General features: G+C 44.4%; 3 protein-coding genes across 7 annotated transcripts; 1 reads left to right on the forward strand and 2 right to left on the reverse strand.

The window, feature by feature from the left end:
• Positions 1-13,740: 13,740 nt before the first annotated feature.
• Positions 13,741-19,677, reverse strand: dedd1 (death effector domain-containing 1). 2 transcript variants are annotated; one of them, XM_066719432.1, is made up of 6 exons: positions 19,322-19,677; positions 18,180-18,671; positions 17,888-18,019; positions 17,626-17,766; positions 15,196-15,721; positions 13,741-14,963 (listed from the first exon to the last, which is right to left on the reverse strand). In XM_066719432.1, exons 2-5 carry the CDS (start codon positions 18,643-18,645, stop codon positions 15,213-15,215), a joined length of 1,248 nt encoding a protein of 415 aa, XP_066575529.1. In that variant the 5' UTR covers positions 18,646-18,671; positions 19,322-19,677; the 3' UTR covers positions 13,741-14,963; positions 15,196-15,212. The 2 variants fall into 2 exon arrangements, with proteins under 2 accessions (XP_066575529.1, XP_066575530.1); XM_066719433.1 differs by having other exon boundaries at positions 17,626-17,760; positions 18,180-19,677.
• Positions 19,678-19,776: 99 nt separating this feature from the next.
• Positions 19,777-23,861, forward strand: rabac1 (Rab acceptor 1 (prenylated)). Of its 3 annotated transcripts, none has more exons than XM_066719435.1 (6): positions 19,777-20,088; positions 20,397-20,629; positions 22,586-22,795; positions 23,031-23,128; positions 23,293-23,394; positions 23,521-23,861. In XM_066719435.1, exons 2-6 carry the CDS (start codon positions 20,559-20,561, stop codon positions 23,607-23,609), a joined length of 570 nt encoding a protein of 189 aa, XP_066575532.1. In that variant the 5' UTR covers positions 19,777-20,088; positions 20,397-20,558; the 3' UTR covers positions 23,610-23,861. The 3 variants fall into 3 exon arrangements, with proteins under 3 accessions (XP_066575532.1, XP_066575531.1, XP_066575533.1); XM_066719434.1 differs by having other exon boundaries at positions 20,498-20,629; XM_066719436.1 differs by having other exon boundaries at positions 20,502-20,629.
• A 5,508-nt stretch (positions 23,862-29,369) lies between these two features.
• On the reverse strand, positions 29,370-49,273 carry atp1a3b (ATPase Na+/K+ transporting subunit alpha 3b). 2 transcript variants are annotated; one of them, XM_066719437.1, is made up of 21 exons: positions 48,766-49,273; positions 39,356-39,475; positions 39,151-39,210; positions 38,803-39,006; positions 38,514-38,627; positions 38,243-38,377; positions 37,372-37,489; positions 36,957-37,225; positions 36,577-36,775; positions 35,908-36,152; positions 34,789-34,981; positions 34,130-34,442; positions 33,828-33,978; positions 33,483-33,651; positions 33,185-33,339; positions 32,785-32,908; positions 32,517-32,662; positions 32,218-32,348; positions 31,411-31,512; positions 31,192-31,283; positions 29,370-30,929 (listed from the first exon to the last, which is right to left on the reverse strand). In XM_066719437.1, exons 1-21 carry the CDS (start codon positions 48,769-48,771, stop codon positions 30,901-30,903), a joined length of 3,075 nt encoding a protein of 1,024 aa, XP_066575534.1. In that variant the 5' UTR covers positions 48,772-49,273; the 3' UTR covers positions 29,370-30,900. The 2 variants fall into 2 exon arrangements, with proteins under 2 accessions (XP_066575534.1, XP_066575535.1); XM_066719438.1 differs by lacking the exon at positions 48,766-49,273 and adding an exon at positions 48,055-48,075.
• Between the last annotated feature and the right edge of the window lie 22,816 nt (positions 49,274-72,089).

Genomic DNA, 72,089 nt, shown 5'->3' on the forward strand with positions numbered 1-72,089 from the left:
AGGGTGTGGAGAGGGGGTTCTCTGTCCAGAAAAGGTTAATGTATTTGACTGTTATTTTTATTTGTGCATTTGTTTTCAATAAAATTAGATAAAAAAACTCTCACTGCCAACACCCTATCCCCCCCAGACTCCTTCTGTCTCTCCATAATCCCATCCCTCTCCCTCTCCCCCTCTCCTTCCCCCCTCCCTATCTCCCACCCTCTCGCCCTCCCTATCCCCCTCACCTTCCCCTCTCCTCCCCCCTCCCTCCACCCCTTCCCCTCCTTCTCCCCTCCTTCTGCCCCCCACCCCTTCCCCTCCTTCTCCCCCTCCCACTCCCACTTAATCTCCTGCTCCCTCTCCTTCCTTCTCTCACTCTCCCTCTCTCCTGCCTGTCTCCTAATGTCCTTCTCTCCTTTTCTCCCTCTCCCTCCCACTGTCCCTCTCTTTCTCTATCTCTCAGTGTCAGGGCAGTGAGTGGAGATTTAGAACCGAGATCAATAAGAAATTTAAAAATCAATCCACTTAGCAGAGCTAGATCAATGGAGTCTAATCGGGGTGCCGATTACAGCCGTCAACACAATTAACACACAGGAAAAATGTTTAACAACCTGAGAGAGGGAGAGGAGAAGGGGAGGCACAGAGAGAGGGAGAAAGAGAGGGATATGAAGAGAGTGAGACAGTGAGAGGGAGACAGAGGGAGAGAGAAAGTGAGAGGGAGAGGGAGTGGGAGAGATTAAGAGGGAGAGTGACAGGGAGATGAAGAGAAAAAGAGATGGAGGGAGAAGGAGGGAAAGGGGCCAAGCACTACCAACACAACACAGACAGACCTTAACAACATCCTGGGGGCAACAGTGTCTAAAACCAACCTGAAAATAGAAAACCCCAAGAAGAGCAAAAAAACAAACTGCATCATTCTACTGGAAATGCAGAACAACAAGAAACGAGACAACTGAGACAAACTCCTGGGAAATCTGGAGAGAATTCAACACCACAAAGAGACACAAACACCTGGCAATACAGAATGGAAACCTATGAAAAACCTATTTCCAAAACTACCAAGAAATCCCAGAGGGAGACCTGACACAAAAACTGAATCTCAATAAACTGAGAACTGTAGAAAAAGTGATTAAAAAATAACCTGATAGCACTAAAGGAGGTGAATAAACTAATTAAATCCTTGAAATGTAAAAAGCCAGTGGGGCCGATGGTGTCCCCAATGAGATGTTGCAGCACAGCAGCCCGGATTGCAGGTGGCTCTGTTGAAGCTATACAACCTGGGACTGGCGGCCAGCTGCTTTCCCAGATCTGCGGAACCAAGGGAAGCAGCATTGGGAAGGTTTTCCGCAGCATGCTCAACAGCAGAGTGCTGAGCTTCCTGACTGAGCACAGCACTGCACCAGAGCCACAGCAGCCTCCTGCACAGCCTGCTGGACAGACGCTCATGGTACCATGGTACCAGGCCTGGGAAAGTGTTCACTTACTTTAGCAAGTTAAAAAAAAAACATTGACTCTATTTGGCCACTGGGCCTGCTGCTCAGACTGCTGGACAGTGGCATAAGAGGAAAATCTATGACATCATCAAGAGCATGTACGAGGACAGCCACTGCAGCGTGAAGGTGGACAACAAAGGGACAGGGATTCTAGGGCCAGGCTGCAGAGTGAGACAGGGCTGTGGAGTGAGACCCACACTCAGCTACATCAACAGCTAGATCAACCAGTGGGCCCCCCTGGCAGCGCTTCACAGTCCCAGTCCTGCTGTCCCCCACAGAGCAGGTGCTGCATCACAGCCTGGGCATCATAAAGAAGCATGGCCAGGACTGGGCCCTCGCTGCCATCCTGGACAACACCAGAGTCATGCTCTTCCAGAACAAAGCCAACAACCAGGCGCATAACATAATCCAGCACACAACCAGCTGACCAGGGATGCACAACTTATTTTTAGGGCCAGTCTCTCATGAAAAATCATGAGACGGAGGGCTGACTTGGATGGCGGGACGGTTGCTGATGGTTTCTCATGTATCACGTATATTTCTGACTTCACGCAGAAAAATACTTTCTATTTGGATATATATATATATATTTGTTTTGTTTATTTTATTTTTTTAATTGTGATTTGTTCATTTGCGGACCTGATGGAGCCCACGGGCCATATGTTTTGCACCCCTGCCTTAGACAATGTGATCTCCCCAGTGCTCCTGTACAGCAGCGAGGTGTGGGGCCCCGATACCACAGAAAGGGGAATAGGAGCCCCACGAAGGAATGCACCTGGAGATGCTCCCAGACAGAGTGCCCTCAGCAGCCTGGCACAGTGTCTCAGTGACCGCAGCCACACCAGTCCGAGTACACAGACAGTGTGCTCCAACATCAACACTGTGGCCCGGGAGATGAATGCTGAATACATCAGGAAACAGCACAAAGACACTGTACAGCATGGAGTGCCACCTCAGTTTGCAGAGGGACTACAGCCCGGGTCAGAGCCACACCACAGTAAAAAAAAAAAAACACAGACAGATCCTGAACCAGTACAGACTGAGCTGCCACTGCCTGGAGAGAGAGAGACAGGCCGACACCGGCAGACAGAGAAGCCCAGAAAGGAGAGAGTGTGTGGGCCATGTGAGCATGGGGTAGTGGAGGAATACCACTTCTTACTGCACTGCCCCAAACACACTGCCATCAAGGAGGCCTGCTCCCACAGACTTGCAGGCCTGACCACTTACCAACAGACCGGCCAAACAGCACTTGTGTCCATGACACTATGAATACTGTGTATACTACAGCTCTATACAAAAGTAATGTAAGTGTTAAATGCATAATTCTCCGTATTTATTGTTCCCATTACTGTGTTCCTGAGCACTGGATATGTCTGTCAATACTTTGGCAACATTGACATCAATTAGTCCTGCCAATAAAGCTTTTCTGAATTGAATTGAATTGAATTGAATTGAAAAGAAAAGGGATTAAGGGAGAGGTAGAAAGAGAGGGAGAGAGAGAGAAAGATTGAGAGATAGAAAGAGATATATTCAGACAGTCAGTGGAGTATCCCTCCATCTGGAAAACCAGCCAAGCCACCAAGAGAACAGACACACAACTGACAATACAACAAAATAAAATACTAAATTCTACTGCCAGAACAATCAGGAAAAGAAACACAAAACTCAATCAGCCAATCACATGCAGCCCTGCCAGCCGCCATCAGCCAATGGGAAGGCTGGGAGCGGCGGAGGAGCGCGGGGTCAATCTGGGGTCGCTCGATAACCGCCCCCCTCCCCCCACACCTCCCCGCCGGCACAGCCTGGGAAAAATCAATGGGAAAGCCAATATTTCCCTGGCAAAACGCGGATTTACTGAACACCCAGCCTGACACTGCGCCTAATCACACAGTCAATGATACTGACACCGCGCCTATTAACCTATTGATAAACTATCACAGTGCTCTCACACACACACACACACACACACACACATAGTCACAGGCTGGTACACATAAACTTACACTGATATTCACACACACATATAGTCTCACATTCACAGGCTTGTACACATACACTCACACTGATATACTCACACACTGATAGGCACACACACACACACACACACACACATACATACACTAACACATTGATACACACATACATATACAATCACACACTGATACAAACACACAAATACTCTCACACTCACAGGATTGTACACATACACACACACTGATACACACACACATATACTCTCAAACTCACAGGATTGTACACACACTCACACACTGATATACTCACACACTGATACACACACATATACTCTCACACACAGAATTGAACACACACAAACACACACACTCTCTCACAAGCACTCACACACTCACACTCACTCTGATATGTGCTTATATTCAAACTCACACTCTCTCATACACGTATGCACACATATCCTCTATCTCACACACTCACACAGACACATTCTCACATGTGTCGGGTAGAGGAGAATAGGGAGAGAGAAATGGATGAGAGGAATAGGATGCAGAGAAACAGACAGAAAGTGGTAAAGAGTGAGAGAGACAAACGGATTGAGGAAGGCAAGAAGGGAAGAAAACACATCTGCTATCCAATGGGACTCTCTGGTGCTGCCACCACCTGGTGACTTTGGAGAACTGCCGTCCAAACCCACTTCACTCACTACAGCAGGGTCTCCAGCCCTGGTCCTGGAGAGACATAGTACAGTTCACACACAATGTGTGAGTGTGTGTGTGCAAGTGCGTGTATGTTTGTGTAAGTGTGTGTGAGTGTGTATGAGTTGAATATGAATTTGAATGTGTGTATGAGTGTGAGTGTGTGGATGCGTGTGTTTTGAGTTTGTGTATTGAGTGCGAATGTGAGTGAGTGAGTGATTGTGTGTGTGTGTCACAAGTGGGGGAGGGGGTCAGTAACATAGGTCAAATGTTAATATACTGAGAGAGAGAGAGATGGAAGCAGACAGAGGGAGGGAAGAGGTGTAGAATACAGAGGGAGAGAGGAAGAGAGGGGTGAGGGAGATGTAGGGAGAGGGACAGACAGATAGATGGGTGAGGGAAAGATGACAAGGTGAGAGGGAGTGAAAGATAAAGTGGGCAGAGAGATTGAGTGACCCTCTCCCTTTCTCCCCATCCTCCCCCATCTCTCCCTCCATCCCCCCATCTCTCCCTCCGCAGGCAGTTTGACCCCAGGGGTCAGGCCGTGGAATGAGGTCGTCTGTCTGTGATGAATCTGACCTTTGACCTCTGCAGTTGCACACACTGCAGCCACAGCTTAACCAGAGAGAGAGAGAGAGAGAGAGAGAGAGAGAAAGGGGGGGAGTATAGTGTAATACAGCATTGCAGAGTACAGTATAGTTCAGTATAGTTGAATAGTATAGAATGGCTAGTATATTGAAGTAAATTATAGTATAGTAGGCCTACAGTGTATTACAGCACAGCCCACAAAAGCACAGTATAGTATTGCGCAATACAATATAGTATAGTATAGTATATTATAGTATTTTACAGAATAGTGCAGTACACTACCAGAGGGTTGCTTGTTATTGTTTTTTATAGTCTATAACAATTGTCAGCAGCATCATCATAACAACAACAAATGGTCCTGAAGCCCAATATATACATTATTATTATTATTATTATTATTATTATTATTATTATTATTATAAAACGAAGAAGAAGAAGAAGAAGAAGAAGAAGAAGAAGAAGAAGAAGAATGGATAAACGAGATATCTACTCTCTAGCAAAACCCTAAACCAAGGAAAATGGCTTGGAGGAATAATAATAATAATAATAATAATAATAATAATAATAATAATAATAATAATAATAATAATAATAATCCTTTGCAACAACAATTTACTGCTGCCACAGTTATTGGGTTAGGCACAGGGAACTTTGTACAGAGATTCTGCCTCACACAGAATAGGCAGCTTTTTTTTTTTTTTACAAGATACCGTCCCAAATTACGGATTTGTAACCGATTACATGTTCACAAAATACAATTGGCAAAGCAGCAACTAACACACACACGCTGATTGACAATCATTGAGCAATGACAAACCGGAGGTGTAGCGGGTACAGCATACGAACCAAAAAGAAGGCTGCAACACATTTGTCCCCTAAAGTACAGTTTGGGGTACATATATGGAATGGCATACAAGTCGGAGAGTGGGCAGACGGCCATACATAGAAAAAACAAAAACACAAATACAGACACGCAAAAAAAACAATTAAGAAAATTAAGAAAAGAACGCACACACACAGGGAATAAGTAAAACTACTATAGACACGCAAACAAACATATAGGAATAAAGTATCAAAAATAGACACATTCCCTGAGAAATTATCTCCTTGAGTTCGTGTGTATTCATAAGCCTACGACCGGAGTTGTTATTGCGACGTTATAGTGTAGTATAGCACAGTACAGCACAGTACAGCAGACATTATAACAGTCTGCAGTATATTACAGTAGATTAAAATATCATGTTTTACAATGCAGTGTATAACAATGCAGCACAGAGCATTGTATGACAATACAGCGTATTACAGCACAATAGAGGGAAACACTTTATATTACGGTGCCATTCATAAATGATTGGTAAATAGTAAAATACAACATTTAGGAAACATTTATAATTGAATTACGAGTTAAAATTTATAATAAAGATTTCAGACAAATCAAATTCTTTAATAACTGAAACAAAAATATTAGAAAGGTGTATTGATAATTTTTAAATGTAATTATTAATGGTTCCTAACGGTTTTATACATTATTTACCAATCATTTATTAATGACACCTTAATATAACGTGTTACCCAATAGAGTTTAACAGTGCAATAGAGAACAATATATTACAGTACAGTACGATGCACGATATTTTTTGTCCACTACCACAGTTTTGTTTAGCCATACTGTTTGACATTTATGCTCCCTATGCCATTTTTTGGTCGTGTGATATTTTTTGGTTGCCTATGACACTTTTTGTCCCGCATGGCATATTATGCTGCGTATGACCTTTTGTGGTTGCACGTCTAGGTCCCGTATGACACGGTGTTGCTGCCCTGTACCACACTTTGTCTATTCCTCATTGGACTCGTATTTGCATATTAACGTGGTAATGATGTAAAAAAAAAAAACGCTAAATTAACCTTGGGGGACATTTCCACTGTATAGACAGTTCAGTTGTAGACTATAATACAGTGTAGTGTAATATACGTTTAGTGCAGTGTAGTACTGTAGCGTTATATAATGCAGTGTAGTAATATACTGTAGTGTAGTGCAGTGTGGTTCAGTAGTATAGTATAGTGTAGTGCTGTACTGTACTATTTTTCACTGCTTCTGACACACAAATACTTCTACATACACACTACCATGGACACCAACATACCTGGTTTTATCCTACCACTACTATGCTCTACTATATCACCTCTGCATACTATACCTAACCTAATGTCTACTTACTTCTTCTTACACTAACCTCCACATACGATCACTGACAGTAACCTGCATACTACCGCACAAAATAAAAATAGACATTCAAGCTTGTTTACAAAGTACGGACATGCAGACACAGTGTCTCCAGATATTATATATATATATATATATATATATATATATATATCATCATCTTCATCATCATTGTTGTTGTTATGGTAGTGTTGCTCAGTCCGTTTATGTGGATTTGAGAGAATGTCGCTGTGAGCGTGTCCATCAGACTACATTTTATAATGTTCAATATGGAGACAAGGAGTGAGTGATACGGAGAGAGAAGAGCCGCAATTTATCACAACGGATTATCTCTGTAATAATAATAATAATAATAATAATAATAATAATAATAATAATAATACTTCCATTTAAAAAATGTAGACGGAAGCACTAGACTAAACACAATCTCTCCTCAGCTGTGTAATAATTCTGTACGGAACAATCAGAATACTAAACAACACTCTGCCTTCCTCCCTCTCTCCCTTTCTGACGTTTCTTCGTTTTTTTTATTGCAATCTCTCATCCTGTGCTCGTCTTGTTTTCGTGTCTGCTTATAATATTCTCTCCCTTCCGATTGAGGGACAGACAAAACTATAGTCAGTTGCAGTCTGCTTGAAAATATTTGCATTTCCAACAAGTCTATAATAATAATAATAATAATAATAATAATAATAATAATAATAATAATGTATTTATTATTATTGAATGTGTTACATAATAACCTATTATATTTTTATTATTTTTATTTGTATTATTATTATTATTATAGGCTACACTTACAGTCTAATCCTTAACACCGAGCTGTATCATTACAAACGCTCCGATTTCAAATTCAGATTAAGACACGTTCATATATATATATATATATATATATATATATATATATATATATATATATATATATATATATGCTGTACTATTTCCCTGAATTCTGTATTTGCTTCAACGACTCGGCAAGTTAAAGGACAGAGACGCGGCTCCCAGAGAAACGCAATTAATCTGGTTTCATAAACCGGCCTTAAAAGAGTCTTCTGTGTCCCAAGATACACGAGTCTGAATAAATAAATATAACCTCATACGTTTACAAATACATGCATACAAACGTACATTAAACGTGCATACAAACACACATATATACAGCTATAAAACATACATACATACATACATACAAAAACACATGAATACACACACAGTCTTAATGACACACACCATACAATATAATCCGTGGGTGCCGATTTATAATATTGTGTATATATATGTAGTATCCGATATATGATATCTGATATCTGATATATACACAAGCGCTGCCGTTAAAATAAATAGCAATTTGAATATAAATATAAACATGAATATGAAAATAAATATGAATATGCAAATAATCAAAATCATAATTACCATGCATTTGCATGCAATTTGTAATGAGATTTATCGAGGATCGAATAGACTGGTCCAACATTGTAAAAGAATAATAATAACATCCGCATAAATAATAATAATAATAATAATAATAATAATAATAATAATAATAATAATAATAATAATAATACATTTCGGGAGGTTGTTGAATAAAATAATATTTATTAATGCTGCTATACTGTGATTGAAAATTATATTTTACATAACATTACAGCACAACTAGTCATTTTATTAAAAAATGAATTATAATTATTATTAATATAATAACATGAATACTGATTACTATTATTGTTATATGATTATGATTATGATAATGATGATGATTATTATTATAACAGATATTTCGCGTGTACGAATCTTGCTAATCTAGACATAAAAACGTAATATATTTTCTCTCTGCTGTTTTGTTAATTTTTATTCTCTTAGAACTATTTGTTAAAATAAACTCAAAGCGCCATGTTTATACACACTAGTGATTTTAGACAACGTTACAATGAACACTTCATTTTAAGTGTTTTCCGGAAATATTCTGGAGGGCGACGGTCTCCTGCACAAAACTTTGCAGAAGTTTCTTAGCAGGTATTATTAGCAGGTATTATTGTGCAGAATTTAAGCCCGTTAATGGGGATAGAGCTCTCTGCATTTTCATTGAAATAGGAAATTTCACAAATTTAACCTATGCGACGGATTCACGCTGTTTGCACAGCAGACAAACAGGGACAAACACACCGATCAGGCGCAAACTCGGCGCTTGCTAGTGTTGTGTAAAACTGTTGTTTAATTTAATTGTACTTTATAATTTGGCCAAATATGTAGCAGGAATGTGCGCAGCGGTGCGGTTGCATACTACTCTACTGTAAGTTTCTATTTGAAAATATTTCGCGTTTTGCGCTGTTCGGTTGCACTGTCCTTAAATTGTCAACGCTTTGGGAGAATCTGAACCTGGCCACATCAGCGACATTATTATTATTATTATTATTATTATTATTATTATTATTATTATATTAGTTAGGCGATATGCAATGTGTGAGATACCAAGGTGCCTGTTATAGTTTGTGGAGTTAATACGAGAGAGGCTATGGGTGCTACTACTAGCCTACTACTGATTATTATTATTATTATTATTATTATTATTATTATTAATAATAATAATAATAATAATAATAATAATAATAATAATAATACATTTACATGAATAAGAATGTAATTGTCACAGACAAGTTCCTGATCGTTGTTGGATAAATATACATTTTATTTTCTGAGTAAATTCAACATAAAACACTACAACATTGAAATAATAATCATAATCATAGGTATAGTAATATAATTATTATTATTAATTATTAATTATTAATTATATGTACTGTGAGGCTATTGCCCACATTGAATGGTTTTACACCAACTCCTGACAATGTATTTTTTCTAAAATGAGCAATAACGCAAATATGACGCAAAGCTAAAGTGGAAGATGTCTGCCCTCTGACCTTGATTGGGGGATTATTCGGGTCGTTTGAGCCGTCTGGTGTGAAAACTCTAAACGAACACGAGCCTGAACCCCGACATTACTCGCGGTTCTGCTGTTTGACCAAAACTGGTCTAGATATACTGCTTAAAATACAGGCAGACGCAAACACACACACACACACACACACGGACGAGTGCAGTGACGGATACAGCAAGAAAAAACTCACTCAGTCACACACACGGACAGATAGACATAGGAACATAAGACACACAAACACAATTTAGGTGCGACCACGCGAGGTCAAAGAAACATATATATAGATATATATATATATATATATATAGCTACAGTAACTGTGGCGAGGTTACGCGTCCCGAACGTGTAGGCAAACATTCGCACAGTCTGGCGCCCCGGCCTGCTACCAAAACTACATTAACACTATACACTGGCAAACACCGCACCTGTATGTCCATCGACATCCCCCAAATCATAAAGCACAAACATACACAAATTGACACACATATTTACTTATATACACACATACACACACGTATATGTAAACAATTGTAAGCGTCCCAATGTCCTATCTGTAGACTATATCTATCTGTATATCGAAGTGTGTCAATTTTTAAGTCAATCCGCCCTCCAGGTACAATGACACATCACTGATAACACAGCACTGTACACATTTTACAGATTGTGTGTGCGTTTGTTTGTCTCTTTGTACGTGTTTTCTGTGTGCCTGAATTTCTTTTTCGTTCTGTGTACGTTTATACATATTAACCACATCAACATCCAAATGACTAAAGATAAAAAAATATAAAATCACAAAATTTGGCCAGACTGCTGCTCGACGATTATACGCATACTGCGACATTACACACTATGAGGCTACACACAGAGAGACAGCACTGCACATATCACCAACCAAAATAAAACATACGAAGGAACCACTCAGCACACGGAGAATTGCAAACACACACACACACACACACAAACGTTCACACAGCACTGTGACGGTGTGTAGTGGGTTTAGAGGGACAGAAGGGAAACGCGTGGTTTTCTACTACCGAACAAAAATGTAAATACAAATAAAACAAAATAAAATAAAAGGGCCAAATACATATTCTTCGTTTGAATTGTCATAAACGTTCTCGACGGATTGACCCTTATTATTACTGTTTAGTTTTTTTGTTGTATTGTTTTGGACTAATACTATATGTTTAATTTTATATGATTTATTTTTTGATAGTAGATAATATAATAGACGTAACTATTGGTAATAAGCGCAGGACACACAGACCCCCGGTCAAGGATTAGAGTCGGGCCCCCGCAGACAGGCCGGTTTCTGTGGAGAGGAGCCCAGGGAGAAAGCGACAAAGTGACAAACGGACCAAGCGACGGTTAAATTTTTTGTTAAACAGAAGTACCAACAAAATATTATTACTATTATTATTATTATTATTATTATTATTATTATTATTATTATTATATAATAATAATAATAATAATAATAATAATAATAATAATAATAATAATAATAATATAATTGACACATTTAATAATGACACTCCGCACACCGCCTCTCCTCTGTCCTCTCTCCTCCACTCTCTCGGCCGCTCTGGCGGCTCTGGGCTCTTAGAACCACAATCCACTCCTCTTAATGGATTTTTTCATAATTAATTCGGTCTTGTCATCGATTTCCCTTCGTCGGAGAATCGAGCAGAACCCTCCGCTCCCTGAGGTCTGTATTATTATCGCATTAGCGGCGCCGGGGCCGTACACTGCAAATACACACACATACACACACACACACACTGAAAATACACACCGCCGTTAACACACACATACACTGAAAATACACACCGCCCTTAACACACTCACACGCTGCAAATACACACAAACACATACACACACTGCAAAACACAACGCCCTTAACACACACACACAGCTGTACAAAACGCACGAATACACAAACACATTGACACCTTCTCTCAGTTCAGTTCAATTAAATTCATAAAATCTTTATTTCGCATGACTAATTGACATCACTAATTCACATGCTCTCTCTCTCTCTCTCTCTCTCTCTCTCTCTCACACACACACACACACACACACACACACACACACATACACTCACACTACTGTACTACAGAGGCTGTATGCAGAGGGCTGTGTATGTTGTGTGGCTGTAATGTCGGACAGTTTCTTTGTTGGTCAGTGTGAGGAGGTGATGTACACGTTTCAGACGCCCAAGACATCCCCAAACCCACATCACCAACGAAACAGCAGTGCACAGACAACACACCACACCACAGCACACACAGGCAGAGAAAATCTTTCAATTTCACCCAGACCAGGAGTCCTGCTGTATAGCACGTTTAACATAGAGCAGCTATGAGAATATCCCCCTTTCACCACCTTTCCCCCTCTCTCTCATCCCCGCATCGCTCGCTAATTCTCTCCATTCATGTAACACTGTTTTGCCATTGAACAAACTGATTAAAAAACAATAGCTAAATAGATTAATCACATTTAATATAATAAGGCGATTTAGGTATTTTGTGAAAAGTCACACAACACTGTGTCTGTCTCTCGGTCTGTCTGTCTGGCTCTCTCTCAAACACACACACACACACACACTAAAAATAGCCGAGAGTTCCTTCCCCAATGCAGTTAAGTTACGGGCTCGGAGACCCGACCATAGCAAAGGCAAGTCAAATATTCCCGCGATCGGCATCTCTGCCTAATGGAACATGCAGAGCAGCTGAGAAACAACCCGATTCGCAGAGACAGAAAGGGAGAGAGAGAGAGAGAGAGAGAGAGAGAGAGAGAGAGAGAGAGAGGTTGTCCCTTGAATTAATTCCTTTGTAATCAATAAGAGAAAAGCCCAGGCGTGCAAGTAAGAGACAGTACTAATAATAATTCTTCCCCCCTACCCCCCTCTCTCTTACAGTGACGAGAGAGAGAGAAACACGCGGAGCCAGTCTCAAGGCCAATATTCAAAGGGATCGACATTGTGTTTAATCAATACAAAGAAACGAGATGAGAGAGAGAGAGAGAGAGAGAGAGACGGGAGAGTGAGAAAGACGGGAGGAGAGAGGGAGAGATATTAGGCAGAAGTGTAATCAATATGCAAAGTTTTTTTCTGGGGGGGGGGGGGGGCGAGAGTAAAAAAAAAAATTACCCGCGCATCCATCGCCGTGCGCCGCACACTCCGCCATGCGCGTGACAGAACCGTCTGCCTGAGAGAGAGAGAGAGAGAGAGAGAGAGAGAGAGAGAGAGAGAGAGAGAGGGGTGTGTGTATGAATGCGAGTGGGGTTGGGGGGGCAGAGAGAGAACGGGGGCGGGGGTATGTGGATGCGCGTTCATGTACAATAACAACACCCCACTCACGCTCTCAAACACTTCCATCTCCCCCTCTCTTTCTCTCTCAATATGTGTCTCCGCTGTTTCCATGACGACGTGGCTGGTGCTGAGGAGAGAGCGAGCCGGAGCCCCCGCCTCCTTACGTTCCACACACAGTAGAAAACCTCGCCAGCGCCACCAAGCGACCACAGGATATTCTCCAAAATACAGCAGGGTCTCCTGCCCTGCTGCGGTAGAGACTCGGTACAGTACATGGTTGCAGATCGTACTATACCATGCGATCCTGTGCAGTAGTATGACGCAGGGACTCCTATCTCCACAGCAGTTATTCAGTTTTAATTGACTCTAATTCAATTGGCTCCACCTGATCAGTACAGCCCCCCAGACACTGACCCAGAGACCTTCATTCAGAAGCAGTGAAAGGGACAGCAAGGACAGAGGAGGCAGAGGCACCAGCAGATGAACCCAATCACTCTTGCGAAACAAACAAAATCCCACAACAAACATTTTTTTTTCTTTTTCTGACAAACCTTTATTATAAACCATGTTCTCTTTTCACAAATATATTAAATCAGAACTTTCCAACAAAGAAAAGAACAAAACAAAGTAATTCACACATTTCAACACTGTTTTGTTTCTTAACTTAATTTTTTGTATGTATATAATTAACTTTACACAGCCTAGTTACCAACTAGAAGGTTTTTTTTTTCTTCATCAGACAGTTTGGATAATATCCACACACAGCCGTGCCTCCCTGCCGACACCAGAGTCCTTAAGACACATTAGTCTCTAGTTGTGCCCTAATGCAGTAGTGGCCAGTTGTGACAGGGAGACAGATCTGTTGTGTACAATCAGTGTGTGTGTCTGAGTTAGTGTGTGTGTCTGAGTTAGTGTGCGTGTGTGTGTGTGCATACGTATGTCAGAGTGTGCGTGTCTGTTGTTAGAGGGAGTGGTTCTCCCTTGTGTCAGAGGGAGTGTGCACGTGTTAGGGGGAAGTGCGAAAACCCTGAAAAAGTTAATTCAGATGTTCCTCTCCTCTCTTGCAGTATGCCTCTCTCTCTCTCTCTCTTTAAGACCTGGTGCAGACGAATCTGTGTGGGATATTCCTTCAAAACTGTCTCACTAAACTGCACTCCAATGTGCACTGTACTGGGCTACAAACTGTACTGCACTGTAGGGGACAGCCCTGGACGGTAGAGGACTGCACTGTATTATGCAGTAGAGTACAGCACATAGTCCAGCCCAGTACACCACACATTGCAGTTCAGTGCAAAACAGTACACAGTAAAGCCCAGTCCAGAAGAGTGAGAGGGCCTGTAAGCAAAAAAACTACTTCCACTTTGATCCAAATAATTAAATAATTAAAAAATAATGACAATAAAAACATAACAACAAACAGCACCTGGATTCTCTGGATCTTCTTGGGGGTGGGGGGGTCAGAGGGGTGACTGAGGTCTGACTGCCCAGAGAATCTCATCTCCACACAGAGAGAGGCAGAGAAAGGGAGAGGTGTACACAGAAAGGAACAGTAACAGCCAGCCAAAAGGACAGATGAACAGACAGCCGCTGTACTGAGCTGTACCACAGTGTGAGCAGCCCAGCTGACTGCAATGTGTCTGTCTGCCCTGAACTTGAATGTGTCTCTCTCTACACTGGGGGAGGGCAGGGCAGGGCAGGGCTCAGGACTCAAGTTTCCCCTTCATCACTCAATCACTGAACAACACAGCCTGGTCAGAACCTGAGAGAGAGAGAGAGAGAGAGAGAGAGAGAAAGAGAGGTTAATTCAGAGGCACACTGTAAGTACATCAGCACAGTCTATATTAACAGTTAATACAGAGACACTACTGCCAATAGCACTGCTCTCTTTATCTGTGGTAAAGCCCTCCCTCTGGGGGGAGCTGGTGGTATTACATCTTCAATTAAAATAATGGAAAGTTAAATCACAGAAGCAGAAACACAAAGAAACTCACCGTGCACAAGTGCAGGCCTAGGAAGAGGAGTGAGAGTGACACAGTGCTGGAACAGCATGAGCAGCAGCAGAACGAAGGCTTACAGAGGAGGAGGAGGAGGAGGAAAAGGATGTGGGGGGTGTAGGTGGTGGTATTCTTCTCCCACCTTCCCCTCTATCTGCTACAGCCAATCCCTGCAGCAGCAGCCTGCGGCCTTCCTCGTAGTCATCCTGGTCCACGCTGACCAGCAGGCGCACAGCCTGGGAGCCCACAGCACGGCGCAGGGCGTCAGTCAGGAACACACCCCTCAGGGCTGCTCCAAGTGCCCCGCTCAGGTAGTCGGCCCAGAAGGCATCCAGGTAGGACAGCTCGGAGAACTTGATGTCGCAGACCACGGCGCCAAGGTCACGGGCGCGCAGCACATATATAGCCCGCGAAAACAGGTCGAACTGGCGCTCCAGGGGCTGCAGCCGCGCAGACCAGACGCCTCCCCCCCGCAGCGCCGCCTCGGGGTCACTGTACTCTGCACGCACACGCAGGCGGATATCTGCAGGAGAAGGGGGAGAGTTGGGGGAGATCAGCACAAGACCTCCACTGTGTTACTGCACTTCAAGCAAGGCTAGTGAGAGAGAAAGACACAGATACAGAGATGCATGCAGAGAACGAGAATAGAGAAGCAGGAATGGATAGAAAAATACTAACAGAAAAACATAGGAAGAGCAGCAGTGAGAGAACAACAGAAGGATTTACAGAACTGAAGAGGGCGAGAGACTTGAGTGGCAGTTGTGTTTTTTGACTGGTCTGGTAACAAACATTTCCTACAGTACAGTCCAGCACAGCAGGGTCTCCGGCCCTGGTCCTGGAGAGCTACAGTGCAGTACAGGGCTGTAGGGTTGCGTTACATTACTGTCATGATCCGTGCCTCTCTTTTAGGAATAGGCGAGAACTGAAATCCCCTTATAAAAACCTAAGAACAATATTTAAAAAGGAAATTTATTTAACTTGTTTAATCCATACTGATAACATTTAATGATTGCTATGAGGAATTAATTAATGAATAACTAAAATAAATAAAGACAATTATAACTTTAGGCCAGTCAGTACAAGGAAAATACAACTTTTTTTTTTAAACCATCAGAACATATGAAAATGAAAAAACATAAATACCAGGCAGACAAGTCAGGTGCTCCGGCCCCAAAAGCACATGAGCACAGTCCAAATTAGTGTTACTGACTTCCACTCGTGTGTGTGTGTGTGTGTGTTTCGCGTGCGTGCATGCGTGCATCAGGGTGAACAATAAACACCATAAATCAATCAGCAAATACATAAATACATCAGTGCATATCGTGTTTGAGATGAATGACTGGGAAGAGCTGCACATTTTGTTTTTCCCCCATGTGTCTGTGGACAAGGTCAGTAGGCGGGTGTGTAACTGGACAGTAGGAGTGGAGGGCTTGGAAGCACACCGTGACCAATCACTCCCACTCACAGTGCTGTGGCTGGAGTGAGACGGACATAGGCACGGACCGCGGCAGTGCTGTGGTTCTTAGTCTGGGATGTGTCTGTATGTTTCAACCTATGCGCATCAGTCCATGTGTATCAGTGTGTGCATGCGTCAGTTTGTATATGCTTGTGTGTCAGTGTGAATGTGTAAGTGTGTATATGCCTGTAAGTGCGCATGCATCTGTACCCCTAGAGTCCCAGAGTGTTCCACACAGCACATCTCACATCTCACAAACAGCTCCGTCAACACCCACTCACACACTCACCCAATCGCACAGGAAAGCGCTGCTGTTCAACACTTCTGCCTTGTATATAAATGCAAGTACCGTTTCTCAGAGACGTCAGCTTCACCGGACAGAGCTTCTCTTATTGATCCACAGCACTGGAGAGCAAGAGCAAGAGAGAGCGAGAGAGAGAGAGGTAGTGGGACAGACAGAAGGGCAGGTCCCTCTCTTGACTCTCTCCTGCCATTTCCTTGCACATTTTGTTCGGTGCACTTTGGTTATTTCCCCCCCGTTCTTTTGTTTTTCAGCTTTCTCTGCTTCTCTTTCTCTCTCTCTTCTCGTTTTCTGGCGTTTCATTTTTTTTTTTTTTTTTGTGAGCAGGGTGTGTGTCAGTTCGAACTGTGGACACAGACAGGAAAGATAGGCAGAGGTTGGGGAAGGTCTGCCTTTCATTTATTTTTCCTTAAAGTTACATTTTTTTTATTAATGTATTCTTCTCCAGGCACAAGTGGACAAGACAGACAGCAGGAAGACATTAAATAAATCATTAACTGGTCTGTGTCAACTAGGCTGTGTATCAGCATAACAGGGAGATGGGTACGCACAGACATAGAAACACACACAGAGACCCATGCATGCACACATACAGAGAGGCCCACGGACACACGCATGCATACACAGATTCACAGAGACCCACTCACATACACAGTCAGGTTGTCCTTACCACAGGTCACCCTGTCCTGTTGGCGTGGTGGAATCTCCTGCAGTTCCTCAGTTCTCCCCCTGGGGGCGCCACTCATTCTGCCCCCACGTCGCCGCCGACCCTGCCACTGCCTCCGAAGACTGGAGATGGAGGGGTCTGCACCTGTCACACATACACCTCCTTAATTCAACCAGGAGACTGACAGAAGAACAGACTGACACCCGACAGAGAAGAACTGACAACTGACACATTGATGCAGTAAACTGCCCCCCCACCCCCTCACCTGCCCTCCACTGCTCCTGTGTACAGGTGGAGGGGGTCTGCCTCTCCCCCCCCACCTTGTCAGAGCTGGAGGTCAGCACTCCCTCCTGCTGGCAGTCTACAACAGGCGGGGCAGTGACCCGCTCTGGGGACACTAAGATAGAGAGAGACAAAGGTTAAATGTACAAACACTGGCTGGACACTGCAGCACCGAGAGAGGGATTTAATATTATATCCTCATACAATAAATATCCACAGAAGACTAACATAAAATATGTCAATAAATAAATGTACAAACAGAAACGCACACTTACCGACCCGTCTCTTCTTGCAGCTGACAAACGCCAGCAGGTCGTGTCGGGTGAGAATGCGGAGCAGCTGCAACAGAGGCCCCAGTCTGGACTCGCTTAGGTAGCCCCGTCTCTCCAGCTCTAGTAGCAGCTCCACACCGCTTTTGGGGATGTGTTGGGCGGTGGTGGGCAAGGTCGAGCCCCGAGGCTGCACACGCTGCCAGGCCTGAAGTAGCTTCGGTGCAGGCTGAGTGTCACCACCGCCGTTAGCGCTCTCATCCCAGAACTCCGGGGTCCATCCAGCTGGGTCGAGAGGGTGGAAGCCCTGGTGGGTCTCGTCCAGGAGAAAAGACAAAACCTCCACATCGGTCTCCGTTAACTGAGAGCCAACGACCTCGTAGACTTCGTGGAGGGACTGCATCCCGTAATAGTTCAGACACTCCGTCTCGTCCCAGTACAGCGAGTGTATCGGCCTACGAACAACAGCCATGGGAGACAGGGGGGGCTTTGGGACAACTGAAGACAAGAAAATATCGCTCAGTGCCAAGCAACACACACAGGAGAAACAGACTGTCAGTGGCAGCCCGGGTCAGTGCAATTAAAGTAACTGGACGATTGGTATTTTTATTTTATTTAAGTGAAAAGAGTACTGCTCCGTCGGCGGCGTTTCCGCACTGACTTGTCCCCTTCAACGGCAAACCGGAGCTCCCCTGCACGGCTGTTAACGGGGCTGGTGCGGACAGATTTAAATCATGCTCGATTTGTTTTCATAACATCACGTGTCTGTGGGTGACGTCCGTAAACGTTTCTCCCCCCGTAAAGTACTCAAGCTTCCAACTATCGGCTCAACTAGTGCTATTTGGTTAATACGTTAAACTATCGTTCTTCCTCTATAGCTGTATATTATTTTATTTAAAGATCCCAGCTCCAATTCACACTTTAGTTATTAACGCAACCGTTTACTGTTATTTATTCACAGCGGACGCAACGAACACTTATCGAGGTGACCCAGACAAGGCAAGAGATGTTCTCGAAAATATCGTCGCACTTGATTGTCTATTCTATCGTTTTGGAATTTGGAAATTCATATTAATTCGGCTGTGTGGGCAGGGTGTTTAAGTTTTACAGTCGTAGCTGGAGAGTGCAGTTGAAAATAAATGTCTTACCGTCTCGTAAACCGGGTTGAATGTGGCCGTCGCGTGCAAACGGTCGGACTGAGATAATAAAGAAAGCGAACGTGTAGTTGGAATATCAATTATTATTAATATAACGACATTCACAGTCAAACACAACTACAAGTACAACTGCCTCGAAAATAAACCCACTCAAAATAATGGAAACCTCGATTTTTTGCTTATGTTTTTTGGACGTAACCCTCAACAAAAAACAATAATTTTCATTATTATTATTATTATTATTATTATTATTTTCTTTCTTTTATGTAACGTCCGTCTCCCTGTACATCAAACACTGTCCGTTTCCCTTTCTAGTAAATTCCGTCTCAGCATGCGCATGCGCAGTCTTTTCAGCTCTCCCAAAGCGCAGCTCCTTCACAACAACAATAATGACCCGCAGCGCACCCGCGCGGCTCTATTTCACAACCAATCACAGAGTCCCGAGTGCAACACGTGGATGAACTTTGAAGCCCGAGTTACCATGTTGAGAAGGGAACTGATTGTTTTACGAGATGAGTCAAAGGAGGATGTATGAAGCCAGATATCTGAAATTGCGACACTGAATTGTTTATTCATTTACGCTAGATAGATGACAAATAAAGAAACCGATATAGAAATAGAGACATTTCTTTTCTACAGTACATTACATTACTTCCGGGTGGGGAGCCGTTTCTCCAGGGTAACGCCTGTTCCACATCACATCCGTACAGCGAGCAGGAAGACCGGGATCGAAAACGTGAAACTTCAAACAACAAACGGTGAGTGAAATCGATTTCTGGTCGCTTAATCCCTATCAATACCGAGACGGTGGTAGATCGTGTGTCAGTGTTTGCATAGCTGGCTTTCTAGAGTAGGGTTTTAAGTTAGTAAGAAGAAGTTGTACACAAAACGCATATAATCTGTCAATATATTTTTATTTAGTACCAGCAGTAACAACAATTACACATTTTATTTATTAGTAGATTATCTATATATCTATGTGTCGCACACACACGCTTGTGTATATGTATGTAACTTTATGTGTGTATGTATGTGTTTTTTGTGTGTGGCTGAATCTGTTGTCCAGTGCCGGCACTACTCACTCAAGACTGACCAGAAGCTGTGGTCAGCTGACTGACAGCCCTTTAATATCTACACGCTGCACTTTCTCATGTCCATCATCTCCAGCTAGATTGTGGAATAGATACAGCAGCCAGGCCTGGACAGAGGTGCCGATTGTGGGGTAGCAATGGCAGGAAAGACTGGGGATCCGTTCAGCATGGAGATGGGGGAGCAGGCCACAGCGGGACTGCCGGGTAGGTGAGTTACAGTACCAGCACCAATAAAACATCTAGCTGCAAGCAGCAATTTTCATGGACTAGCAAGCATCGCGTAGGAGACACAAATGTATAGCAATGTGTCGGTTGGGTAGTCCCAAATGTATATTGCATTGTATGATGTGGAGCAGGAAGTGCTAATGGACTGTGGAAACAAGGTCTTGGGACTTTGGGGAAACCTGGTGGTAGCAGACAATTTGGCTCCACCACACACACCGGATGGGTTTGGAGCCAGAGCCACAATATTAGAATGCTGGAATAGGATTGGCCCACGGTACCCATATTTAATAGCAAAGCAAGTTGAAATGAACAATGTTAAGCGAATACATGACCCAGTTGATGCATGCAAAGATGCATTTCAAGTGGACCAAAAAATTCATATGCTTTCTTTAAGTGGTTCTGGAGAATATTGTCATGCGTGTAACACAGCATTCCAATGCATGTACACAACACTGAAATTTCATTGGCACATGGCAGGCAGCCATGTTTCTATTTTGCAGCAACTTGTTTCAAACAAATGTGATTGAGCAGTGTACCAGTGTCATGCATGCAAAGATTCAGGACAGTAAGATTTTTCAAGTCTTGACCACAAAGCAATGTGAGAAATTCACTTCATTTGAACAATTCCAAATGTAGGTCATAGAGCCTGCTTAGGTGGTAGGTGTCCGATGCAGAGCACAAGTTGTATTGGAGAAGAGAATTTTTGTAAATCTTTAAAAACACACTTGGAAAGTTGGAATGCAGTATGCCAGCCCTGTTATGTAACCTATGTCAATCAGCTTCACTTGGCAAAATACCCTGTAGGTGTTTACAAGTCTGGTGTTTTTTATGACCTTAGAGGCATTGTTTTGGGTTTTATAGTCTTTGGAAGATGTGCCAGAAAAAGGAAAAAGGAGAAATTGGAAACAAAAACTATAGGTGTCCAGACACTTCTGCACTAGATCACCTAATAACTATAATTTAAAATGTCTGATGATGCTATGTCTGCACAAACCAGTTATTTTTTGCCTTATATATTATTGAATATGTCTTCTGTTAGTATCAGTGATATTGTGCATGTCAGTCTACACATTAGTAGTATTTAGGTACTATGCATCACTAATGTAGCAGTAATATGATAATGGCAAGGTGAGTGTCTGTGGTACTATGTAAATTAGTGTGTGTGCATAAGAGGAAGTAATCTTACAGAATGCAGGAAATGTTATGAGAAGATTCTGGGACTCAGTTAAAATCTATTTTCATGAATGCTGCAGTTAACTAATTTGTATGTAGTTTAATTAACAGGATTGTTATGTACTTCAGTCTGTTATCTGCTTCAAATTGTACACGTTTAATTAAAGTTTTTATTTGAATGCAATTTTAAGATTGGAGGATTAATAGCTTTAAAGTATAGGCCTATCTTCTGAAACAAAATTTTGAGTGTTTTAGTTTATCAATTAAAATGTGCTGTTTGTTGTTACTTCTGCATCCAAAGCCTGGCCTTTTGAATATCCTATTTGTTTATATTTTCCCATTGTTCAACATATGTAAAGATGGTTTGACTTCCAGCTTCCAGGATTACAATGACCGTTTGGAACTGGCAGGGATGTTAAAATGTTTATGGTCTGAACCTGCCTTTGGTATCACAGGGGTGGGGGATAATATTTATATATATAAGTAACTTTCATTAGATGTGTTGTTAGTCATTTTGGTTTAAAATAAATGTTACCGTGATACTGTGACTTTCTCGTTCCATTTGGGAATTTAATTGAAGAATGCTATCAAGGACCCTAGTTATAAGTGAGGTGGAATCAACATTTCCCCCTTGTGTTGTACAAAAGCTGTTGGGGAGCAAGGGAATGTCCAAATGCAATACTACTACTGCTACTACTAGTACTAGTGCTACTATTACTACTAATAATAATATTATACACTCTCTCTCTTTCTTTCTCTTGCCCAGGCTGTGGCTGCGTGGGCTGTCAGTGGGCGGGGTGAAGGAGTGGCTGGAGCGTCGGAGGGCGGGGTTGCGACCATGGGCGGGGTTTGTGGACCAGCGGCGTTTCTCCAAGCCCAAGAGCCTGGGCCAGCTGGTTCAGAGACTGCCCCGCAACCTGCACACCTTCCAGAGCAACTACACCTTCATCTTCCTCGCCCTCATCACCTACTGCCTGTGAGCAACACTGCTGTCCCCACTCCGAGGCACTGCACTGTCTCCACACTAAATAACTGCACTGTCCACTCTAAGAGTCTGGATACTGACACTATTGTATATGCACTGAGACGCCCACCTCACTCTACTATACACTCAGAAACATTGTGTGAACTCTGTATACTGCACTTAGGCTACATTGTACTAGACTCTGTATTGTATTATACACTATCACAATAATCTCTCTCTCTCTCAGTATCAGCTCTCCTCTGCTGCTGTTGGCTCTGGCTGTCTTTGTCGGAGCGTTTTATATCATCCACTTGCGCAGCCAGGAAAGCAAGCTGATGTTGTTCGGTTAGTCCCACCGACCGACTGACATCCCGCCGTCCCACTGACTGACCAACTGAATGCCTGACCATCCCACCAACCTACTGACTGACTGTCCCACTGGCCGACTGTCTCGCTGTCACACTGTCTCACCAACTGACTGACTGATACTCTGTCTCTCTCTCTCTCAGGTCGGGAGGTTACTGGGGGTCACCAGCTAGGCTTGGCAGGGGCCGTGTCATTTCCTGTGTTCTGGTTGGCCGGAGCTGGAGCTGCTGTCTTCTGGGTGCTGGGTGAGCCTTGTCTGTGTGTGTGCGTGTGCACGCCTGTCCCTCTGTGCCTACCTCTGTCTCTCTTTGTGTCTGTTTCTCTCTCCCTGTGCTGTGGTCCTGAGGCCTGTCCCTTTCCCTGTCACTCAGGGGCTGCACTGGTTGTGATTGGCTCCCATGCTGCCTTCCGCGAGCTGGAGGACGGGGATTTGGAGGAGCTCATCATGGAGCCCATCTGACCTCCGACCTCTGACTCCTGAGCCCGCTGCCGTTGACTTCCCCCTGCTCCAGAGACCCCAGCTCTCCTGTAGCCACTTGTTACATGAACATTGGACAGTGTGTGTGTGTGTGAGAGAGAGAGAGACAGAATGTGTATGTATGTGAGTCATTACTGACTGGCTTACTGGGTACTATAGAGCAGTAACAGAGACTGACACACTTGTACACTGACTGACTTGGGTTCAATAATAAAGACTTTCTTTTGCCTCCTGGTTAGTGGCCGTGTGATGGAAAGTACAAAGAAGGGAGGGGAAGGGAAGGGAGGGGGGGGAGAGCAAGAGAGCATGAATACTAAAAATCCACTCATTTTTCAGCAAGTATTTTTTTCCTGATTAGAAGTGACAAAGAGAGGGGAGAGATGGGAGTCTGACTGCTGGGGGCTGGTGATGTTGGAGAGGGGAGTCAATAATTTTTTTTTTGATTTGTATAGCACAAAGGGTTGAATGAAGGGGAGGGTGTCACTGAACAGTGGGGTTGAGAGAGAGAGAGAGAGAGAGACTGCTTGCATTTCCTTCTCCTTCCTGTGTCTGCTGCCCATCTGCTTTGTCACAAAAAGCTGCTGCCACTGACCATCACCTTAATTTATCATTGATATTATTATCAACACAAGTATAATCTTCATTATTATCAGCATTATGTATACCATTGCTACGGTCAGTATTTCGGGCTGTTTTGTCTTCATACTGATGATGACAAGTACAATAAAGTCTTGTATCTGCTAGGCTGCACTTGTCTGTGTCTGTCTGTATGCCTCTCGCTCCCTCTGTGATGCTGTAAAGCTGGGGGTCATGACCCCTCCCCCCTCTAACCCCAGCGCCACGGTGATGCACCGCAGCTGCTGCCCGTCCTTCCGTAACCATGGAAACAACCTTGAAGGATGATTGCGGCAAGACTGAGCGATCGATATTCCATTATAGAGGGGGAGAGGAGGGAGAGGGAGAACTGCACTGCAGACGGGAGGGGATGGAGTGGGAGGGACAGAGAGCAAGGGAGATGTGGGGGAGATTGAAATGAGGTATGTATGTGTGTGTGTGTGTGTAGCTGAGACAGACAACACCACATTATATTTGTACAGCATTCATTCATTCATTCATTCATTCACATACTTCATTTGGCTGCTCCTCTGTCTAGGAGTCTCTGTGGCTTAGTGCTGAGATCAAGGTGTTTAGAGTTGTTGCAACAGAATGGAAGACAATATCACTACACACACACACACACTCACATTCACACAGACACTTGCTGGTACAGATCTGCTGGGGTCTTGATTTCTGCACACTTAAGATGGAGGAGAAGAAGATTAGATGGAGGAGGTTCATGCTGAGTAGACAATAAGTACACAATGTCAACATCATGATCTCACACCTCAGTTGTCCTCAGCAGTTTGTCTGGGTGATGAGAAGCCGATGGGGTCATGGCAAGGTAACAGCAGAGTCAATCCAGGATCACTCTGCTCTACACCCCCACCCTGTGGTTTTGGGTGATCTCTCTCTCTGGCTGTGACTGGGGATCTCTGGAAGCACAACCAGTTCCCCTCTGGCTCTCGCTCCATCCCTCTCTGTCTCAAAATAAAATTCAAAGGCTGCTAATTAGCATCAACAAGAGCAGCAGTGTTGCCAAGGTATATACACCGATCAGCCATAACATTATGACCACTGACAGGTGAAGTGAATAACACTGATAATCTCATTATCATGGCACCTGTCAGTGGGTGGGATATATTAGGCAGCAAGTGAACATTTTGTCCTCAAAGTTGATGTGTTAGAAGCAGGAAAAATGGGCAAGCGTAAGAATCTGAGTGACTGTGACAAGGACCAAATTGTGATGGCTCCAAAACTGCAGCTCTTGTGGAGTATTCCCGGTCTGCAGTGGTCAGTACCTATCAAAAGTGGTCCAAAGAAGGTGTCGAAGAACAGCCAGTCTTCAATCAGGTTGCAATGTTCGTTGCAATGCCTTTATTACATGCAGTGTGGAGAGGAACAGTGAATCAAGAAGATCCCAAAGTTACTCTGCTTCCATTTTAAAAGTCAGAGCTTTTTATAGACGGAACACAAAGATCAGCTTACAATTAATAAGTCATTACTATGTTATCTAAAAAACTAGCTAAGCAGAATCCATGGGTCAATACAAGGATTATGGAGCAGCAAATCATACTGTTTGTCATTGTATCCAAGATGCTCATCGAAAATAACAAACGGGTCAAACTACCTTCTGGCCTGGCTGTTGACTTGACCTTATCTTTCTAAGGATACATTAAGTAAAATATTGACCAGTGGAATTTCTAACTTTATTTCCACAAAGGAAAAGCGGTGAACCGGCGACAGGGTCATGGGCGGCCAAGGCTCATTGATGCACGTGGGGAGCGAAGGTTGGCTCGTGTGGTCCGATCCAACAGACGAGCTACTGTAGCTCAAATTGCTGAAAAAGTTAATGCTGGTTCTGATAGCAGTTTGTTGGGTATGGGGCTGCATAGCCGCAGACCAGTCAGGGTGCCCATACTGACCCCTGTCCACTGCCGAAAGCACCTACAATGGGCACGTGAGCATCAGAACTGGACCACGGAGCAATGGAAGAAGGTGGCCTGGTCTGATGAATCATGAGTTCAAGGTGTTTACTTGACCTCCAAATTCTCCAGATCTCAATCCAATCAAGCATCTGTGGGATAACCTGGACAAACAATTTTTTTTTCTTTCTTTCTTTGTGTCTATTAATTGTGGGTAATGGGTAATTATTTTGGTATATTGTTTTTTTTTTAATTTCTTAATGAAACCAAAGAGAAATATTTTCCTAGAACACAGAGAGATTGATTAACGGGGCAAAGAAGGCGGAGAAGGGACAATGATTCTCACAGTGCACACAGACACTTGGGTGGAGGAGGGGAGTGAAAGAGAAAGAAATAGAGAGGGTGGGGGGTGCTTTGTCATGTCTAAATGGAGGGAGCAGCTTTCACATGCCCACCCCAAGAATAATTAATAAATACATTTAAACATATTTACTTGGCCTCCAAATTCCCCAGATCTCAATCCAATCAAGCATCTGTGGGATAACCTGGACAAACAAGTCCGATCCATGGAGGCCCCACCTCACAACTTACAGGACTTAAAGGATCTGCTGCTAACGTCTTGGTGCCAGATACCACAGCACACCTTCAGAGGTCTAGTGGAGTCCATGCCACGACAGGTCAGGGCTGTTTTGGTGGCAAAAGAGGGACCTACACAATATTAGGCAGGTGGTCATAATGTTATGGCTGATTGGTAAATATGTATGTATATATATATATATATATATATATATACACACACACTCACCTAAAGGATTATTAGGAACACCTGTTCAATTTCTCATTAATGCAATTATATAACCAACCAATCACATGGCAGTTGCTTCAATGCATTTAGGGGTGTGGTCCTGGTCAAGACAATCTCCTGAACTCCAAACTGAATGTCTGAATGGGAAAGAAAGGTGATTTAAGCAATTTTGAGCGTGGCATGGTTGTTGGTGCCAGACGGGCCGCTCTGAGTATTTCACAATCTGCTCAGTTACTGGGATTTTCACGCACAACCATTTCTAGGGTTTACAAAGAATGGTGTGAAAAAGGAAAAACATCCAGTATGCGGCAGTCCTGTGGGCAAAAATGCCTTGTTGATGCTAGAGGTCAGAGGAGAATGGGCCGACTGATTCAAGCTGATAGAAGAGCAACTTTGACTGAAATAACCACTCGTTACAACCGAGGTATGCAGCAAAGCATTTGTGAAGCCACAACACGTACAACCTTGAGGCGGATGGGCTACAACAGCAGAAGACCCCACCGGGTACCACTCATCTCTACTACAAATAGGAAAAAGAGGCTACAATTTGCACAAGCTCACCAAAATTGGACAGTTGAAGACTGGAAAAATGTTGCCTGGTCTGATGAGTCTCGATTTCTGTTGAGACATTCAGATGGTAGAGTCAGAATTTGGCGTAAACAGAATGAGAACATGGATCCATCATGCCTTGTTACCACTGTGCAGGCTGGTGGTGGTGGTGTAATGGTGTGGGGGATGTTTTCTTGGCACACTTTAGGCCCCTTAGTGCCAATTGGGCATCGTTTAAATGCCACGGCCTACCTGAGCATTGTTTCTGACCATGTCCATCCCTTTATGACCACCATGTACCCATCCTCTGATGGCTACTTCCAGCAGGATAATGCACCATGTCACAAAGGTCGAATCATTTCAAATTGGTTTCTTGAACATGACAATGAGTTCACTGTACTAAACTGGCCCCCACAGTCACCACATCTCAACCCAATAGAGCATCTTTGGGATGTGGTGGAACGGGAGCTTCGTGCCCTGGATGTGCATCCCCCAAATCTCCATCAACTGCAAGATGCTATCCTATCAATATGGGCCAACATTTCTAAAGAATGCTTTCAGCACCTTGTTGAATCAATGCCACGTAGAATTAAGGCAGTTCTGAAGGCGAAAGGGGGTCAAACACAGTATTAGTATGGTGTTCCTAATAATCCTTTAGGTGAGTGTATATATAAATATAAAACAGTACAGTGAAAATAATTAATATAACATTTTGGGAACAAGACTAATAATGACAGCTGGAATAATGGAACAGTAATCAGCTGAGGGTCCATCTCCCTCTCCCAGGACAATTTTTTTCTTTCTTTCTTTGTGTCTATTAATTGTGGGTAATGGGTAATTATTTTGGTTAGAAATCTCCCTTAACTATGCATATTTCTTGCATTGCATGAGAAAGTGCATCTCTGTGTCCACCTCTCTTGTCTCACAATGACCACAGTGCCAGTCTTCTCTGTGGTCACTGAGCCTGTACTTGGTCAGGATCTGTCTCTGCTTCATATCTCTGAAAGTGTGTCTCTGTTTAGTATGTGACAGCAACCCGGTTTACTTTGGGATTTAAATTATTTGTCCTAATTTTCCAGATAGGAGGTTTTGATTTGTTATATAATTTTGCTTGATTTGTGGGTGGAAAGAAGTGCTGGTCTGAAGCTGCTCAGTATGGGTAGGTGGTTAGGGTTGTGAGCTTCAGGGCATGGTGCTGCAGTGAGTCCAGGGTCTTGCCTGCAGGTACATCCAGAACTGTATTGCTCTCTTCTCGATGGGTGTGAGCAGCAGGTAGTGGCCTAAATCAGCCCTGCATGCAGTATTAGTGGTTGGTCATTGCACAATCCCTCTCTATACTCAGAACTGGGTGTGGCTCTCTGAGGCCTGTTGACAAAACCGAAGCAGTCAGGCCCCCATTGATACCTGAGAGAGGGCAGTCAGGGGACTGAAACACCATCAGATGATCACCTATTAACTGTTCTAATAGTGTATTGCAGTACAGTACAGTACAGTACAGTAGAGTATATTGCACTATAGTATAGCCAGAATACTAACTTGACCCCTCTTCAATCCCCTTCAACCCTCCCGTTAGTGGTGGAATGACCTTCGCACTGAGGTCAGGACCGCACAATTACTGAACACCACCCCCCTGTTCGGACTGTATGTTATTACTTATGTATGTATTGTTGAAACCTCTATTGTTTTACTGTGACTCCGAGCACACACCTAGGACATAACTGGATTATGTCTGTACTTGTTATCCCATTGAACTAGGATGTATGCTTATTGTATTGAGAGAGAGAGAGAGACACAGACAGAGACAGCCTCAGAGAGACAGACGGACAGACAGAGACAGCGGGATAAAGACACACAGACAGTTGTAGGTTGTATTAAATGTTCTAGATTTTTATTGACGTCGGTTTCGTTTCTTTTTGACATGGATTCTTGTTTCTCCTTGTGCCACGCTGCCCCTCTCCCTGTGGCCAGGGGGTGTCTGTCCTCCCTGCACCCGCAAACAAATGCACAGACAACTAACAACTGCAGCATTATTCACATCAGTAGAAGTATTGATAATAATAACAACAATGTTTCTGTTATTTTTTTAATTTATTTTTTTACAATAGCCAGTGTTGTCATTTTGTTCTTGTTTGCTTCTCCTCGCAGTTATAGTGGCCCTCTGAAAACCCGGCAAAATAGATTGAAACCACAGAAAAAATAAGATTTTTTTTTCTTTTCGTTCATTCGTTCGTTGTTTGTTTTTCTTTGTTGTTCAATAAGTTATTTTTGTCTTTTTTCCCCCATGTTTTTGTATTGTTTTTTTTTTTTAATTTCTTAATGAAACCAAAGAGAAATATTTTCCTAGAACACAGAGAGATTGATTAACGGGGCAAAGAAGGCGGAGAAGGGACAATGATTCTCACGGTGCACACAGACAGACAGACAGACAGACAGACACTTGGGTGGAGGAGGGGAGTGAAAGAGAAAGAAATAGAGAGGGTGGAGGGTGCTTTGTCATGTCTAAATGGAGGGAGCAGCTTTCATATGCCCACCCCAAGAATAATTAATAAATACATTTAAACATATTTCTCTCCCCCAGGTAAAACAGAGCGAGTCAGTAAGAATGGGGACAGAGGACTGTGTGCCCCCTCTCATCTCAACCAGCAGCAAAACAAGGTTTCGCAGAACTGGGGAGGATGGGGGATGCCATTGTGGGCTCCCCTGCCACTGGGACTGAGGGGGAGGAGAGGGAGGGAGCAGGAGATGAACGGAGGGAGAGGGAGAGTCGAGCAGGGAGGGAAGGAGGGAAGAGGAGAGGACAGTCTGAGGAGAGTCACAGTAAGTGGTCACTCGTCGCTCGGCCACTAGATGGCCTCCATTCGCCGCTCAGCTCCGACTGCCCCCCCCTCTCTCTCACCCTCGGAAACTGCCAGTCTTCGCTCTCTCGGCTTCATGTTCCTGCAGAGAAGGTATGAGTGATGTCTTTCCAGGCCGCTCCAACACCATGATTGCGTTCAGAGGGGGGAGGGTCGGATACCAGCCCCTGCTATTTCTGACTGACAAAGATGTTGTCTGAGAGGCTGAGAGAGGGACGGGTGCACAGCTCTCCTGTAAGGAGTCTGCTACTTGTCACTTTCTCTCTCGCCTCTTATCCTCTCTTTGTCAGAGCGGGATGGAGGGAGGAGCAGATTAGGGGGAGGTTGTTGCCATGTGCTCGTTTGTTTCCATTTTTTGCTTTTTCTCTGGAGGGGGGAGGCAGATGGGGCGGGGGGGTGCTTGTGTGTTAAGAGGGATGAAGTGAAGTGAGTGAAACAAAAATGAGAATGGGGAGATAGAGAGATAGATAGATAGAGGGAGGGAGGGAGAGGGTGGCGCTGGATTGGAGGCAGGGTGGATGAGTTGAAAATTGTTTGATAATTTAATAGTAGGTCTCCTTTTCCACCCAACCTACAGAGAGAGAGAGAGAAAGAGAGAGAGTCACAATGATTGTTAATAGCAGTCAGGCAGTCCTAGCTAGTCTTACTCTGAGGGCTCTTGGAAAGTGTGTATGTGTGTGTGTGTGGGTGTGGGTGTGTGTGTGTGAGTCTGTGTGTGTGTTTTCTTGTTTGTAACTACTGCATCTCTGAAGAGTGTGTTCAGTGTGTTAAGGAGAGACTGTTTTCAGTGTGTGTTAAGGGGACACTTTGTTCATTGTGTTAAATGGCCATACCTCCGGGGTTCCTGCGCAGGATGAGTTTTCGAATTTCGTCGTAAATAAAGATGAGGAAACTGTAGGGGAATGCACAGAACCACCAGCTGGGCCTGAGCGAGAAAGGGAGAGACAGGGAGAGTTAGGAAAGCATCCATGTTTATAGTAACACTCCTACAGGAAATGGGATGGTCAACTTTCTGTGGAGCAGCACCCACGTGCAAGGCTGAAGGGACTTACTTAAGAGGGTACATCCTGAGAGCCACATCCATGCCGGGGCAGTAGGACAGGAAGGCAGCCAGAGCTGTCTCCTCAAATAGCCCGAAGATCAGGATCTTATTCCTGCAGACAGACAGGGCAGGGTGAGACACAAAACATTAGGGTTAACTCCTGTATGTTTTAGATTTTAAAATAATGTTTCTTAATTATTGGCTGGTGCCTATCATCTATGTTCTGAAAACATGATGTGAAATCAGCTGACATATTTCAGAATACTAACTGGTCAGCACATAATAATTTTTTAAACAGAAAGCACAATGCTGTGAGACATGGGGCTTTTTTGCTACATAAACAACATATTTTATTTGTCCAATAACACACTCTATAGATATCTATATATTTTTTTTGTTTCTGATTTTTTAAACACTTTTAAGAACATAACACACATTTAATAGGCTACTGTTCCCAATGTGTGGAACATTTCATTATCATTATTTATTCCTTTAACTATCACATCCTTAACACTACCACTGTGCCAAAATAATCAGCTTTTCTGACAGGCTGTAGCCACATATGTTAGCTCTTTACACAGGTCTAAAATCACTGTATATTTCATTGAACCTGTGAAAACATTCAAAAGTGTAATCAAATGAGACACATTATTACTATTACTTTATTTTTGTCATTTTAGATTTGTATTAGAAGTGTTATATATGTCTTATGTCTGTTAAGTCTCATTGGCCCCCCAGTAATAGGGCTGCTGTACACACACCCTGACACACTACTGACAGACACTCAGACCGACAGACAGGCAGGCAGGGGACTCACTTCATGCCCTGCTGAAAGACGGAGTTCCTGCGAGTTTTGCAAATGATGACGTCGGCCCACTGCACCACCACGATACTGACAAAGAACGCAGTGTGACACGTGAACTCCACAATCTTTCTCTGCTCATAGGTCTGGAGAATGGGAGAGAGAGAGGAAGAGACTGAAAGAGTTCTCAATGCAGGCACATGACAAGGCCAGGGAGGGTGGGAGAGAGAGGGGGGGAAGGAGGAGAGAGAGAAGTAGGAATAGAGATGGAGGGGGAGAGAAAGAGAGGGACAGAGAGAGGGAGGGGTACTGACCCACTGCTGGCCGTAACTGTCCTCCAGGTCGTTGTTGGACCGGTCATCCCAGTTTAGCCGGATGCCAACCAGGCAGGAAGGAAGGAAGCCATTCTCAGCCAGGATGACAAAGTAGCTGAAGAACCCTCCTAAAGCCTGGATCATACCTGCAGACAGTGAGAGAGAGAGAGAAAGAGGAAATTTTAAAATGTCCTCACTGAATGAAAGTAGTTGAAGTGGCACACAGAGCTGGGGGTGGGGATTAGGTGTCGGGGGTCAGGCTGCGCACCTATCTGCCCATAGGCCATGCTGATCAACCGTTCATTCACCAGCTTGTCCGTGCGTGGGTTCCTGGGCTGCCTCTTCATGATGTCACTCTCTGCAGCCTCGTAGGCCAGGGAGATAGCAGGGACCTGCAGTGATAGAGGAGAGAGAGAAAGAGAGAGAGAGAGGGAGAAAGGGGTCAGTTTGTCAGTGAGTGTATAAACAGATTTTACATTGAGTGTAGTTTATATGGCATGTCTGTGTAGTACAGTTTAAACAGTGCGTCTGAAGAGCGTAGTAAATCTGCGTTTAGTGAGTGTGCAGTGTGTACAGTGTCTGTGCAGTGTATACAGTATGTGTGCAATGATTGTGAGCGTGTGGTGCGTGTGTGTCTAGCGTGTGTGGTGTCTGTACGCAGTGCGCACCATGTCTGTGCCCAGATCGATACACAGGATGGTGATGGTGCCCAGGGGCAACGGGATGTTGGCCATGATGAACAGCAGGAAGGGGGTGATCTCAGGGATGTTGCTTGTTAGGGTGTAGGCAATGGACTTCTTTAGGTTATCAAAGATCAGACGACCTGTGGACACACACAGACACAACGACAGAATTACACACTGCACTACTCTCTTCATGTTTCTCCCCCTGCACGCTCTCCCTCTTTCTCTCCCCCATCTCTATCTCTCTTCCCCTCTCCCACCCCTCCTTCTCTCTCTGTCTCACCTTCTTCCACTCCGGTGACGATAGAGGCAAAGTTGTCATCCAGCAGGATCATGTCGGCCGCCTGTTTGGACACATCGGAACCGGCGATCCCCATGGCAACGCCGATGTCAGCCTTCTTCAGCGCCGGGGAGTCGTTCACTCCATCACCCGTCACTGCCACGATCGCACCCTGTAAGAGAGAGAATGAGAAAGGAAGAGAGAGGGAGTGAGAGGTTAATCTTGTGTCAGGACATCTGGGAGAGAAAGAGACGGAAAGGGAAGTGGGAAAGAAAAGAAGAGAGGAAGATAGTGTCTGAGAGGGAGAGAGGGCCTCAGAGGCAGAAAGGGAGGGGTGCAGTACAGTACCTGTCTCTGGCAGCCCTCCACGATGATGAGTTTCTGTTGGGGGGAGGTCCTGGCAAACACAATCTCGGTGTGGTTCCGCAGGATCTCGTCGATCTGCTCCTGAGAGAAGTCCTTCAGATCTGTACCATGGATCACACAGGCCTTTGCGTCCCTGCAGGGGGGGAGCAGCAGTGCAGTGAGTTACACTGGGGGCGGTGCAGTGTGTCACAGGGCAGGGTCAGTACAGTGTGTAAAGTGTATCAAGTGTAATAACAGAGTTAGGCATGTGTTTGGTGTGCATGGGTGACAGGCACAGGGCTTACCTGGGGTTGACCTGGCTGACGGGGATGTTGAGGCGGGCAGCAATGTCCTCCACTGTCTCGTTGCCCTCGGAGATGATGCCCACCCCCTTGGCAATGGCCTTGGCAGTGATGGGGTGGTCGCCAGTCACCATGATCACCTTGATGCCAGCGGAGCGGCACTTGCCCACAGCGTCGGGCACGGCAGCGCGGGGCGGGTCGATCATAGACATCAGGCCTACAAAGCACAGGTTGTCTGTCTGGAAGTTGACGTCATCGCAGTCGAAGGCGAATCCCTTGGGGTACTGATCCTCAGGCATGAGCAGGTGGCAGAAACCTGAGGGGAGGAGAGGAGGAGAGGCAGAAGAGGGGGGGAACGGAGGTCAATTTTGTGTGGTGAGACAGGGATAAAGTATATTCCATCAGTGCCCTCTCCCCCACCCCTCCTCCCATCTCCCTCTCTCACCCACTGCTTTCTCCTTGCCGTCCTTCCTGCATAAGCTTGACTCCATTCCCCCAGTGTCCCCGCTCTCTTTCTGTCTGTCTTGTCCTGATTCCTCCAGTGCTCACTCTTTCTCCCCCTTTTACTCCCCCCCTCTTCCTCTCTCTCCCCCTCTCAAACTCCTCCCCTCTATCTCTCTTTCTCTCCCTCTCTCCACCCTCTCTCTCCCCGCCTCTCTCACCCAGCACTCTCTCTCCCAGTCCTCCCAGTTCCAGGTATGCATTCTGGAAAGCCTCCTTCAGCTCCTCATCCATGGGCTGCTCCTTGCCCTGCATCATGATGGTGGAGCAGCGGTCCAGGATCCTCTCGGGGGCGCCTTTCATCACCAGCAGGTAGCGATTGTCATTGGGGTCCTCGGTCTCATGCACAGAGAGCTGCCCAGACATAGACACACACAGACATGAGCAACACAGTGAGTATCTCTGCACATCTCCCAGTGCTTTTCCCAATGTCCCAGTGTGATTCGCCCCCAACCTGTGTGCCAGTCAGTGTCCTCCCATATCCATAGGCATTGCTAGAATTGCAATACATTCGGGGCTTAGCCGGGGGCATTCTCCCCGGGAAGAAAAATTTGATTTTTAATAGCTAAATGTATAAATCTGGTATACTTATTAATAAAAAAGACAAACTAACATTTTGTATGAAAAAGGAAAGAAAAACTGATCTGAAAAAATTTCCAGCCAGCAGTAATGTTAGCTAGCTAGCTAGCTATACTTATATATTGTCAATCAGTCATCAACTCTTTAGCTGTACTTTCATTCAATTATAAATATCTAGCTTAGCTATAAGCACTCACATTGCTTGAAAAAATGCCCTAATGTCTATCTTATGTTTCTTTGCTGGTTTCATCTTGATGCTTAGAAACAAATTGGCTAGCTAGCTGGCTACCTCGCCACATTCAACGTCATTAGCTGGCATAGGCAGTCTCACTACCGCCAGCAGTATTGAGGTAAACAGACCGCGCAGGTTTTCTAGCAACAAGCAACCTTAGAGCAATGCCTCCGTTTGAGAGGACACACAGAGGACCTAAAACATACTTGCGTTTTTGATCAACGATATCATATTATTTTTGAGGGCTTTAATGCATGATTGGAATGACAGATAAAAAGATCCAGGGCTATACATAAAATATTTGGGGCTGTAGCCTAATGACGCCGCTGCCTGTGTCTCAGTATGTTTATCAGCACGTTTCCCAGTGACCCAGTGTGTCTGCCAGCCTCCCAGTGTGTGTCCCAGCGTGTGTGTGTATCCCCGTGTACTTTGTGTGTCCCAGTGTGTGTCTGTCAAGTGCTGTCCTGACCTGGTACTTGTTTGTGGAGTTGAAGGGGATCTCGGCGACCTTCTTGTTCCTCTCGCGGATGGCCTTGACAGAGCCGCAGGACAGTTCGATGCACTTGAGCAGGGCCGACTCTGATGCGTCACCAGCCACATCCCGCTTCAGGATGGGCAGCCCGTCCTGCCCGCCCTTGAACACGGCCCGGTTACACAGCGATGCAACGCGTGCCAGCGCCACCCACGTGGCTGAGCTCTTGTCAAAGGAGGCACCTGTGGGAGAAGGAGAGGGAGAGAGAGGGGGAGGGAGAGAGGGAGATGTTTACTGTCAGTGGTGCATCTCAGTTGTCCTGGTCTGTATGAGACTGTGTTGGTTGCTGGTTCTCTACAGTGTGATGTACACTTGTGGCATTTGCTGTCGTGTGTGTCATTCTAGGATCGGCCTGTACTGGACCCATAAAAAATACTACTCCAATTAATGACCTGGTGAAAAGAGATCATCCTCGTTCTTGTGGGATAACTAAGTTAAGACAGTGTGATGTGCTGAACTGTGATCTGTTTCCCTGGACTATACTGGTCCTCCATGGTGTGACATTGGTCTGTACTGGTTCACCAGGCTGATCTATACTGGTTTACTGGCCTTGTCTGTATACCTGACTGGTCCTCCGTGGTGTTACACTGGTCTGTGCTGGTTTACCTGACTGGTCCTCTGTGGTGTCGGCCTCATGGATCTGGTTGTCGAACCACATATGGGCCACCGTCATGCGGTTCTGGGTCAGCGTGCCAGTCTTGTCGGAGCAGATGGTGGAGGTGGAGCCCAGAGTCTCTACTGCTTCCAGGTTCTTCACCAGGCAGTTCTTACGAGCCATTCTCTTAGCAGTCAGGGTCAGACACACCTGAGAGAGACATATAGAGACAGGGGTTCACACTGCACTGTGGCTGGAATGGACACAGACAAATATACAGAGACACATACACAGACACACAGACAGAGAGAGACACATAGACACATACACAGAGACATGGACACACAGGCACAGAGACAGAAACATAGAGACAGTGAAAGGGCGCACTCACAGTGACTGTGGCCAGAAGCCCCTCAGGTACGTTGGCAACAATGATGCCGATGAGGAAGATGACGGCCTCCAGCCAGCTGTAGCCCAGCACGATGGACAGGACGAAGAAGGTCACACCCAGGAATACAGCCACCCCCGTGATCAGGTGGATAAAGTGCTCTATCTCCTTGGCGATGGGTGTCTTGCCCGTCTCCAGCCCCGATGTCAGTGTGGCGATGCGGCCCATCACAGTACGGTCACCAGTGGCAACCACGATCCCTCGGGCCGTGCCTGAGAGAGAGAGAGAGAGACAGAGAGAGAGATATTTCTTTATTTTTACTGATGCTTTTATTTGTAACAAAAGGAAATCCTTGAATAAAAAAAATAAGCGAAGAGAAGGAGAGGAGGATGGGGAGTAGATGTCGTGGTGACAGTACCTTCCACACAGTTGGTTGAAAAGAAAGCAATGTTGCGTGTTTCCAGTGGGTTGTCATGGGTGCAGTCAGGTGACCGGGTCTGGGGTTCTGATTCACCAGTCAAGGAGGAGTTATCCACCTATCAGGGATGAGAAAGAGCTGTCAGTGCTCTCAGCCAGGGGTCTGTGTGAAGTATGTGTTCAGTGCTGATATATAGTAAAGTGTATTCAGTCATCATATACAGTACTCAGTGCAGTGTGGATGCTGTGTGCTCTTCCCATCTCTATCTAAGTTAATACTGCTTTCATATTTTCTGTTAACTGTATAAGACAAGTTAAAGCTATCTCAAATGTAACCGTTATCTGTATAAGAAACTTTAAAGCTTTATAAAATCTCTTCTTACTTCTCTACCCCCATTCCACAAGTTCTACAACATCTTGATTTGCAAGATAGTAAATGTGAAGATAATCTATATAACTGCATTTTAAAAAACAATAACAAAATAGTGCATTTCATATTATTACATTAATCTCGTGTCAATGCAGATGGAAGTGTCTCCTCCTGTGCTCTCTGTTCAAGCCTACTCCACTCTCTATCAGAAGAGATGTTGGATTTTACCCTATAATCAAGTTGGTAATTGGGAGGGCTGCAAATGAAACCGACAGTAATAACAGACAGAGCTAGAAACAGTAACTGCTACTCAGATATCGTTTTATTTTGATTTATTGCAATCATCTTCTGTGGCAATTCAGTCAAAAGGTTATGTTAGTATAGTTGCTCTTGATTACATTTTATTTTATTTTATACTTTTAAGAAATTATGAGTAGGCATGTACAGTGTGGATGGCATATCTTTGGTACAGTGCAGCGTGGGTAGCGTGTACGTGGCGCACCTTACAGCCGTGGGCAGAGACAATTCGGAGGTCGGCCGGCACTCTGTCTCCTCCCTTCACCTCCACCAGGTCTCCACCCACCACCTCCTCGGCATTGATCTGCATCTTCTCCCCCTCGCGGATCACCAGGGCTTGCTGCTCACACACAGATATGAAGACATGTTACTGGCCAACACAGAGAGAGAGAGAGAGACAGGTAGAGACAGAAAGGGACAGAGAGACAGGGAGAGGGAGAGAGAGACAGAGGCGAAGACAGAAAGCATTGTCGAACCTGGGGCACCATGTTCTTGAAGGACTCCATTATCTTGGAGCTCTTGGCCTCTTGGTAGTAGGAGAAGCAGCCCGTGATGATGACGACAGCAGACAGCACAATACCCAGGTATAGCTGAGTAAGGGAGAGCAGGGGTCAGTACTGAGCACTGACACAAATTGACCACTGACACACTGCCCCACCCAGGATCTCTAGAGCTTAAACAAACATACACATTTTTCTCTTCCTCCCTCTCCCCCTCCCTCTCTCCTCCACTCCCTCCCTCTCTCTCCCTCTTCCTCCCTCTCACATTGTCTCCGGCTGGCTCGTCCTCTGTGGCGGCCTGGATGCCATAGGCCAGGAAGCAGAGGATAGCACCAATCCACAGCAGGATGGAGAATCCGCCAAACAGCTGGCGGCAGAACTTCACCCACTCCGGAGTGGTGGGGGGGGGCGTGAGTGCGTTCGGGCCATCCCGGAGCAGGTACTCTGCAGCCTTGGCCAGAGTCAGACCCTGAGAGAGAGGGAGAGGTAGGAAGGGATATAAAAAATACAATTTATATAAACACACACACACACACACACACACACACACACACACACTGACACACAGGCAGTTGTTTGCCCTGATTAACACTAGGGGGCAGTGTGCTCTCACCTGGACAATGTCAGTGTTGAATTTCCGGCATACTTCTTCCACAGACATCTTGTGTTCTGTCTGAGCAAACGAGGGAGAAAAGGAAAGAAATGAGATACAGCCAAAAATAGGAATTCCCTCTTTTATCATTTGTTTCAGTCTTGTCAGTATGTCTGTGTCAGTCTCTCTCTGTCATACAGTCGGTCTGTCAGTCAGAGGGCCTCACCAGTGGTACTTCCTTCTTCAGTTCATCAAGATCTTTCCCCTTGTTCTTCTTCTTGGGGGATTCCTTTTCATCCTTGTCCCCCTGCGTGGTGGCCACGCGGTAACTGTCTGATCGTCCATACTGCAGGGAGGGAAACAGCAACAGGTCAGAGATAGTTCGGTTCCCCTTTAGCTCACCAAGTCTGTGATTCGTAGCACTGCCATGGGCAACACACAGACACAAAGAGAAACATGCCTACTTGATCTCTCTCTGCCTTCAATCCTCTCCCTCTCTACCTCTCAAGAATCTGGAATTCTATCTGTCAGGAGACTGAACTCATCAAATGTTTGAAAGCTCCATACAGCAAAGTGAACAGATCCATGATGACAGGTTATGACAGCACTGAGCCCCAAGAGGAGAGCTCTCAGAATGCTGCTGCGCACTTTTAATTGATGCATGGGATGCACTATTACCAGGAACCCAACTCCTCTCGCTCTCTCGTCTTTCCCCACCTTCTTGTCTCTATCTTTCTCCTGTCTCCTCTTGTTTCTCCATTTTCTCATACCTCTCCTCTCTCCTTTCTCTTGTCTCTCTCCTCTCATCCCTCTCTTCTCTCCTTCTCTCTCTCCTGCATCTGTATTAAAACATGGTTTTCAATTGCCCTTCCTCAGTGTTTGCCTGTGCGGTGAACTCCCACAGCACATTCAGATGGCCACCTAGCCCACAGAAATGCCCTGTGTGCTAGTTTGGTTCAACAGTCAGTTTCCAGTTACAAGGTCTGCTCTTTCCAAAACCACACAGACACTGTCCACTTCCAGTAGATTTCAATGAGTTATTAACAGCTTTATGGTTTTTGTAACCTACTTGAAACCAACCTATTTTCCCTCGATCACCCAAGCAAGCTGTGTGCTGCACTGGCTTGTGATTGCACTGACATTGACAGAGGGAAGAGCGGGTCTGACAGAGCAGGTGAGGAAGGGTTTAAAAGAGAGGCTGAGAGAGGTGGGTGTGCAGAGGGAGCCTTGAGGCTGCTCCCTCCCTGCCTGCACACCTTTCTGTCTGGACAAGTCTCAGAAAGCTGGGGTTGGGGGTGTTTCAAACAGGATTATTCCTTCTCTGTTTTGGGAAATGGTTTGAGGGGGTGTGGGTTTGCTGCCAGAGGGTTGGGAACTCATCGAGATCTGCCCAGTCACAGACTCAAGGGGTCTGAGTTACTCTCGTGGGACAGAGCAGTGAAAGGTGGAAGAGTACAGATGAACACACCCAGTAGAGGAGTGTCTGTGGACAGCTAAGGTGAGCCCCTGCCATTTCCCTGCCTGTGGTGAGCGTGGCTGTTTCATGATTATTATTATGATCATCATTATGATTATGACCTGCCTGCGTCGCTTCAGCGCATCCAGAACTCGGCTGTCTGTTTGGTGTCTCTGTGCCCTGGTTCGTCCACGCTACTCCATTACTCCGCTCCTCCCACTGGCTCCTGCTCGTTACTGATGTATTTTAGCACTTTTAATCATTCCACTGTAACTACGTCTGTATGTATGTATGCCTAACCTGCCCCTTGGCACACTCCAAGGAAGGAACCCTATTGTGTTCTGCACTTGATTTAGCTCCCTTGCACTAGGATGTCTGCTTATTCAGGGTACTGCAGGTTTTGCGTGAGGAAATACCATTACTTTTAATTCAGCAGACATTACCCTGCACGTCCCAAACACCAGCAGGGGAGCAGTGCATTATGGAGTTGGTCACACCCAAGCAAGGTGAAGGTTCACAAGTGAGGGCGTGAGAGAGGGTGCAAATAATGGCTGGAGAATGAACGTGGTTTTTGTTGAGCTGGGCAGAAGGAATTGTTCAGATTTTTCAGGGCATGACTTGTTCTGGGTTTAGCCAGTGTAATGATTTTAATGCTTTTTGGCAAGCAGTTTTTGTATTAAGCAGCTAATAGACAGGATGGCAATGCGCTGGGCCCCCCTGTACTTTCACACTCCAAACCACAGCGAGGGTTCCCTTGACAGACTGGGCTGCTCTCTGAGCACAGGGCCGGCCTGGACTTGGCTGACACATAGCTGCCCTACCGCCCCACAGAGTTCCCACAGCAGAGTTTAGAATATCAGTAACAAAAAAAACAGGATGTGAGTTGGGAGGTGTAGGGTATCAGCTGTACTGTTAAGAAAATATTTACCCACTTTCACTCTCATGGAATTACAGTGCACATACAAAAGGCCCAGTGTAGTGTGTGTGTGTGTGTGTGTGTGGGTGTGTAGTATGTATGTGTTGCTGTGCGATAGGATTGCTCTTCCAGCATTTTTCCACAGCAGGTCCAGCCTTGCCCCACAACTCTTGGTTCAAACTCTTGGTCTCTACCCTTGCCTGCCTCCCCCTCCCCCTGCCTCTCTCTGCCTCCCCTCACCTGATCTACTAGGCAACACAGCAGCCATGGTCACCCGAAAAATACAATTCAACCAATTAAAATTTCAAAGTCAACCTTACTTAAAAAAAAGCAGTCTACAACCCTATGTTAGGAGTCAGATATTTGAAAAGGGGGAGATGAGTGAGAAAGAGACAGATACACACACACACACACACACACACACACAGAGGACGAGAGACACATACACAAATTGATAGAGAGAAGGCTGTCCCCTGGTCTCGTGCTGTTAATTAGCTATTGACAGTTATTTTTGTCCAGCGGGGAGGCAGCACTAATCAGCATGTTTTTCATTATGGCCCAGACTATATCTGTAAAATACAGATCTGGGACTGTATTGCCCCTACATCCCATAATACATATGGGAAGCATCATGGTGACGGATTCATCGCTCACAGCTGCAGGGCTGCCTGATATTTCAACATGCGATTCGAAACCACAGGGCCATCTGCTCATTATGTTATTAATTAATCACGATTCATGAATTGCTTTACTCTGTGCAGCACTGGCTGATGACACTGGAGACTATGGGTTGCACTGGCTGGCCACAGGGGGGCACCATTGACTCACAAGTTGAAGAACCCAGACTGCACAGCAATCTACTGATCAGAGGGACCAGTTTGCGCTGACAGGGAACGCCAGAGATGCACCTGGCCTACGGGCTAGGCTCCCAGCAGACCATGTAGGGCCCTATGAAATCAGTTTGATTATTCTTAATTTATGGATTTGTTTTTTCCCCCAGTTTTAAAAATCTGTAATGTGTTTGATACATTGACAACAGCAGAGGAGTTACAAATGCATGAAAATATTACAAAAAAAACAGTTTTAATCAAAGTGTTTTTCAACAGTTTTAATCAAAGTGTTCATAATAAAAGGTACAAAGTAATAGAAAGTTATGGAATAATGTAAATAAAAAGGGGTAGGGGGATATTAGGGGTAATAACCAATGACAAAGTAAATAAAGGCTCTAAGAATATCTCTGAAGACTCTGGAGAACACATGCAGAATGGTATAGAATTTAGTCTTGATTTAGTCCATTAAAATAACTAACTAACTAACTAACTAAATAAATAAATAAACTGCTAAAATTATACTTAAATATACTTTAATAAACTTTAAAATGTTGGGTTATTGACTGTGCTAAACACTGGTGGTTGGAATCCTGCAGCTCTACTGTGGCTACTTTACAAAAGTAACCACAATGCGGACTACAATGACACCTAAATTAAGGTTACTATAAATGCAATTTCCCTTTGTAATTTTACTGTAAACATTTTTTTTATGTCAAGAGACAATAATAAATCGTTTGGCTGATTTAGCCTGCTTTTTCTGTGTGTGCTAATATTCTCAGGTGCATAATTCTGTTTTTGTTCTCTGAATTCTGCAATTCCGTCCATGTTCTTGGCACCATGGATTTCATAGATCTCTAGCTTCTCGTGAGCCTCTGTAACTGCAAGCACTCACAATGCTGTCACAGAGTACTGAGCCTCCACAGAGCAACCACAAGACAGTTATGTTAAAAGTATCATTGTAAAAATTGATTCTCTATGTTGCAATATCTGTTGCAACATGCTTGAGCCCACAGTGTGTTCCTGTGTGTGTGTGTGTGTGTGTGTCTGCCCCAGGGCCACACCACAATCACATTTCCCATTTTTCGTTCCCTGCCCCCCCTCCCACTCCATGTTTGCAGCTGGGCATCATGACTCACCCACTCTGACACAATGAGAAACGGCCATATCTGCAATCACACCATGGGTGTAACACACACACACACACACACACACACACACACACACACACACACACACACCCAGCTTCTCTTTCTCACTCACACACATTCACTTTGTACTGTGGGCAAGGTTGGAAACACCAGTGTGACAGGGGATTCCCACAGTGCATCTCTCCTTGCCTGACTGACAGCATGTAGCTGTATCAGTGTATGCGTCAGTGGGATGTAATGACACACTGTCTAGTACAGTTGGAAAATAAAAAGACACCAATCTGGAATTACAGCAACTGTGGGCATACAGCCAGGATACCCATCAGTCCACCAGCACTAACTAGCTGTCCAGCTCTGCTGGCACAGGCCTCAGCTTCTACAGGTGTCCTCAAACAATGGAAAATGATCACATTCTTGCAGTTCAGCCCATAACTGGTTCAGTGAAGTGAGCTGGGAGCTGGGCTGGAGTAGGAAACAGAAGACTAGTTTGTTGTATCTGTCTGTATCTCCCTGGACAGCCATGTTTATTTCATAAGCATTCGATGAATGAGGCAGGGACAGGGACAGAGATAGGGAGAGAGATGAGGATGGGGACAGAGATGGACAGAGACAGGCTCTATTATCTCACTGAGCACCTTGACCAACCAAACTACAGGGAGTCCCTCTGATCCATTACTGCAAACAATGCTGCTAAACAAAAACTGCCAAACCTGACATTTCTGTATATTGTAGACTTACTTGGAGTCCCAGGGAAAGAAAAAACAAACAAAGCTGTAGCTTACCCTAGCAAGTCTACAGAAAATGTAAGTCCTTCCTTTGTGACATCTTTGTCTGTACTGAGCTACTACAGTTTACAGAAGCTCTTAATATCGATGGTACCAGAGCTGCTGTTGTAAAAGTCTGCACAAACACTGGCAAGTATTGCTGGCTGCCTGCCTGACCTAACGCCAAACCTGCCACAACTCTGTTTACTCTGTGACAATGAAGGAGTACATACTCAGGAAATAGTAAGGAAATAGTCATGAAGCTCCACTTAAGGCCTATCATTTATGACACAGATCGGCTGTGTTTAGGACTGCAGCACGGTGATAAAAAACAGGAACACCTGTGAAACTCTGCCTGAAACAGGAAATCAGAGAGCTGGAGAGGTACTGTAGAGTACAGCTCAGTGACCCAGTGTTTCTCCTCTCTCTCTCTCTCTCTCTCTCTCTCTCTCTCAATTTCTCAGGGAGCGGTTAAAATATCTGAGTCCAGGGCCCTTTATTAGGTAACTCAGATGGAAGCAGCTGTGATGAGTCCTCTGAACTGCAGATGAGCTGAACTCATTCTGCTGAACTGCAGATGAGACGTCAATACTTCCTTGGTGTGTGCTTACGTGTGAGGGTCACATGTGCACTGTGTGCGTGTGCTGCTGAGTGACCTTATATGTGTCAGGTCCCCCCAGGCTCAGCGGCCATCTGTCACAGACTGGGCTGTAAACGCACTGACAGGGCCAGCTCCTGGATTAACACAGTGCGATTAGAGCACTGTGGGATTAACCCACTGACAAAACACCACACAATGGAGTATACAGAGAAGGGGGTTGACACACACCACACCATGCAGAATGCAGAGATGGGGGGTATGTGCACATGCACTGAAGTACCATCCCACACACATACACAAACTAAAACATGGACGAAAAGAAACATACAGTAATAAATTCAGAAAGACACACACATGGTGTTGCAGGTACAGAAATGCAGAGAGAGAGAGAGAGCTTATGTGTGATTGTGTGAGAGAGACACAAATCAACTTGCCCTGACAATAAAGTTCCTTCAAAGACTAACACTATTAGGTCATCTCTAGGTCCTCCCCCCATTTGTTTTTGTACAATAAATATCAAAACCAAAATCGCCTTACAGAATGAGACCCACCCCAATCCAAAAAAACACCCCCTTCCCCCTACCCATCTGTCTCTCTCTGCACTGATCTGTTCATCCCCAATGACCTGTCTCCAGCCTGGGTGATGTGTGTACTGTGGGCTACACAGGGTGTGAGAGGGACCAAGCTACAGGACTCACAGGAGGGCTGCATAATAACTGTCCAATGTACAGAGTAAGTGCTGCTTCACCGTTTAAATGTGTGGTCGTCTATAGATAGCCGTCAATACTGATCTGCATCTGTTGAGTAAATCTCTACTCCTGGGGACGTGTTTAGCAAGGGAAGTGAAACAAGAGGTGGCCTCAAAATGAAGACTCTTCATGTTTCATTAGAAGCATAGGAGTTTGTGACTTGGTTCAGTGCCTCCCTCTCTACCACAAATTAAGAAATTAAGCACCCAGTAAATGACAGGCATTGGACTCTGTGCCCCTTCCAGACTGCCGCATCAAGTCAGTCTGCCAAATCAGCCAGCAGCACTAACCAGCACGGAATGCCTTCTACACATCCCAGCACTGAGAGCCCCACCAGGAAAGAGACCCCTACCCGTGTCCTATAACCAGTGTCACCAGTTGCCCTGGAATGCACAGGACTCGGCTCCCGTTTAATTCAGCCGGAGCCGAAAAACAAGAGACCCTGCTGCCGAAATGTGAAGAGGGCAATTATCTGGTAACCAGATCCTCTGCCACCCCTCCCCTACCGCTTCCGATCCCTTTCCAATTATACCTGCGACTCAGCCATTATCCTTTCTCTCTCTCCCTCCCTCGTTCTCTCTCTCGGTCACGTGTTTGAAGGTGACCAGATCTGTTAATCTGAGAGTCAGTCAGAGCCTCGCCTGCAGTCAGCTCAGCCCAGCACCAACACCAGTGCACTTCACACAGACCATGGCTACTACACCCTCTACCTGTCTATCCATCTATCTTCCTATATATCTATCCAGCTATCAATCTTTCAGTCTGTAGTCAGAAGGGTATTGTTCTGGGAATGGTAGATAGAGCTGGGAACACTCACTGTCCAAAAAACACCCCAGAAATAACATCCAATAATAATAATAATAATAATAATAATAATAATAATAATATTAAAAGATATAAAGTCACATGGATAGATCAGTTGCTATAGAGATAAAGAGCTTTCCAGACAGACAGAAGCAGGTCTGCATGTTGCAAGTCTGCTTGTCTGGTCTCTCCCCTCTCTAACACTACAGACAGTCAGACACACAAAAAACAGACACCCGCAGCACAGCATGGTGACAGATTCAGGTTTGAGGTTAAAATAAAGATGCAGTTCTGTCCTCAGTGGTGGGTATTAATCTGTAATACACTCTACTGATCCTGATCAGGATCCTGCCCCCCCCCCACTCTCTCTCTCTCTCTCTCTCTCTCTCTCTCTCTCTCTCTCTCTCTCTCTCTCTCTCTCTCTCTCTCTCTCTCTCTATGGCGCAGTGTCCCTATAGTACACCCCACCCCACCCCCCCTCAGATCGGGAATTTCCACTGGCTCGGCCCCGCCCACGCTTTGACGCATGAATGGAGTCGCTCAAGATTTCCCCTCCGCCGGCCGACTGCGAGCAACGCGTGCGACTGGACTGCAGCGCGTCTCCAGCAACGCCAAGACACGCACCGCCTCGCCAGGGCAAGGCCAACTCCCACAGTACCGCATAAGGAACGGTCATTCATATAATAATGATAATAGTACATAATAAACGACCATTATTTTTAATATGAATAATATTATCATCATCAAGTGGGGATAATTGAGTGTTCGGGATAAAATGCATCTTATTAGACACACAGACTGCAGAAAGCGCGATACACCCACAGTGGCCGTCAAGGGAGATGCTCGGACGCGCACACACACGCCTGCAGCTCAGCGCCAGCCCACTGCTCTGATCACGCTCTGTTGCTGGAGCTCACAGCATCCATTTTGACGCAGTGTCTGAGTGATGGCGACGTGTGCCATCCTCCCTCTCTCTCGTTATCGACTGGTTGCTCCCCTCGCCGTTTCAGTCCAGTGCACAATGCACACATTTATTAAAACCCTTCTAAAAGGTCAACAGAGAAAAAAATGGAACCGATTGAACAGTGCCTCTCCCTCTGAATACAGCCAGGGCGTGTGCCTGCACTATAACAGCAGCGAATTCAGCAAGACTGAAATCCAGACAGGGCAAACCGTTAAATGCACAAAGCACAAGAGGATTGCAGTAACACGGATGAATAAATAAATAAATACAGCGTTGGCGCACTAGAACCAGTTACATCATCAAGGTTACCCGTGTCCGTGCGGATGCATTGTGGGTGCATCTTCTCAATGTCACAGCACCTTTAATTTTCCCTGTTTCTGGTATCCCTCTCTATGTCAATCTATCTATGTGTGTGTCTGATCCTCCACTGGATATTTAACCTGTAACCTGATGATCGTCTTTGCCATGTCTGATTAATAAAACTGGTCACCGCTGACTTCTCTAAGGTTTGACGCATTCTGAGTACGCCGCAGAGCAAAGTACATCGGCACATCTTTCACTAGCCATCTTGCAGGGGCGCCGATATAACTACTGCTGCGTGCTATTACGGGCTCCGCTTATGTCACGAATTAGGGAAATAAAATGGAAGCTCGTTCCCTCTAACCGCATTATGACGCATCGGGAGATACGTACCAGCGTGTCGCTCGATCACCCTCACTAGCTGCCCGAGCGTGGCATACACTCCACCCCTGCACAACACTGCGACGTGTGGAGGCGTTGCTGTCACGCTGCGTGCATGTGAAATATAGCAGTTTTATCTACAGATAAGGTGATGCTGTTCTAATAAATAAACGAATATAAAAGTGAGTGAGTGGTGGTGGATGCTCCGCAATCGGACGCGGATTCACTCAGTCCATTCAATGTCATCGGTAACACCAACAGACCGTATTACCTTCCCCACGTGTCATATGTATTTAATTATTATTAATTTGGAATCAATGGCATTCTTACACAGAGAAGCAAGCTAACCACAGCAGCAGTGAAACACCGCACGGCGATGGCGTGTCTGGGGGGTGGGGGGTCTGCGGCGATCGCGGCTCGTCTGACAGGACAGACAGAGCGACATGCTCTGGGTAGCGGAGATGTTGCACCAGCTGTAGCGGCTTCACTACATTGACACACACACTGCATGCGCAATCAAACCAGCACTTCTGCCTTTTCATTCAAGTGCTCTCTTCTGTGTGCAATACATAATACCAACCACATCAATGTGACATCACGTATTTCCACACTAGGTGTGAACACAACACAGACCAGTATTTGGCTTCCTTTAGTACTCGTTTTAACTGCTGTATGAAGTATAAGCAGGGCAGGTAAATAGAGGCGATACTGCTGCGGTCTTACCCCCATTCTGGCGCAGTCAGGCGGCTTTCCTCAGGTGATGAAGAGCTGCAGGGTTATTATCAGCGGAATAAATGAGAGATAGACCGTTTCTGTCTTTCCCGTTTCTCCCTGTCACTCACGAAGAAAACCACGACGAGGAAAAAAACAAAACAAAAAAAAACGGTAATTTAAAAAATAAAAATAAAATATGTATATTTTCAGAAAACAGTCAATCGGAGCTCACACTGATGAGAGATATTGAAACTGCAAAAAAACACAAGGTCTTTTCTGCAGAAGAGGTTAGAAAGGAACTTGATCTAATATGTTTTATCGGAGATTATTTATTAATCTTAATTTCTTTTGGGTGGCCGATGATATCGGGTTGACTGCCGCGGGTTCTGTCGCTGACAGAATGAACCGGTAACCAGGGAGCCGCACTGCCCGCCGTAGTCTGACTTCGTCTCCTTCCGCTGCCGCAGTACTGCCTCTCCGCACCACTCCGCCCGTGGAAGAAGCGCCGGTGGGTGTGAGTGATGCACCACCGCGGCCGCGCGCCCCTCATAAACCGGCCGCATCTAGAGCCCGCCTCCAGTGCGCTCCTCCCGCCAATGGAGAACTGAAGAGCACTCCCAGCGACAGCGACACGGGCCAATAGCGGCAAAGAGACCACGGGCATAGGCCAATCCAGGAGCTGCAGATCCCCACCCCCTTTACTGCAGAAATCCGGGACTGCCAGGCAACAGGCGCGCGCCCGGGTGTGCAGTATAAGTTGGTGCGTTGCGTCTGTGCATTATTATTATTATTATTATTATTATTATTATTATTATTAAACTCACACTCAAAATTTATAAAAATGTGTGTGAGTGGGAGTAAGTGAGTGCGTGTGAGTTTGTATGAATGTAAGACTCAGTGTATGTGTGTGTGTGTACTAATGATTGCAGTACTACTGTACAGACAGTACAGACAGTGTGTTGTCTGCTCACAAATTAACTACAGTGACTAGAATCTTGCATTGTATTCGCATTTCATACCAGACTGTAGTATAAATTACTACAAGCAATTTACAGTGGCCCTGGGAAATGAATAGCCCCAGGTTAAGGGCATCTTCTAAGTAATGTTTCTATTGTGGTATACTGTACTATACCATAAATAATATACTATATTATATTGTACAGTACTGAGTACTATACTATACTATAGTGTTTCTCAGTGTTACACTGTCTGATAGCATGTCTGAAAGCTGCTAATAAAGTTTCTTGTTCCTGAAGAAACAAAATGGCTGACCACATAAGCAACATCCTTCCTTAACCTCTGTCGCCACCTCCCTCTCTTTCTTCCTCTCTCTTTATTTCCCATCAACTTCCCTCTCTCCCACTCTTTCTCTCCTATCCACTTCCTCTATATTTTGCTCTCCCTCACTCCCATTCAGCCCCTCTCTCTCTCTCTCTCTCTCTCTCTCTCTCTCTCTCTCTCTCTCTCTCTCTCTCTCCTGCAGTGAAATATAAAGGGGGAATAAAAACACCCCTGAATCTTGGTCTCTACAATAACCGTGGTCAGGTGACCTTGACTGCTAGTCATTGTGCTGACTCTGAGAAATTGAGAGAATGAGAGAGAGAGAGAGAGAGAGAGAGAGAGAGAGAGAGAGAGAGAAGGAAAGTGAGCATGTCATAGTTTTATGACACTATGTATACTATGTATACATCAATTACAATCTAAAAACATTTTAGGTAAAACATGGTTAAATATGTTAAAGTCTTAAAAGAATAGTTACCTATTGTTCCCATTGCCCTGTTCCTGAGCACTTAACCTGTATGCCAATGCATTGGCAAACACTAATGTAACTTAGTCATGCCAATAAAGCTTTCTTGAATTGAAATGAATTGAACTGAGAGAGGAGGAGCAAACAAATATAGGGAGAGGGCATAGCAGGGAGACCAAGAGGGGGAGAGAGGAAGAGAGGGGTGGAGGGGGCATAACAGGGAGAGGAAGAAAGAGGGATGGAGGGGTAAATATCTATATCATTTGACCTGAGTGTGTGTCATGGAGTTCTTGTGTGATTGTGTGTATTTGTGTGATAGTGTGTCAGTGTGTGCTTGTGTCATTGTGTGTGTTTGTGTTTGTGTGTGTATCAATGTGTGTCTGTATGTTTATATGTATTAGTGTGTGTGTATGTGTGTGTCAGTGTGTGTGTATCAGTGTGTGTGCCAGTCTGTGTGTGGGTATCAGTCTGTGTGTGTGTTGTTGTCAGTGTGTCTATGAAGGTGATCCTTTGTAATCTGGTCTCAGAAGGGATTTTTAATCTCCACTCCCTGCTGAGGGACAGGGGGATAGAAAAAGAGACAGAGAGGCAGAAATAGAGAGAGAAAGAGACAGAGACAGAGAGAGGGGGAGACACACAGATCAGACAGACAGAGAGAGAGGGAGAGAGAGACGATGAGCTCAGTGACAAGGTAGTCAGGTATTTCAGGATCCAATCAGATTAAGAAAAGCTCTGAGCAACCAGAGGCCAACACAGCACTACAGAGACACTGCAGCACCTTGCACACCGACACTGCAGGCAGTGCCTCCCTCTCTCTCTCAGTCCCTCTCACTCATTCTCTCCTCTCCCTACTGCTTTCCCCCTCTCTCCTGCTTCAGAAGTCCTTTTAATTTCCTCTGTCCACCTCTACCCAACTATCTGCCTTTCTTTCAACCCCACCATCTGTCTATCTCTCCACCCCCCCTATTATTATTTTTATTAATATTATTTCTTATACTTCCCTTAATCAGGGTGCGTTACAGTTTTCACAAGAAACATTTCCAAAGTGTTAAACTGTGCAGTAAACACGATAAGTGTAAAATACAAAAAGCATACAGCCTAGTCCAGAACACAATAGTGTTCTTTCCCTGGTGTGCCAAGGGGCAGGGTAGGCATACATACAGACATAGATACAGTGGAAAGATTGAATGTGTTAAATTACATCAGTAACCAGGAGCACAAGGGAGCAAATCAGTCCAATCAGGTGATGCATAAATGTACTAGAAGATATTGGTTGTGGTATTATTGGTGCAGTTTGAAAAGGTGTGTCTTGTGCAGAGGCCGGAATGTTGTCAGGGAGTTTTCAACAGCTCTGCAGCTGTGTAAAGAAAACAGAAAGAAAAAGAAAACCAACAAAGGAATTGTATTTGTCATTGATTGTGTTTGTGTGTGTGAGAGAGAGAATAAGTTTCACTTAATGTCTCTGCCAGGCCTCTTGCAAGTTATGATATGCAGAAACTGGAAAGCTGTCTCTTTAAGGAACATTCAGCCACTGGCCAATCCAGAGAGAGATGCTGGGATGATGTCGTCCTTGGGAATGACCTTGCAGGGGGTTGGGAGAGAGGGAGAGAGAGGATAGAGAATAGCAGAGAGAAAAGAGGAGGAGGAGAGAGAGAGAGGGGTTATGAAAATAAATTGCAATGTCTGCATTTCCATGATATTGTTCAGTGTTTTTAACTGAGGGATAGTTTGCAAAAACTGACTGATACACTGACTGACTGACACACTGACTGACTGAACTTTTTTTTTTAAGAAATAGAACAGGAGAGAGTGTGAGAGAGATACAGTAGGTGTAGAGACACAGAGAAGGAGAGAGAGAGATACAGGAGGTGTGCAGTGTCCCTGGGTGTCAGTGTCTCAGTAAGAGGATTGTAAGGGGGGGCTCAGTGTGTTCCTGGGCTCCTGCGTCACGCAGCTTAAATTAACAACAGCACACAGGTTATATAACACTTCACTTATAGACACACACACACACAGGTATACACAGTTTACGTAGCTGTGTTTTTCTGCTACTAATGCGAATGTGCATTTGCTGTACTCAGTTGTTTTATCTGTGGTGTCTATCGAAGATATAGCTGAGCTGTGAGTAGCTGCCTGAGTCACAGGTCACACAGTGGGATCAGAGGTCACAGCCTGAAACCTCAGAGCTTAAATTTCCATTCACCTGCAGTTCCAGTCAGATAGCTAGGCTCTCAGGTTAATTGTGTTAATGTATTAATCACTTGCTCTCTCTTTCTCTCTCTATCATGCACAGTAATGTATCACTCTTGGTTTTGCCTTCCCTCCCTTTCAACCGCATCTCTCTCTCTCTCTCTCTTGGCTACAACCACCTTCACTGCATCCTTTCTCTTCCCTCTCTCTTTGTCCTCCCCCGCTCCCTCTTTATCTCTGAATGAACCCCAGTGAAGAGAGCAGTTTAATTTTAGCATCACAGTGTCAAACCTCCTTTATCAGTGACACTATATATAACTCTCCCCCTCTCTCTATCTTTCTCTCTCTCTCTCTGTCTAACCTTTTCATTGTAATGAATGGGGGAAGGGAGGCAAGGAAAGAGGAGTGAGGGGGTCTTGGAAAGCGGTTGCTAGGCAACCCCATCCTGTAAGGGTCACGTGATGCGAGGTGACCCTGACAGCTGTGACGGTAATCCCTAACACAGATGCCATTGGGTCTTCCCATCATCCCCCAGGACAGCACACTGCATACTATCTGACACACACTGATAAACACGCTGCTACACACTGCACACACTGACACACACACAAATAAAGATTGTACACACTATAACACACACACAGATAAACGCTGATACACACTGTACACACTACTACACACGGCACACCCTCTGACACACACTAATTCACACACTGATGCTCACTGCACACAGACTGATACACACATTGATGCACACACCCATAAACACTGTAAACACACTGCTACACACTGCTTATGGTAGTCTATTGTGTTTATTGGTGGGTCCTTTGGTGACTACTACACTCTGAACACACACAATCATACACACTGATACATACTGTACACACACAAATCATACGCACTGATATACACACTGCACATCCTTTGACACACACACACAATCATACACTCTGATACATACTGTACACTCTCTGACACATGAAATTATAGACACTGATACACACTGTACACAACATGATATACACAGATACACAATGTACACACACACATACACACTGATACACACTGCACACCCTCTGACACACACACTGATACACACTGATTTACAATGCTTTACACTGACACTGCTCACACACTGATAGACTGTACACAGACTGACACACTGCATACTGACTGACACACTATACACACATTAATAAACACTGATGCACACAGTGCAGTATAGTGTAGTGCAGGTCAGTGTAGTGGAGTATATTGTACTGCTGCTCTCTTACACCAGTACCCTGTATAGTACTCAACTGTTATATAGACTAATGTAAATGAGTGTAGAATACTAATAATTTAAAAGAACATCTGATTTAAGAAGAGCAGTTACAGCAGTAAATAGGAATACTGATAGGTAGATAAAGATAAGACTGATACACACACATACATATTCACATACATGACATACAATTACACAAACACACACATGAACGAAGATCTCTTGGAGAGCAGAGTTTCTAGCTACAGTATTATCTGAGCAAACCAATTGGTGGAGAGGACTGGTTTGTCACTGGGCAGACTGCCTCTGCAGACAGGGGCGTGGCTCTCCACTGGTTACCATGGTTGCCTGAAGGTCAGAAATGACTGGTTTCTATGGAAACAGTTATCAGTGCTAATGGCTACATCACAGAAAAGAGGGGGAGTGAGAGAACGGAGTTAGGGAGAGAAAGGGAGGAGAGAAAGATGAGATAGGGAGGAGTAGAGAGAAGAGAGGAGATATCTTGTGTGTATGTTTGTTTGTGTGTCTGTGTGAGTGTGTGTGTCAGTATGTAGGTGTGTGTGGGTTGTTGAGTACCTGTGAGTGTCAGCAGGTGTGTGTGTGTCAGTAAATGTCTGTTAGTGTGTTTATCAGAGAATGTATGCGTGAATCTATGGTTGTGTGTGTTTGGGCTTTTCCTGCAGTACACTCTGCAGAGTATGGCAACTGAGAAAAAGGAGAATGCATTCAGTCACTGAACTATAACACTGCATTTCTAGGCTCTGGCTTCTTTACCTCTTCTCTCCCTTCCTCTTAACTTGCTCTTTCACTCTCTCCCTCCCTCTCTCTCTCAGCCTGGCTTTCTCACCCACCTGCTTTCTGCTCTCCTCTGCAAAGAGGAAGAGAGTGATGGACACTAGGCTAAAGACCAGGAGATGACAGTTGAATTGATAGAAAGAGAGAATCAGGAGGGGGGATGACTTAATTGACCTAATCTCTACCGTCCACCACACACACACATACACATTCACACACAGACACACACCTGCTCATATATATTCTCATACTTGCAAGGGCTTCCGCTGTAGAGATGCCCCTTTCCTGATGCTGTTTGAACTAGACATTCCATTAGAGGAGTTCTAAAGTTCATTGTAACAATATACATCACTTGAGATTTTCAATTGGGCCTTAAATAAGACATCGACATTTCCCAGCCTTATGGGGAGTTTCAGGTATTTTGTGTAATTTGAAGGACATCTTGACTCACTCATTCACTCACTCACCCAGACTTCACCTCAACCTGGGCATGAAATGTTACAATGACATGTGTAAAATATATTAGAATAATTTATGCATTTTACATTTTATTTCAGTTTTCAATACAATTCCATTCTATAAATAAAGACACAGAGCCTATATAATAAATCCACACTGCTCTAAAGAAAATTCTCCACAGGTGGTGGTGAATGCGAGCACTGCCTGAAGGAGGGGTCTAAAGAGCTGGAGTGCATGGATTTCCTAAATGCCCTTCCCTGGCTACAGAAGGGACACTCATATCTCTCCACAGCTCATCATTATATTGTACAGCACTTTCTGTGGGAACGAGAAAGGGAGCAGAAAGCACTGATGCATGCATGTCTAATTTTCCCGATGCTTGCACTCCAAGCCGACTGCGGTGACTGCGGCACAGAGAGCCCGGGTGGATGCCCGGGACAGGGAGCAGGCCCAACTGGGCCGACAAGATACACCACAGTGTCTCAGCCATGGGCACCTGTCAGTTGATTCATGGCTGGTACAAGAGTACAAGGGGTACACCCCCAGAGCCAGGAGGGGCTGAGTTGGTGTCATCCCTAGTGACAGAGAGGGCTGAGCCGCTGTCAGCCCAAAAACCACCAAACCGAGGAGAAAAAGAAAAGAAAAAGAAGCAGAGATGCAAGTTAAACTCTGATGGTCTGCGACCGGGTCAATGTTATCCCCTCAGTTTGCACTCAGCAGAGGTACTCGACAGGGCTGCCCATTGTCACCATTATTATTTGTCCTTTCCTTAGAACCACTGGCACAAGCTATTAGACAAAGCAACAATATAGCCCCCATTACTGTACAGGGCTCCATATATAACTTTATGCTGATGACATTTTATTGTTTCTATCTGATATTTCTGATTCAGTCCCTAATGTGCTGCATTTAATTGATCATTTTGGTAAACTCTCGGGATACAAACTGGTCTAAGTCTGTTTATATGCCTTTGAATCGTTTGGCCACAATAACCCCTCTTCCCCCATATCTCTATTCGGCCGCAGCTCACAGGCTTTAAATATTTGAGCATTAAGATATCCCCAAATTTCCAGCAGATTCGTAAAGAAAATATGCTTGAAGTTTAAAAAAAAGTCATAACAGATTTGATTAGGTGGATTACAGGTTTCATTACATGGTAGGATATCTGTTATAAAAATGAATATACTGCCTCGTATTAATTTCCTATTTTCTATGATCCCAATTTCATTACCTCAAAAGTACCTAAATTGTATTATAACTGGTTTTATTTGGAAGGATAGGCGACCAAGGATTCGGTTGAAACTTTGCGGCGCCCTAAAACATTGGGTGGCCTGGCTGTACCCAATTTTAAATATTACTACTGGGCTTTTCAGCTAAGGGTATTTAAAACGTAGCTAGATTCAGGGTGTACAGCTTCTTGGCGACCAATTGAGGAAGCCTTAGTTAAGCCAATCAGACTATAGCTCCTTTCCAGTTACCTTAATATGGGATAGAGAGCTTGAAAAACTGGGTGGTAGTCCTGATTGGGAAGCAGTATGGGACAATTTCTTTTCGTCCTCAAAAAATCTAGCACACCAGCTAATTCATTTTAAACTAGCACATAGAATATATGCAACACCATTCCAACGATTCCAGATGAAGATAGTTTCAGATCCTCTCTGCCATAAATGCACTCAGGGTGTAGTCGGAACATATCTACATATTCTGGGAATGTCTGGAAATTGAATGCTTATGGAAATATGTGGCCACTGTGCTTTCTGACGTGATTGGTGTGAAAGTTCCACTGAGTCCCCGAATGCTCCTTCTCAGCGATGATTCCCAAATGAATATTAACCTTCAGACATGACAGCTCTTGTTGGCTGGACTAACAGCAGCTAAAAAGTCAATCCTACGAGGTTGGGTGGAGTCAGAGTTACCCTTAGATCGTGTTAAAAAAATTACAAATTTTACTTGTTTTAGAGCTCCCAATTGTTAGTTTGTATTCATGTGTACTATGCCCAATTGTTTTAATTTCCTGTTATGGAAAACAAATAAAAAACTATTGAAACTCTGATGGTCTGCGAGGAAAAGAGAGAATCCTAGTGTGGTTACCAATAATGGAGGAGGAGCCCACTATCCACAAGGCTGGATGAGGCGGAGCTGCCAGGATTCCCTGAGGCAGAGAGGGAAACCCCACACATTCCATGAGAGAAAGGAGCCACTGATGTCACATCAGGCTGAGCGGGAGCCCCACTCATGTCTGCATAAGTTCCAGAGAGAGAAATGCCATGGACCACAGCAGTGGAGGAGGTGTTGCTACCATGATTCCCAGAGGCAGAATTGGGAGGACAAACTGTTGCTACTGGAAAACACGCTCACTGAAAGCAGAGATGGCACTGCTCTCTATCTGCTGGAGTGGGATATGGAGTTGGCAATCTTAGCAACACACTCCCCTGAAGAGAAAGCCCTGGAAGAAAAGACGTTGGTGATGGAGGGCTTCGATTTATTATTATTATTATTATTATTATTATTATTATTATTATTATTATTATTATTATTATTATTATTTTTATTTCTTGGCAGACGCCCTTATACAGGGTGACTTACAACATAAGTGTTAAACAAAGTGCAAAAATACAGTTAAGTAAAAAGTAAAATCAATCATTACAAATTCAATTAAACTAAACATAGCAATTCAAAATACATTTTACAAATTCCAATTTACAATTTAAACAAGCAAGTACAGTAAGTGAGGTCCTACATCCTGGACTGTAAAAGCTAAGTGCTGTCAAGATGTAGGGTCACAGTCAAGGGCTACGGGAAAGGGAGCAAGGAGGAAAACAAAATCGAAAACACAAGAAGCATAATAAAACTGAGAAGTGCTATCTAGCAGGAATAAAGGACTAATATTACAAGTACTATTGGAAAAGATACGTCTTGAGTAAGCACTGGAAGGAGGTCAAGGACTCCGCTGTTTTGACGGTGGGCAGGTCGTTCCACCATTTAGGGGCCAGGGATGAGAAGGAGCGGGCTCTGGAGGAAGGAGTAGAGAGGAGGTAGAGTTAGTCTTCTGGCACTGGAGGAGCGCAGTGGTCTGGAGGGGATTTACTGCGGATATGAGTGTGGGACTGGTTTGCTAAATGGGTAAAATACAATCACCCTTCTGAACCATATTACCCGCTTGCCCATATATTTCCTGAAGACCCCACCTATCAATGTGCCCAGGACTGTGGACATCCCCTAACAGTGCCACATAACCTATATTAAAACTGAAATTGAATTTTTAATATGGGTAACATAGGATGTGCAGCTGTACCTAGCAGTACAATATATTTCTATAGGAAATCATGAATGTTAATAAGTTTTATTAACATTTGAAAACCAAAAATGTACTGCATTGTAGAGTCCAGCCCTTTAAATTGAATCGATATGTAAAGTTGTGCATTTCTGTTGCAAACAAACCTGATGGCAACACACAACATCTATTAAATACAAAGGGCTGGATTTGCACCAGTTTCAGAGCATCTATGGTTATTGAAGGTTGGAAGGTGCAAGACTACTGTCATGGACAGTAAATTGGCCAATTAACACTATTTGTTATTTCACCATATATTAGATTTTTTTCTTGCTTTATTTCACCGTCACATATTGCCTATTAATTTCTCTTTCACTGGTTTCTCACTTTATTGATTAATTACTTTATTTGGTGCATGTGTGTTACATTATGTATTTTTCCTTTGAGCCAATCACTGCACACATTCCAAGGATTCATTCACCCCGTGGGCCGCCACTCCACCTGAGGACTAGGTGAGCTGGAGACAGGTGAACGCAGAAAGGGTAAACTTGACAACTCGCTAGATGGCCTAGTAATTCGTGGGAAGGGTGTGAAGCCCCATGTGTGTTGCGCTTTTTCCTCTGTTTTTTCAACAATTTTCTTGTATTTCCCACTTATTTCTGTAGATGCTTTCGCAACACTTGTGTAAACTTGTCATGCTAATAAAGCTTGTTTTGAATTTGAAAAAGGGAGAGGGAGAGAGGGACTGGATAGGAGAGAGAGAGAGGGACTGAATAGGAGAGAGGGAGAGAGAAAGAGATAGGGTGGATGGGAGAGAAGGAGAGGGAGGGAGAGAGAGACAGGTGCATGACGATAAAGGTTAAGGAAGGGTTTTGCTTACATGGTCAGTTATTACATATTTTTTAATGAACAAGAAATCAAACAGAAAGTACCACTGAGAAACACTATAGTATAGTATAGTATAGTATAGTACTGTGTATTATCATGCATTACTTTAAACATTAGTATAGTACAGTACAGTAATATTCAGTTTAATATAATACAGTATAATACAGTATATACACTGTAGTTATTATTTCTTAGCAGATGTCCATTAAAAATAATAGGTCACTACACATTTATATTAAAAAGAGATTCCAACAGTGTGAATGATGTAAACTGAAACATAATTTACATTCCAAATTGTTATAACCTGTCTTTGTAAGCTGGTCTAAGTACACAACATATATTTTGCAATGTAATATCTGTAAATGTAAATACAAGTAGTCAGACAAAATACAAAATGTCAGACAGTGAATCTAAAGAAAAGGCAAGGTCTAAAGAAACACTAGATAGAAATCAATACAAAGTTACACCTGAATTTTGTGTCTTCAAAACAAATCTTGAAAATGACTGATTGGAGTTTGGGGTGAAACAGCTATATAATGTATATATATACACTCACCTAAAGGATTATTAGGAACACCTGTTCAATTTCTCATTAATGCAATTATCTAACCAACCAATCACATGGCAGTTGCTTCAGTGCATTTAGGGGTGTGGTACTGGTCAAGACAATCTCCTGAACTCCAAACTGAATGTCTGAATGGGAAAGAAAGGTGATTTAAGCAATTTTGAGCGTGGCATGGTTGTTGGTGCCAGACGGGCCGGTCTGAGTATTTCACAATCTGCTCAGTTACTGGGATTTTCACGCACAACCATTTCTAGGCTTTACAAAGAATGGTGTGAAAAGGGAAAAACATCCAGTATGCGGCAGTCCTGTGGGCGAAAATGCCTTGTTGATGCTAGAGGTCAGAGGAGAATGGGCCGACTGATTCAAGCTGATAGAAGAGCAACTTTGACTGAAATAACCACTCGTTACAACCGAGGTATGCAGCAAAGCATTTGTGAAGCCACAACACGTACAACCTTGAGGCGGATGGGCTACAACAGCAGAAGACCCCACCGGGTACCACTCCGGGTACTACAAATAGGAAAAAGAGAAAAAGAGGCTACAATTTGCACAAGCTCACCAAAATTGGACAGTTGAAGACTGGAAAAATGTTGCCTGGTCTGATGAGTCTCGATTTCTGTTGACACATTCAGATGGTAGAGTCAGAATTTGGCATAAACAGAATGAGAACATGGATCCATCGTGCCTTGTTACCACTGTGCAGGCTGGTGGTGGTGGTGTAATGGTGTGGGGGATGTTTTCTTGGCACACTTTAGGCCCCTTAGTGCCAATTGGGCATCGTTTAAATGCCATGGCCTACCTGAGCATTGTATCTGACCATGTCCATCCCTTTATGACCACCATGTACCCATCCTCTGATGGCTACTTCCAGCAGGATAATGCACCATGTCACAAAGGTCGAATCATTTCAAATTGGTTTCTTGAACATGACAATGAGTTCACTGTACTAAACTGGCCCCCACAGTCACTAGATCTCAACCCAATAGAGCATCTTTGGGATGTGGTGGAACGGGAGCTTCGTGCCCTGGATGTGCATCCCACAAATCTCCATCAACTGCAAGATGCTATCCTATCAATATGGGCCAACATTTCTAAAGAATGCTTTCAGCACCTTGTTGAATCAATGCCACGTAGAATTAAGGCAGTTCTGAAGGCGAAAGGGGGTCAAACACAGTATTAGTATGGTGTTCCTAATAATCCTTTAGGTGAGTGTATATATATATATATATATATATATATATATATATATACATATCACACATCAATGGTGTTGACAGCAGAGTCGTGAAGCCAACCAACCGGATAATAATAATAATAATTGTAAAAACAATAATAATAAGTCTAGACAAGACACAGAGAGCTCACGTTCTGGGTGCAGGCAAAGTGGCAAAAGAGGACAAACCTGCACTGACGTTAAGTTTTGTGGAACAGGATGTGGGAAGGGACCTGTTCTGAGTGACAAGCGCAGTGGCCAATGGCAGCTTTGATAGAGTGATGTTTCGATCAGGTTCCTACGGCAGTGCACAGAAACCCCTCCCGCTTCTTCAGTTCTTCCAACTTGAAAGATGACTAATAATTAAAGTAGTTCCCACGAAGGGGTAAATACAAACAAATGATTGCTTCATAGACAAAACTGAAACAATTAATAGTATAACAGCATGAAACAATAATATAGAAATAATATACAGAAAATAATTATGGTAAATAATTTTACCACTACAGTTCCCCCCTTTTGGCCAAGTGGCCATTTTAGCCACGTCGGACACACGAATCATAGTGGGATCAGAGAAATTGTTTCAGGTCTGGTATGTTGAACCGTAAAAGAGGCTCTAACACCGGTTAAAAGATTATCCTGTTTATAAAGAGCCCATCGAATGTAGAGACAGGTTAGTCATGAGAAATGGAAAACCAGGATAGATAAAACAGAGATATTCCAAACCAGTCACGTGTCTCCACCCAACTCATGTCGAGCTCTGGGCATCAGGATTTTAGTCTCTGTCTCAGCTACATGTGCATGGGCCTCAGCCATGGTCACGTCCTGCTTGACCAAGCCACTCTTGTGTGCTGGCAGATGCAGAGGAGGACACACTGACACTGGGACCATGTGTCTGGCAGTGGAGGACAGTTGTTAATGAAATGTTAGTAAAGGACAGTATTTGAGCTCTACAATGGAAGTCAAAGCAAAATTATATCTATTGGTGAAAGTACACAACCAGTTATCAGCCTGAACCACTTACTCAAATCCCAAGAGTGAGTGTAAGTCAGGCTTCTACTTGTAACACAGATTCATTTACAATGGGACATGTATTAATGTGTTAATTTCATAGATTACAAACTTCCCACCCAAATGTCAGTTAACCCAATGCCCATTCTGTAGTATTTCTCCTCATATGCAGACATTGGTATATCAATTAGAACTGCCTTAACATGCTAAGTATTTACTGCTTTAGTTAATACTTGTAAAATCACAAAAAGGTGCATTATGTTGGCTTCCTTTTGCAGATTGCATTATTAAACTCGGCACCTATAGTGTTTATTCCTGAACTGGCAGCCCCAAACCACAAAGTCAGGTCGGGATCTAAATTTCACCTCTGACTTGTTGATTAGTGAAACCTGTCTGACTCTGAGCCATATATCTGCTAATGTGTGCTTTTTTTCCAATATGTTATTTAATGTCATATGTAGCACAGAAATTGCCAAGGATCTAACAGACATTGACTTCAATGTTACTTCAGTGTTTACATTTCATTCTGGACCCTTAGGGATAAGCCCATGGGGAGCACACTGACTTGCTGTGGACAGGTTGGTGGCCCCCTTACATATATTATTTACATATTTACATATATATTATTATCTACACATGCATTCACTACTGTGTCTATATCATGTAGATAATGGTGTGTGGCATTGCAACCAGGTGTCCATTTACACCTGGTTGCTCCTTGTAAATTCTGCAGAGCCTGGTCTGGGCGCAGTACCATCCATACAGGTCAGGAGTCCTAAGTAGAGGAGGATGAAGACCACTGCAGGCATAATTATTGGAGATCTTTAAAGACAGTTGTTATTTTCCACTGCACACCACCCTCCTGCAATGAAAAATAACTTGTTAATCATATGATACATATAGATATTAAAGGGGGAAAGGGGAACTTACACTTATTTTTTGCAATTTAATTTGAAACCAGTGGACCCATCTATCTTTCCCTTCTATATCTAAGGCTACACTGGGATCAGTAGTCATTTAAAAATAGTATGTGGCCCATGCCACTTTGAAATCTACACCATCTTGTTTTGGAAAATGTTTTAGCATTTTGTGACGGAGCAGCTTTAGTCTGCACTCCCTCACTGCAGCGTCACAGAGTGTAATATTAATAGATGCCTTCTGTACTGTATGATTGCATACATGTCTGCATATTAAACTTTACAAACAGTGCAAAGGGAGATGTCTTGTGTAGGAACGATTTATTTACATTAATATACCTCATTTCCATTTTCAATGAGTGAATGTTTACATAAGAGGAAGTGATTGAGGGTGCATAGTAATTATTTTGTTATTGTTTTGATGTGAATACGATCAGGGTATATGGGGTGCACACCTGCATTTATGCAAGTTCCATATTACATAACAAAGGTTTATTGACTGCATTGTAATGTTTGTTTATTTACTATAAAGCCTCTCATTCTATTACTATGTAAAAACTTACCTCAACAGGCGACTGTCGATGTACGCAGCTTTGTGTCTCTCGCATTGTTCTTAGAGCATGTACGCAGCTTTCACCCATGCACATACGGGCTGTGAAGGGCACATTCTGGTGGCGGGATCTGTTAAAACTGACTGATTATTTCTGTATATGCTCCTATTTGGTAAGGTTATTTGATACTGTGATTCCACATATATGTATTTGTTTATTGAGTTATTTATTTATAGTTTCAAGTGCAATAACACAACTGAACTGTTTTATATTTAAATTAATAATTATGCAACGGTCTAACTGGATCTGATTAATGGTTTAGCTGGGGAGGAGGTGGATATAGCCACAGCTATAAATGTGTTAGTATGTTGGTAACCAAGGGAGGGGTTTGACTTTAAATGAGACCTCGGTGGTGAGTCTGTATTGAGTTTATTAGGAAGGTAAATAACTGTTAATTTGAAACAGCAGGAGAGCTGTTTGAAGCATGATGTGCTTGCAATAAAGTAAATTGCCAAAAGGATATGAACTCTCATTGGGGACTTGTGTCACTTCTTGCTTGAGACCACTCTCCCATGTTTACATTGTGACACATTTCTTCATCTCCACAATGTGGTGATTTAATATGTTTCCTTTTCTCCTTCTTTTTCAGTTTCTCAATCGCTGTGCTGTTTAGCTTCTCTGGCGCTTTTCCCTGTAATGTGGTTAGTGTGTCAGTGAAGTCTGAGCTTTATGTTATTACTATAAGTCCTGATCAGTCCCAGTCCAAATGCTTTCATGAAGACGCGTGTGGCGCCCAGTCATTAAACCCACAGCCCATGAGGGCATAGCTTGTAAGCGCATTAAGACAAAAGTGCGAAGCTTGAGTTCACCCATTCCACAAATTTGCCATTGTTCCAGTTCAGACAGACATTTTACCATTCCAGAGCTCTGATGATGGGAGGAAATATCCAACATTATTTACAAAAAAAATGACATCTTTTACTACCTTCCTTGGAAAATGGGTTCCTTGATTTGAATCTATTTGCCAGTTTGCCTTTTACTAACACTCAATACTACTTTCTGAAGCAGTTATCACTTATTTCCCATAATAAATTACAGCACCTATAAATATGTCCAAGACTATTTCCTTTACACACAATATGTACACCTCCTTATTCTATTAACACTGATTTGTGTTAAAACTTTTTTGTTTCTCTACCCACACTTTTGATGGTTACAAAAAATGTATAGTTGGTAAGGGGCAGTTTGAATTAGAGAGACTAATCATTGTCGATTATCATACTGCACTGCCGATGTTGCTACATTGGTGTGTGCACCTCTGAAGCACTTGGCCTACAGCAATGGAAACCGGACACCCCTAGTCCTTGATGTCCCGTACTGCATCTTGAATCATTCTCTTTACCTCCTCTGATGTATACAGAGGAGGTGCGCTGAGGCATGGAGCTGACGAAGGTGCATTGGTGGCGGCAGAGTATTTTTTTTGGCTACGGTGGGGCTAATCCATACAGTGGTGGGGCTCAAATCAACATCTGAATTTCAATGTGAATACACACACAATGGAATAGCACCCTTCCCAGTAGAGAAATACCACGTATTAGGCTTCTATGGGTTAGATCAGGGGTTCCAGGTGAAATACGGTGAGATCAGGGGTGTTCGTCGGAGTACCAGACTGCATTTTTGAATCCCGCCCGGGGAGGACGCGCCCGCACCGCCCGGGGTGTCAGCCTGCCGCTGCCGCTGCCCGGGGAGGACACATCCACAATGCCCGGGGTCGTCAGCCTGCTGACGCCCGGGGATGAAGAACCGGTGTCGTGGCTGCTACTGTGCCCTGAGGGGGTACCGCTACTGCCAGGGAGATTACCTCAAAAGGAGGTAAAATCGGGAGGGGAGGGAGAACCTGGACGGGGAGAGGAACCATTTGCATTGCCCTCCTGCCCTCCCCTCGGCGTTGGGTTCCAGCTGGGGAGGGGGTGGCCGATGGCGGCCTTCCGTAGGGGAGGGGAGGTGTGTGGCGGGGGGGGGGTTAATTGTCCCTCCCTGCCTGCTCATGGACTGCAGGTGGCTGGGGTGATTGATCAATTAAGGTCAATCAACCCCAGCCACCTGCTATATAAAGGCCTCAGCCTCCCATTGGAGAGTTGGGTGTGGGAGGAAACCTGTCCAGTGTTGCCCATGTTTTGTTTGAGTATGTAAGTTATGTTTTTACACAGTGAAGACCAGGTCCAGCCTGTGTATGTGTTGAGTTTTGTGTATCTTTTGTGTTTGGCCATCGTGCCAGTTTATTTTGTTTATTTAATAAAGTCTGTTTTGTTTACCTGTGGTCCGTCTCCAAGCCTCTATTACTGGCTACCCCACCACAGCGTACCACAGTTTGAAAAATGATGCTGGGTTAGATGATTGCACTGACTCCTTTTTGCACACGCACAATTATAATTACATCGAGAGCAACAGACGTGGACGGTCACTACTACTGAGTTTAGGCAATATTATTCGTGCTATTTCAACTCATTCACCTTGTCTGGAAAACCTGTCCGCTACAAACCCAACGCATTGTACATCACGCGTCACACACACACACACACAGAAAGTAAGAGAGAGATAGAGAGAGAGAGAGCGTGAGCTACAGTAGTTAATGGAGCACAACAGGTGGCCGCCCAGTCCACACAAAACGCGAGGAAGTCAGCACAGTTTCCAAATCGACCCTATTATTTAATTTATATTCAAACTCATAATTTACGTTTTCAAAGGAGCACAATCTGCCGGTTGTTGTGGTTGGATCGATCCATAATAATGTTAGCAATGTTACAATTTCCCAAATTACTTAGCTAGCTACCGTTAGCTAATGTTAACTAATTTCCCATATGGAAATGATATGTATTGTATTATAAAAATATGTGGACATATCATGCAATATAATGTAAAATATATTTAGTTCAAAATACATTTTCCTAAATTATACCTAAGATGCATTTAAGAATATATTTACATTAATATATTTCACCAAATGTATTTGTAAGTTTTACAAAATATATTTCACAAAATATATTATTTCCAATTTCAATAAAACATATTTAACATTGCATTGTAGTGAAATGCCCGAGTCTCAAACTCAGTTATGGGAGGTATGTATGGTCTACTAGCCATTGTCTAATTTGACTGGACAAAGTTGGGACCCAAGTGGGTAGTAGCTGGTTAGGCTGCAGCTGGGCTTTGGGTGGGCTCAGCTTGACTTGGGCTTTAGACAGGGGTTGCCAATATCTGCAACTCTACAGACCTGTATCTGTCTTAACTCTGTCCAATCAACTGGAATCTTCACTGCAGCTCAATTTGAAAAAATGAAATGCATATTAAACTAAATTAGTGAATAATGCTTTTAAAAATTAAGGGTGCCAAAACTTCAGTCTCAACTGTATATATACCAGTATACATTTTCAAATATGCTTTACATTAATACAAAATATATATTACTAATTTATGACCTGTAGCAATCTATCCATTTATCCATCTATTAATCTATAATGAGTTTGAGCCATACAGGCGCCGAGCTTACGTGATATGGTCTGCTGTCAATCACGTTTGAAACCCTTGATACTCTGAGCTGATTGGAGGAGAGAGGGAGGCGGGGAGAATATTTGAAGTTGAGCAGGAAATGTAGATTTGGATAAATGTTGCAAATAATGGACTGTTTTCCTTTTTACTTTATGTTAGTTATGTAAAATGTTTTCCTGAGTGTTAAGAACTAAATTAAGAGATTTCAGACAGACAAGGATTAAAGACTTGTTGCTGATGTGTGTTTTTTGGGATTGAGTCACTGGCACCAGTGTTTGTTTTGTTGAGTTTAAACCAGTGGCGATCAGGACCAGAGTTTCCACTGAAACCAGAGCAAGATGCCGATGGAGACTTTAAAATCCAGTGTTTCCTATTTTTCTGTGAACCAAATCCAGGTAAAATGCATAGTGTCAATACTTGATTTGTGTAAACATCATCATTTTGTATTCACCCCGCCATTGATGATAATAATTTAAATAATTTAATTCTCTCCTTACTAATTTATTTATTTTCACAGATGCAATTAAAGAAATGTCCGGGCACTAAACAAGGGGACATCAGGAAGAGTCAACGGAATAATCAACAAGCTTCGTTACCCTCTGAAGGAAAAGGAGGACACAGCCCTTCATCTGACACTGTGTATTTCAGTGTTAATGGCCCCGGGGCGGAGGCGATCATGTGCCGTTTTCATACAATCACATGTGTTTATAGTTTCCACTGGACTGTGCACGTCTAGAAGCCTTCTGTCTATTGACAATCCATTCACCTTCTAAAAGTATATACATGGTTTTATATTATTATTGCTCATTATATTGTTTCAGTAGTTTCACAACACCGATTTGCGTGGGGGCGGGCGAACGTGATTTATTTGATTTTGGTTTATTCTCTTGGCTACGGTCCGGACCATCAAACCCCAAAAAGTAATGTGGCTCCCTGTACCGCCTATGCTCTTTTAAGAGCAAGGTCAAGCTAGTTGAGTCTCCTGAATGTCAGATGGAATGCGATTTTATAAGCTTCGGATGAGGAACATCCGTGATAATTAATCGAGTGATCTGATGTGTGTGCCGCGGAAGAAGATGGATATTGATTAGATGAATGAGTGTCGAGTTAATGCGTCTGATTTATCATTGAACGGATGTACATAGGTGTGACTCCTGGAGTAACAGAGTTGCGTAACAGGGCGAGAGTCCATGGGAATGAGGCAAGTTGGTTTGAAATAATTTCTGATGGGTAGTTTTGGGTGTTTAAGGCAAGATTGTTAATCTGTAAGGTGAGGAAGGAAGATGAAGCAAAGAAGGGGCTGAAATGCGATTGAGCGCCAAAAGGGGAGACTCTCAGGAACAGAGAGGCTTGAAGGAAACAGACTGGTATGTAATGATGGAGTAAAGCGCAGAGTTGTAGAGTGAATGGTGATGAATCTCAATTGTGAGATGAAGCGTAGCAGACTGGTTAAGGTGTCCACTTACTAACTCAATCTAAGCCAGGTTTGAAGCCAAAGGTTGAAATAAAATGGCAGTAGAACGGATCGGAGGGGTGGCCCTGGGTCCAAGCAGAAGTGAGGAGGGGGTGGAGCTGTTACAGGGTGGCTGAAAGAGCACGGAAGGTGGGAGCGATGCAGAAGAACATGCGTCATGACCTGGAGACGTGAGTAATGTAGCATCTGGAACAATGCGGGGAGGGGGGGCGAGGATGCTGGTGAAATGTCGAGGGCATGACAAGTGACGGGACGAAAGGCGGTGTGACGGATGGGCGGGGGGGGCGGATGGGCGGGCAGAGAGCAGCCCTGAGTCCTAGGAAGAATGAAGGAGTGGAGGAATAGAGGAGGACAAAGTGGCGACGGGGTTGCCGAGGAAAGCACGGAAACTGCACTGGTGGCGGTGCATGTTGAGCGGACACCGGTTGGAGGAAGGGTTAGAAAAGGTCTGCAGAAAACACGCTGCTGGCTGTGAAGAGGTCCTAAACAACGGAAGATCAAAGGATATCGGTTTGCAGCAACACACAACAGAGGGACACCTGTTGGAGGAATGGGTTAGATGGGCCTTTAGGAATGCACTAGCATCTGCTCAAAGGTCCTGCAAGCAAAGCGGTAGAGATTGGCATCTCAGAGGAAGGGCAAAGAGGAGTAGGAGGGCAGCATTAAAACAAGTTCGAGACGACCAGAGTAGACGTTAAGTTGCTCGAGCACCTGCGAGGAGGGGGCTGTGGGGGACGTAGGGGAACCAAGGAAGCCAAATGGTGCTGCCATGAGGAGGAGAGAGAAAGGGACACATTGGGTCAATGGCGCAGCGGGTTGTGGCTATGAGGGCCACGTACGGGGAGGACACCGAGGGCCACAGGCGGAAAAGTTGCTGCATGCGACGAGGGCCCCCGGCAATAAGTGCTGCTGGCTATGGGGGCCGCATGAGGGCCATGTGATGATGGCAGGCGGGGTGGGGGCGGTTAGAGCACCAAGTAGGGCTACGGAAAACGGGGCTGTGGCGAGGGGAAGAGAGGGAGGGCCACATGGGGGCCAACTGCACAGAGGGTCGTGGCGATGAGGGCCATGGGCAGGGAGGACCCCGAGGGTCGCTGGTGAAAAGGGGCTGCATGCGATGTGGGAGCTGCTGGTGATGTGGGCCGCATGAGGGCCATGTGCGATGGCGGGCAGGGCAAACTGGGGTGGGGAGAGCACCGAGCAGGGCTGTGGGAGGGTAGGTAGACAGCGGAAGCTAAAACGGGGCTGCAGCGTGGGAAAGAGAGGGCTAGCCCGAGATGCTCAGGCCCCAGCCCGCCCTTGTCTGACAGCTTATCACAATTCTCGGCCCGAGTCCGACTGGAGCCCGTGTTTTTTTTTTTTCCCCCATTACACAGCCTATACTACTGTTGCACCCATTAAAATAGTTCAGTTTTGTTTTTAATGGCAAAGTATTTATATTTATTTTAGTTTCTTTATTAAGTTAATTTAGAAAAATGTTTGTAGAATTTTTTGTCTGTTAAAGTTTTTGTTTTTTAAAGTGACGACCAAGTGGCCAGCGGCTGACAGTGAGTTGATCACGTTTGATCAATTTAGCCTCTCAAATCAACACTTGACTTGCCTACAATAAAATCCATACATATAAAACACTTCAAGCATATCACACAATGTTAGTTTAAATGTTCATTATCACCACCACAGTAAAAAGGCATTTTTGACAAGCTGAGGCAGGCTGCTCTGCTGCTCGCAACGGCGTGCGGAAAAACGAACTAACGGGCTATACGATCCAAACACATAAAATAAAACACGCAGGTTATCTTACCTCACCTCAAAAATCAAGGCGTCACCACAGAACTTGGCCATTCTTATGTCCAATAGGTTCCAAGACTAATGAAAATAAAGTCCAATCAAACGAAAAACAAGACAGCCTCCTAGTCTTAACATGGAACAGCCAGAAGAACAGTCTCTAACAGAGCATCGTGGAGAACAAGCACAGCATCCACAGTGGACGGTTTCAGTCCAGTCCTGCTTTCTTCTGTCCTCTTCCAACTGCGCTGAAGACACGCTGCTGCTGCTGCCGCTGGCGGGGACACTAAACACCGTGCGAGCCGGTCTGCGCAGGCGCGTAGCATGCTCTCCATGGGAAACCTGTGTGCGTGTGTGTGTGTGAGCAGACTGTGTATGTGTGTCAGTGTCAGTTTATAAAATGTCTTTCTATGTTTGTTTTACCATCATCAACTTCTCATAGTTTATTTTAATTAATTAATGTCTAAAATATAAAAAGGAGGAGGAGCCTAAAACAAGCCCGATGCCCGGCCCATGTGTGAACTATGACGTGAAAATTGGCCTGAAGACCGTCCCGAGGGGTGTAAATAAGTCGGGGGCCGTTGGGCTGGGGTTGAAATGCAGGGCTCTAGCATGGGGGTTCCAGTGGGGACGGGGGGGCATGTCAATGGTCCGCATGGGGCCACGGGAGAAGAGTGCCACCGTTGAGGAGGCAGCAGATGATGGGGGGCTGCATGAGGCCACAGCCTATGATTGCTGCAGACAAAGGGGGGCGTAGGCGAAGAGGGCCCTTGGTGATAATGTCACGAGGAGGGTGCAGGGGAAAGCAGAAAAGGGCTTGTAGGACGAAGAAGAGGAGTGGGGAGGAGGAAGGGAGCCAGAGGAGGAGCCGGTAGGTGGAATAAGTCCCCACGGGCAAATCTGGCGCTCAGTGTACACAAGTTGTGAGTCATGTAAAGACCCAGGCCACTTTGCTTCCACGTTGCTGATGATGTGGGCTGCATCACATATGATCTTCACAGTGCAGAGCAGTAATTAACTGCAGTAGCTGTATTGTGAAGTATCTTTAATCTGGAATGCTAAAGGCTACTATTTAGGCCTACCTGCACATTAATGCTGTGGAAAGACTTCCTATTCACATAATCGCCTTCTTTTAATGAAGGAGCTGTGATAGGAATATGAGTGCCATCTATGTAGCCAATCACACCTGGAAACCCTAAAATATATCAAATTAACTGATTAGTGCTTCAAGTTTAAAGTTTCATACTAAATTAATTATTGCTTAGACGGATACCTGCAATTCTGTGTAATTAGTCTTTGACGTCTTGTGGGTCTGCGAGTTGGAAACACCACAAAAGTGTACAGTAAACGTTCAGTGCAAGAGTCACATTTCTGACAGCCCGACAGACAGCTGCCTTGGAAATATGCTCAGCGTCACCAATATTATATAGAAAACTCCCACTGGCAAAACAACGAAGTCCAACACAAATAATTTGTTCCAAACTGAGAGCATGTCCACGATGTGTCATATGAATGATATGAGGGCTGAGGATATTGTTCAGTTGCAGAAAAATGGTAACGTTCAAAAAGATGATCATCAGCGAATGATAAAACATCCAGGCGGGGTCTTGATTACCCTCTCCTAACGGAGATTTCTGCAGAGTATTTGTGC

This window comes from Amia ocellicauda, chromosome 12 (assembly GCF_036373705.1).
Source record: "Amia ocellicauda isolate fAmiCal2 chromosome 12, fAmiCal2.hap1, whole genome shotgun sequence".
In the NCBI taxonomy this organism is placed as follows: Eukaryota; Metazoa; Chordata; class Actinopteri; order Amiiformes; family Amiidae; genus Amia; species Amia ocellicauda.

Coding starts and splice junctions, on each gene's coding strand:
- atp1a3b (XM_066719437.1), bottom strand. Junction 39,211..39,355: donor TGAAGAAGGAAGTACCACTG/GTGAGGCCCTCT, acceptor TCGTTTGCTCAG/ACAGAACACAAGATGTCTGT. Junction 30,930..31,191: donor CCTGCGCAGGAACCCCGGAG/GTATGGCCATTT, acceptor CTCTCTCTGTAG/GTTGGGTGGAAAAGGAGACC.
- rabac1 (XM_066719435.1), top strand. CDS start 20,559: ATGGCAGGAAAGACTGGGGATCCGTTCAGCATGGAGATGGGGGAGCAG. Junction 20,630..22,585: donor ACAGCGGGACTGCCGGGTAG/GTGAGTTACAGT, acceptor TCTCTTGCCCAG/GCTGTGGCTGCGTGGGCTGT. Junction 22,796..23,030: donor GCCCTCATCACCTACTGCCT/GTGAGCAACACT, acceptor TCTCTCTCTCAG/TATCAGCTCTCCTCTGCTGC.
- dedd1 (XM_066719432.1), bottom strand. CDS start 18,645: ATGGCTGTTGTTCGTAGGCCGATACACTCGCTGTACTGGGACGAGACG. Junction 18,020..18,179: donor CTGCAAGAAGAGACGGGTCG/GTAAGTGTGCGT, acceptor TCTCTATCTTAG/TGTCCCCAGAGCGGGTCACT. Junction 17,767..17,887: donor ACAGGAGCAGTGGAGGGCAG/GTGAGGGGGTGG, acceptor TATGTGTGACAG/GTGCAGACCCCTCCATCTCC.